General features: G+C 43.1%; 1 protein-coding gene and 1 pseudogene across 7 annotated transcripts; one reads left to right on the top strand and one right to left on the bottom strand.

The window, feature by feature from the left end:
* Nucleotides 1–16065: 16065 nt before the first annotated feature.
* LOC311593530 (small nuclear ribonucleoprotein G-like) lies at nt 16066–16724 on the bottom strand (annotated as a pseudogene). The gene has a single exon. The product of its transcript is annotated as a small nuclear ribonucleoprotein G-like (transcript).
* Nucleotides 16725–20972: 4248 nt separating this feature from the next.
* LIN9 (lin-9 DREAM MuvB core complex component) lies at nt 20973–67112 on the top strand. Of its 6 annotated transcripts, XM_084789806.1 has the most exons (16): nt 22032–22115; nt 29210–29242; nt 30537–30668; nt 31752–31846; nt 33067–33171; nt 40865–40998; nt 43833–43958; nt 45440–45597; nt 49466–49599; nt 50629–50748; nt 51005–51106; nt 55253–55333; nt 58527–58652; nt 63733–63912; nt 64034–64131; nt 65714–67112. In XM_084789806.1, exons 4-16 carry the CDS (start codon nt 31844–31846, stop codon nt 65817–65819), a joined length of 1473 nt encoding a protein of 490 aa, XP_084645932.1. In that variant the 5' UTR covers nt 22032–22115; nt 29210–29242; nt 30537–30668; nt 31752–31843; the 3' UTR covers nt 65820–67112. The 6 variants fall into 6 exon arrangements, with proteins under 6 accessions (XP_084645931.1, XP_084645930.1, XP_084645934.1 ...); XM_084789805.1 differs by lacking the exon at nt 30537–30668 and having other exon boundaries at nt 20973–22115; nt 51005–51103; XM_084789804.1 differs by lacking the exon at nt 30537–30668 and having other exon boundaries at nt 20977–22115.
* The last annotated feature ends 1843 nt before the right edge of the window (nt 67113–68955 follow it).

Below are 68955 nucleotides of genomic sequence, written 5' to 3'. Positions count from 1 at the left end.
GGCTAGTATCAGAAAGCCCAACACCTCCCTTTAACAGGACACACAGCATCCCCTTGGTCAAGGAGACAGTTACAGGCCCTGCTGAGGTTTCTGTCTCTCCCATCAGTAATGGTTGCAAGACTCCCAGCACCACCACCCCAAGGCAAGCAGCATCTCCCTCCTGCTGCCCCCTTAGCCACACACACCTCATCTCCTTGGCCAAGGTTGGGACCACATGCTGTACTCCATCTACACAAAGTGTCTAGCATTTTCAGCCTGCTGATAGGAGGTGCCTGTCTCAGCAAAAAACCAAGAAGTGGAGGGCGGCAGTCTGTGCCGGGCCCTGGGGAGAATGCAGAAGTTGCGGCGTGCAACTCTTCCTGTGTGGATCCTTAGTGCTCATCTCGATCTTGTGTCCATGATCTCAAGGACTTAATGGCCACAGCTGCACAGCGTTGCTAAGCCTCCCTTAGCGGCTCCACCCTTCTGTGACTGGAGAAGGATGGAAACAGCACAGAAATAGAAGCTTCTGCCCAGAATAGTTTAAATGGCAGCTCTTGGTGCCAATCGCAGGCTCTGTCAGGCCTCGGTGACTGCAGAGGTCATGTTGAACAGTCAGGATGGCCAAGCTCCTGCCTTCCTCTTTCTCTTGTGTCTCCACTGTGAATTTGTGTCTTTATCCAAAAGTCAGGTCTAACTCTGCTTCTCCAGGCTCAAATTATTTATCTCAGCAATTTTAGGACTTCATTGATAACTGGCACTGGTCCCATCACTTCTTAGGTGGACACACAGTGGCAGCCAGGACCTAAGGACCTGGCACAACTGGTTGTGACTAGCCGTGAAGTGATCTCCCCAAAGACAACAGCCTTGGCGCTTCAGCTCTAAGCTCTGTCACTGAACAGAGGTCCTTGGGCTACTCTCACTGTCCCAGTGCAGGGTTCTACACCTGGCAGGTCTGGTGTGTGGCTATTCTGAGGAAATACGTATAATACCTCTACCAAAGAGACAGACCTGGGGAGCTGGAGAGATAGCTTAGAGGTTGAGAGCACTGATTGCTCTTCCAGAAGTCCTGAGTTCAATTCACAGATGGTGACTCACAACCATCTATGATGTGATCTGATGGCCTCTTCTGGCCTGAAGGTGTACATACAGGCTGAGCACTGTAGACATAATCAATCAATCAGTCAGTCAATCAAAGCTGAGCACTGTAGACATAATCAATCAGTCAATCAATCTTAGAGAGTAGGGAGTGGTGGTGCACACCTTTAATCCCAGCACTTGGGAGGCAGAGGCAGGTAGATCACTGAGTTTGAGACTATCCTGGTCTACAAAGCTAGTCTAGGACAGCCAAGAAGGCTACACAGAGAAACCCTGTCTCAAAAAAACAGAAAGAGAGAGAGAGAGAGAGAGAGAGAGAGAGAGAGAGAGAGAGAGAGAGAGAGAGAGGAGGGGGAGGGAGAGAGGGGGGAGGGAGGGAGGGACCATTTCTTTGTTCCACTAGCCATTAAAATGGACCAATTAAACCTTTGTCCTGCCACCAGACGGAAACTGCAGGCCTATTACTCTTCCCTTTAGTTCCCATGGTGACCCTTCTAGGACTCAACTCAAGCCCAGGGTCAACTCCTCCATGATTTAAATGTCCACTCCAGGGCGCATTATCTAGGGGAGGGTCGGTCAGTCGGTCTGAGGGTCTAATGTATCTCAGGAGGGTCTCAGACTTATTATGAAGCTAATGACAACCTGATCCTCCTGCCTTTACCTCTCAAGTGCTGGGATTACAGGTCTATTTATGCTGTGTTGGGAATCAAACCCAGGGCCACGTGCAACCACTTTCCCAACGCTCCATCTTCAGCCCTCTCTTTAATTTAGCACTGACATTTCTCCCTTCACAGGCTAGATGCCAGGGTCCCACCCTTTCCCACTGTTGGAAAAGAAACAGTTTCCTTCTTTGTTTCTCAGCCTCAGCCCATCAGTATTATTCAGCTTTCCATCAATCGCTGTGACAGGTTCCTGTGGCAAATCACTTATAAAACTAAAATATCTTGCCTCATAGTTTAGGAGTCTCAGCCCAAGACTGAATAAGCCCTGTCGTTCGAGTCCCTTGTGAGGGCCAGCATAGTCACAGTGTATGGCAAATCACAGTTGTTACAGTATTTTGTATCCGTTCGGCCTACAAAGCAAATAACTGACCCAGGGAGACTGAAATGTACTTTAAAGCTGCCAGCACTTCGCCGGGCAGAGTCTGAACTGATTCTAATCTACTCGTAAACTAAACAAACTACTCTAAACCTTACAACATACATATATTCCAAACACTTGCCACTATGAACCCTGGGCCTGTCCACGTCCAGTTCCCACCGTCCTCTTCCAACCATCAAAACCACCCCCACCCCGACCCCCACCCCACTCCCCCACCCAGACCCCCACCCCACTCCCCCACCCCACTCCCCCACCCGACCCCCACCCCACTCCCCCACCCCACTCCCCCACCCCAACCCCCACCCCACTCCCCCACCCCACTCCCCCACCCCACTCCCCCACCCCACTCCCCCACCCGACCCCCACCCCACTCCCCCACCCCGACCCCCACCCCACTCCCCCACCCCACTCCCCCACCCCGACCCCCACCCCACTCCCCCACCCCACTCCCCCACCCCACTCCCCCACCCCACTCCCCCACCCCACTCCCCCACCCCACTCCCCCACCCCACTCCCCCACCCCACTCCCCCACCCGACCCCCATCCTTCTCCAACCATCAAACTTTTCTCCTCTCTTCCAGGAAGTCCTGCCTTCTACTTCCTGTCCTTCTGCCCAGCTGATTGGCTAAACAGCGCTTTATTGATGGTTGATATATTCACTTAGCATTCCTCCACAATTCCTCCTTTTAGTCTAATTTTTTTAAAAAAACCTTTTACCTATACATGTATATTTCTTTAAATACCATATTCTGTAGGTCTATTTTGTATCCTAGATAATCAACAGAATTCCCTCTTTGTATTTTTTTCGGGGGCAATCTGTAATTCCCAACTAGGCAAGGTTTTATTTAATTCCTCAAAAATCTGTTCTAATATATTGACATCTGAATCAGCCAGTAAGATATCATCCATATAATGGTGAATTATGGATTGAGGGAATTTCTTTTGAATTATCTCTAATGGCTGTTGTACAAAATATTGACACAAGGTAGGACTGTTTAACATTCCTTGTGGTAAAACTTTCCAATGATATCTCTTTATTGGGCAGCTTCTATTAAAAGTAGGTACTGAGGGGCTGGAGAGATGGTTTAAAGGTTAAGAGCACTGACTGCTCTTCCAGAGGTCCTGAGTTCAATTCCCAGCAACCACATGGTGACTCACACCCATCTATAATGTGATATGATGCCCTCTTCTGGCCTACACATGTACATGCAAGCAGAGCACTGTGTATATAATAGTAAATAAATAAATCTTTTTAAAAAAATAAATAAATAAAAGTAGGTACTGAGAAGGCAAATCTCTATCATATTTATGTTTAAAAAAATCGTGAAAAAGCAGTCTTTTAGATCAATCCCTATAATAGGCCATGCCCTACGTAACAAGGAAGGCGATGGGATTCCAGATTGTAAAGTTCCCATTGGCTGAATAATTTTATTAATTGCTCTGAGATCTGTTAACATCCTCCATTTTCCAGATTTCTTTCTGACAACAAATACAGGAGAATTCCAAGGGCTGTTGGACTCTTCTATATGTTGAGCCTCCAATTGTTCTTGGACTAAGTTTTCTAGTATCTGAGCCGGGCGTGGTGGCGCACGCCTTTAATCCCAGCACTCGGGAGGCAGAGGCAGGCGGATCGCTGTGAGTTCGAGGCCATCCTGGTCTACAAAGCGAGTCCAGGACAGCCAAGGCTACACAGAGAAACCCTGTCTCAAAAAACCAAAAAAAAAAAAAAAAAAAAAAAAAAGTTTTCTAGTATCTGTAATTTGTCTTTAGTCATAGGCCACTGTTCAATCCAAATCGGATGGTCAGTCAACCATTTGAGGGGCAAGGCTGTAGGTGTTTTATTAGCAGTGGTTTCCTGATATAATTTAGAAGAGTCTGGGGCTGGAGAGATGGCTCAGCGGTGAAGAGCACTAACTGCTCTTCCAGAGGTCATGAATTCAATTCCCAGCAACCACATGGTGGCTCACAACCATCTATAAGGTGATCTGATACCCTCCTCTGGTGTGCAGGTGTACATGCAGGCAGAGCTCTGTATACATAATAAATAAATAAATAAATCTTTGAAAAAAAATTTAGAAGAGTCAGCCTCTTTTGTATCTTGTTTTTGGACAGCCTGTAACTGTCTTTGATAACCCCTTTTTATAGTTTTAAATTTTTTATCAGGAGTATCACCTGTTTTATCGCTTGTTACTTAAATTGGAGGAATGTTAACTTGGGTTTTCCATTGTTGTAACAGATCTCTTTCCCATAAATTTACACCTATATCAGCCACATATGGCCTTAATTTTCCTGTTTGACCTTTTGGCCCTGTACATTTAAGCCATCTGACACTTTGTCTTATTTGAGATAATGTTCCAATTCCTATGAAATGGGTAGATACCTTTTGAAGGGGCCAAATTGGATGCCAGGATTCTTGAGAAATTATACTGACATCAGCACCAGTATCTAATAATCGCTCAATTTCAATGCCATTTAATTGTAATTTTAACGTTGGTCTCTTATCATTAATTGTCATTTGCCAAAATATTAGTTTTTTTGGTATCTTCATTACCTTTTATTTTATCTCTAGGGGCATTATTATCTCCATTAACTGGGTTTTCTAAGTCTTCAGTAGCCCTGTCTCTTCTATCAGACCTTGACTTTTCTTGTTGTCTTTTAGAATAATCCCTTTTTGGTGAATAGGAAATGTACGGCTCATGTTGTTTTTTGTTGAGCCTTGAGCTCAGCCCCTTAGTCAGTTTTCTGAAATCAGGAATTGCCTTGGGTATCCGTGGATGACCTACATCCATGAGCCACATGACCATTCCTTCCACATCCTCTACATTTTACAGGAAACCTCCTCCCTGAATTATTATCATTATAGGATAATTTATCTTTGGGAATATTTTGTTCAGTATGATTCGAATTTTTACAGTCACAGCAGTGAGCATTTTGTGTTTTGATGGCTCCTGTAGTTTTTTGTCCAATTATAACTGAATCATGAGTGTTTACTTCTATGTCTAAAGTAATTTTAATCCATTCATGAAGAGGTGCATGAAGAGGCCTTGCCCTCAAAGGCCTAATAGCTTTTTTACATTCAGAATTTGCATTTTCTTTTCTTTTTTTTTTTAAGGTTTATTTATTTATTATTATGTATACAATGTTCTGTCTGCCTGTACACCTGCAGGCCAGAGGAGGGCACCAGATTGCATTGTAGATCACTGTGAGCCACCATGTGGTTCCTGGGACTTGAACTCATGACCTCTGGAAGAGCAGACAGTGCTCTTAACCGCTGAGCCATCTCTCCAGCCCCCAGAATTTGCATTTTCAAAAGTTAGAGATGGAAGTAGGATTTCTCTAGCATGTGGATCTGCTATGGTTCTATTCAGAGCTTTAACTATTCTCTGTTTAAAAAAAAAAAAACAGTGAATGTTTCATTTGAACCCAGGGTTATTTTTGTAAATGATTCCGTTTGTCCCTGTTGTTCAGCCTTGTCCCAAGCATTCATGGCTATTGTTCGGCATTGATCTAAGACATTATCCTCAAAGGTGACCTGTACTATTAATTCAGAATATGGGCCTTCACCTAACAACTGATCCCTGACAATGTCAATGCCTCTAGTCCTATTGTGTTGCTCCATAAGTGAGGCCTCATCTTTCCACCATGCCAGCCATTGTAATTGGGGACCTGGCTCTAAGATGGCAGTCATTAAATCTCTCCAATCTTTTGGAATTACGAGATTCTGTGTGGCCCAATTATTGAGTATCTGTCTAACATAGGGTGAGTGCAAACCATAACTGCTTTTTGCCTCCTGAAACCCTTTTAATTCTTGTGCCTCTATAGGTTGCCAATCAAAACCCTGATAACCTTGTGGATTTTCCACATCTCCTGGGAGTTCTCTTATGAAGGCTGGGAAAATCATTTTTGGTTTTTTAACAAATAATGAATGCCTTGTAGTCTTGTTACAATTTTGTGTTTTATGTTCTGACCTTTTTTCTTCAATTTCTATCTTTGTATTATTATTCTTAGTTATAAGCCTTTCTAACTTCTCTTCTAAGGTTTGTTTCCAAATTTCATATTTTTCATTTTGCTTTGTTTCCCATAGTCTAGTATTTTCCTCAGTCCAACCCATAAATTTTTTTCTCTAAGTTATTATTCTTAGTTATAAGCCTTAGTTATAAGCCAAACTTCTCTGTGTTTGCTCTGACTTTGCTGCCTGTTTGCGACAATGAGCAGGAAGACCCATGAGTGTTTTGTTTGCATGTGTATATGCACCACGAGTGTGTGTGTGTGTGTGTGTGTGTGTGTGTGTGTGTGGTCACTGAAGGTCAGGAGAGGACATCAAACTGGTCAGTGGTGGCACATGCCTTTAATCCCAGTACCCAGGAGGCAGAGACAGGTGGATATTTATGAGTTCAAGGCCAGCTTGGTTTATGCAGTAAGTTCCAGGACAGCCAAGTCTATACAGAGAAACCTTGTCTCAGCCCCCTCCCCCAAACAAAGTAAAAGGGCATCGGATTCCCCCAGAACTGGAGTTGTGGATGGCTGTGAGCCACCAGGTGGGTGCTGGGAACTGAATTGGGCCAAGGTGCAAAATTATCTCATCTCCGTGCACATACAAAATAGAGTCCAGCTTCAACATCAACTGGGGGAAACTGAGGTGGGACGTGAATCCTGTGCCTGGCTGGTGACCTGTAGGCTTTCTCTGAGGGCGACCTTCCAAGCCGGAACTTATACTTATTGGCAATGGCTTCCACTGATGGTGGCAAGTGGGGGCTAGGGCTGATGGCTCCTAGCGGGGGTGGGGGGTGGGGGTGGGGGTGGGGCTTCCACTGATGGTGGCAAGCGTCTAAAAAAGAAAGGGAAAGAAGGAGAGAAATTAATTACATGTGGTCGTGCACACACACACACACACACACACACACACACACACACATGACAATGGAGTAAGACAGACTCCAGCAGGTAGGTTTCAACAAGCTACTTCTTTTTATTATTATCTTATTTTCTTCTTCTCCTCCTCCTCCTTCTTCTTTCATTTTTTGTTTTTTGTTTTTCGAGACAGGGTTTCTCTGTGTAGCCTTGGCTGTCCTGGACTCACTTTGTAGATCAGGCTGGCCTTGAACTCACAGTGATCCACCTGCCTCTGCCTCCCGAGTGCTGGGATTAAAGGCGTGCACCACCACGCCCGGCTATCTTATTTTCATCCTATCCTTCTTCTTTTTTTAAAAAAATCCTTATCCTTTCATACCCCAACAGAATCTTTCAAGCAGTACAAAAATCACAACATGTTTACATTCTGTTTCTCGATAAATGATTACAATGCATATACATAAGAAAATCATGTTCCCCAATACCTTCACATGAGCAAGTGGTTTACGTATTATGGGTGAGGAATAAACATGAATAACAAGTTATTCCTAAAAACCCATATACATTTGTACATAAGCAACTTGTAACATTTTAACAAAGTATAAGCAAGCAAGGGAATTTCTCAGCCAACTTTTCTTTACTGGCAAGGCTGCAATTTGCGGTTACAAAGAAGGAATCAATTGTCTTAAGAAGTAATCTTATAAAGATCTTAAAAGAATCATAAATCTAAACTCCTATATAAAAATAATCAGCCATTTCTACTTTAAGTCCTAAAGGTGCTCATCCACTCATTAATATGTTTTATTAAATCATATCAGGAAGTTGAGGACAGAAAAATAAAATAAGGAAATCAATTGTCATCTCAGTCACCAGCCCAGGTTGAAAGAATCACATCAGCCAATGCTGCTATGGACCATTGTTCTTGCTTTGCCAACCTCAAAAAGTCCCTAGCTTTACTAATAAGAGTGTACTTTCTCCTAATTTCAATTGAGCCCTAAGATTTCCTGCATCAGGGCCAATAGCAAAAACATCTTTACTTTACTTTGTTAAACAATCTATTTTTCCCTAAGACTTTCTATGTCAGAGCCACTAAGCAAAAACATCTTTATCTAACCTTGTTGAACAATCTATTTTTCCAAATCCTTTCTAAGGGCAATGATGATTGCTAGCAATCTACATCTGCAGGTTGTTTTTAGAGACGGTGGTTGAATCATTAATCTGCTCCAGCAGCAATGCCTGAAAGAGATCAAGCATTGTTATTGCGTATGCCAATGATACTGCCCAGTGAGGGGCTGGGAGCCCCCTTTATAATACTCCCACAATTCACATATTAAGGGCATTATAAGGACCGCAAAGGTAACAAGCAGAGCTATGCTCTATAACAGCATTAAGTCCTCGGGACAGGTAGTTCGCTGAGTTATACCTCGCCTAGACACACCCATCGTGGGTTTGCTAACCGACGGGCCGCATTCCATGAGTTCTAGAACTGTTTTGCTGTTCCTCTTGCACGAACAGCACCAGAGTCTGTTTTTTATTTCTTATTTTTCTTGTTCAGAGTCTTGGTATCTAACGCAGGCTCACTTCCAACTCACTAGTCTCCTGCCTCAGCCTCCTGAGTGGGATTCTAGGCTCGCATCACCAAGCTCTTGCTTTTGTTGTTGTTTGGTTGGTTGGTTTTGGTTTTTCGAGACAGGGTTTCTCTCTGTAGCCTTGGGTGTACTGAACTCCCTTTGAAGACCAGGCTGATCTGGATGGAACTCACAAAGATCCACCTGCCTCTGCCTCCCCAGTGCTGGGACTAAAGGCGTGTGCCGCCGCTGCTGCTGCCGCCGCCGCCACCACCACCACCGCCCAGCTTGTTTTTGTTTTTTCTTTTTTGAGACAGGGTTTCTCTGTGTAGCCTTGATTGTCCTGGACTCACTTTGTAGACCAGGCTGGCCTTGAACTTACAGAGATCCACCTGCCTCTGCCTCCCAAGTGCTGAGAGTACGAGAGTGTGCCACCACACCGCCCATCTTCAAACTCTTGCTTTTTATTTAATGTCCTCTGGGGATGAAAGGAAAGTTTCACTGGCTTCCATCTGCCCTTTAACCTCCTTACTAAAGCAGCTCTACCCTACAGGCCCTTGAAGGAAATGACTCCCACTGCTCAGATCCACCTTTGGGAGTGAGGAAGTGACCACCAAGTGTCAGCAGACCTACGGTGAAGCAGACTTTGGTCACGATTACATTTATTGTTTCCTTCCTCCGCTCCACTCACTGGAACGCTAGTGGGTGCTTGTGGGGGGCTCCAGGTTTATGACTATTAGTGTCAACTCAGACCTGAGATCTTGAATCATCTTAGTTTCCTTTTGCTCTAAGTGAGTCCCTCTGGGGAATAACAAGGAGTTATTTCCAGTGCACACTTGTCACATTGTCACAGTCTTTCCTTCTTGGGTCCTGGCTAGCTCTTCAGTGAGTTCCAGATCTGAAGTTGGCTCAGGTCCCAGAACTGGACAAGGGATCATGACTTTTTATTGGGGTGATTGCCCTCAGCCTTCTGCTCCTCCAGTGTGGCCTCCCTTTGATGACAGATGTGACAACAGCCTTGTGGCTGCTCCTGTTTTCCTCCCCAGAGACATTTTATTCTATTAACCATTTCTACACCAATGTTTCTGTGGGTCAGTCTCCACCGACTTTCCCTTAAAGCCTGTCAATTCTTATGTAAAAACTATCCCCTGCTGGGTTTAGTGGCACATCCCTTTAATCCCAACTTGGTGCACAGACATCATTATCGTTATCGGCACCACCAGCGGCGGCGGCGGCGGCGGCAGGAGCAGCAACACTGCATGTTCATGCTCTGACACACACTGCGGGAGTCAGGGGAGAGCTTTTGTGGAGTCAAACAGTATGTCCTGCAACCCTCCCTAGGTAACAGGTTAACACCTCGTCCTTAGAAAGCCTTCTGGCATTGTAGACTATGGCCATGACAGCCTGTCCATCTCCCAGAGTCTTTTTATCCTTTCCTCTATCAGCTGACCAGGAAATTCAAGAATTTCCACTTAGCCCGGTCCTGTGACTCTCACCTGTGATTCCAGCACTTGGGAGCCTGAAGCAGGAGCACTGCCTCAGGTCAAGGCCAACCTGGGCAACTTATTAAATCAACATATCTCCCCTACAACCCCACTACCCTAACCGAGAGAAAGGAGATTAAGGAAAACAAGAATGAAACCTTGTGGCTATCAGTTCCTAGGACCAACTCCCCTGGCGCAGTCGGCAGGATTTCAGCAGACCAGCAATTCCACCAAGGTTGCTGCTGCTGGAACCTGGAGCAACCAGAACCCGGAGCCTCAGCCAGAGCCCAAAGCTTTGAAGCCTTCCTTGGAGTGGTTCTCTCTAGGAGCGTCTCGAAGTGATGGAGCGATGAACAGCCAAACAATACCAAGTCCCACAAAAGCCCAGCCTCCTGTTTTGGGCATATGTGTGTGTGTATATATATATATATCCTCTCAAAATCTGTACTAGGAGGTTTTTCAGCTGGCAACAACCAAGCCCCCCTCCCCCCCCAAAGTGGTTGGACTTCTAAGTGGATAAACATCACCTGCTCTCTCGAAAGTCTGTTCCCCATCCTACAAACAAAAACATGCTTCTCTCTCCTACAAATAATTCTTTTTATGTATTTATTTTTAATAAGCTATAGTAATTATACACATTTATAGGATACATTGAAACATTGCAATGCATGCATACAATGTGTCATAATTGAATCAGGGTCATTGGCATATATGTCACCTCAGATATTTTCATTTCTTTATGTTAGGAATTGTCTTGTTAACTTTTCTGTTGCTGTGCTAAAACATCATGACCAAAGCAGCTTATAGAAGGAAAGGTTTACCTGGGGCTCAGTTGTAGAGGCATGGGAGTCCGTTACCATCATGGTAAGGGGCATGGCAGCAGGAAGGCATGGCGCTGGAGCAGCAGCTGAGAGCTTACATCTCGATTCACAGATTCCCGAGCAGGAGGCCAAGAGACTGCCCTGGGGATGGCAGGAGGCTTCAAAGCCCATGCCTGTGACTCACTTCCTCCAACAAGGCCACACCTCCTAACCCTCCGCAAGCAGTTTTACTGACTAGGAGCCAAATAGTTATGCACATGAGCCTATGGGATCCATTTGCATTTAAACCACCACAAGAATATTCAAAATCCTCTCCACTAATCGTTACCAACCATAGTTATCTCCTATGGAACTGCACCCCTGTACCCATTAGCTAGCCCACTCCCACCCGTCCCCCTGTTTCTTCCTTACACCCTTCCTTGGCTTTGATCATAAGTATTCTCTTCTATTCTATGAGACAACCTTTCTGTTTTTACATATAAATGAGAACACGTGGTGTTTATCTGTTTGTGCCAGACTATTTAACAATTCTTTTATTTTGCTTTGAGATGTGTCTTGCTTTGTAGCTTAGGCTATCTTGGAACTCTCTGTGTAACCTCAAATTCAACTAAGATTTCAGGTATGCCCCACACCACTGTATATGGTAATTCTTGACGCTTCAACGAGGGCATAATAGCTCTTATTTATCAGGCCCAACACATCTTCCAGGCAGGTGGTGCTGGGATCAGTGGCCATCAGTCTAGTAGCCAAGAGAAGAAGAGGGTGCTCCTGAAGGGGACCCCTGCTGTGTGTCAGAGAACCACCTTTCCAGGCCATCTTGAGTAGGAAAGGTTGGCCATGACTCTAACCTCCAGTTTTGCAGAGCTGAATCTATCGGGGGATTTCCCACTCCGAAGCTTCCTTCCCATGCACGGTCTCTCTCTTCCCACGCACGGTCTCTCTTTCCATGCAAGGTTTCGGGACTTCTCAAACGGGACTCAACACAGCAAACTTGCCTGGACTTGAAACTTACTCAGTTTCTAGCTCTCAGGCCTGCATTGGCTGCTCAGTGGGAACCACTCTTCATGGAGGCACAAGGGCCTCTTCATAAGCGAGCAAAGGGATCCTGGTCATGCACTCAGCTTTTCAGTGTATATCCTAATTCCTAACCAGGACATGGATGCTGCTCAGAACGACCTGCCCATTCCACCGTCTTTTTGTTTGTTTGTTTGTTTGGTTGGTTTATTTGAGAATGAATTTTTTGTGTAGTCTTGGAATTCACCCTGTAGACCAGGCTCACCTCAAATTCAGGGATCTGCCTGCACTGCGCCCCCTCCAGTGCTGGTAGTAAGGGCATATGCCACTAGGCCCTGCTGCTTTTCTTAATTTATTACTTTCCTTATTTAATTTTATGTGTGTAACTGTTCTGTCTTGAGTGTCTCTCTGTGCACAATGTGTATGACTGGTACCTGTGGAGCTCGGAGGAAGGCGTTGGATCCCCTAGAGTTACAGACAATCATGAGCCTCCATGTGGGTGCTGAGACTCAAACCCAGGTCCTCTGCAAGAGCAGCAAGTGCTCGTAGCCCCTGAAGCAGCGCTCCAGCCCCTCCACTGTCCTTTTAAGCACTGTTTCTCTATCTTGCAATGCTTCCCCCACCCCCCAGGATGCCACTATGAAGTATTCGGTCACTCTGTACCAAGCATCCTCGGTACCCCACATCCTTGCTGGCCAGGTAAGGAGATATCAGGCTAAACTCAACCACATTTGCCAGGTAGTGGTGGCACATGCCTTTAATCCCAGCACCTGGGAGGCAAAGGCAGATGGATCTCTGTGAGTTCAAGACCAGCCTGATCTACAAAGAGAGTCCAGGACAGCCAGGGCTCTGTTAGAGAAACCCTGTCTCAAATAAATAAATAAATAATCAGCCACATTTCCAATACTTCTGATCCTATGTGTTCCAGTCAGTTTCTCTGAGATGCAGACTGTGAAGGAAACAGGCCTGTACAGAGAAGTGGAGGCAACACTTCTGAAGGACCGGGCAGAGAGACTAGAAAGCAGGCCTGACACCTGCAGAGGAGAGAGGAAGAGGGGCAAAGGGCATTGGCTATGAGGTGCTTCCCAGAGAAACCCTGGCCGGGCTGCTGAGGCTTACTTACCCTTTGTGTTATGCTGAAAGAGCTCACTGGCTTAAATTCCCAGCTGACATTTTTCAGGCAGAGGACACAGCATAGTAATAGCACAGGTTCAGTAATAAAGGCACTGAGGTATCAGGCACAGCTTCCCTTCTCTCCTCGTGACCGGATCCCACAAGTGCACAGTAGTTCCATTCCTTAGCCATTGTGGGCATACATTTGATACTCGTTTGTATCTCTAAACTGAATTATGGAATATGTGGGCACATTCCATGTCTATAGAAAAAGCCTCAGTTGTTGACCACCTCTGGGCTTCACTAAAGAACCATGTGTTAGACAATGCCAACAGGGGGCTGGAGAGATGGCTCAGTGGTTAAGAGCACTACCTGTTCTTCCAAAGGTCCTGAGTTCAATTCCCATCAACCATATGGTGGTTTACAACCATCTGTAATATGATCTGATGCCTTCTTCTGGCATGTAGGAGTACATGCAGGCAGAACACTGTATAGATAATAATGAATAATTTTTTAAAAAAAGAAAAAGAAAAAGACTATAGCCAGGCAGTGGTGCACACACTTTTAATCCCTGCATTTGGGAGGCAGAAGCAGGTGGATCTCTGAGTTCAAGGCCAGCCTTGTGCGGTGGTTTGAATAGATATGGCCCCCATAGACTCATGTGTTTGAATGCTTTGTCCATAGGGAGTGGCACTATTAGGACACTTTCTGTCCATAGGTCTTTGATATGCTCAAGCTATGCCCAGTGTGGTACACAGTCTCCTGCTACCTGCAGTCAAGATGTAGAACTTCCAGCTTCCTCTCCAGCACCATGTCTGCTTGCACGCTGCCATGCTTCCTGCCATGAAGATAAAGGACTAAACCTCTGACACTGTAAGGCAGCCCCAAGTAAATGTTTTCCTTTATAAGCATTGCCGTGGTCATGTTGTCTCTTCACAACAATGGAACTAAGACAAACACATATTAAACAGGCTATCTTTTCCCCAATGTATGTTTTTGATACTTTTCTCAAAAAGTATGTGTCTGTATTTATTATTCTTTATCTTGGCTCCATTATGAAGAGAGAAAAACAAGAAAAACTTCCATAATTAACCAAGATGCTCCAGTAAATTTTACTAAGATTTAAGTTAGGGCACATTATGAAACCATGACATAGGAAAGAGTGGAAGAAGGGAGCTGGTGTTTCTGCCCTGGGATGTGAGCCTGGAGTTTTAGAGCCTGCTAAATTCTCGCTATGACCCTAGGAGATGGAGCTCATGCCTGCACTCTGTCTTGCTCGCTTCCTCCTTCCCTCCCTCCCTCCTTCTCTCTTAAGAAATTATTTTCTAAATAATTTTTGAAAATTACGTTAATTAGGAGCTGGAGAGAGGGCTCAGAGGTTAAGAGCATTGTCTGCTCTTCCAGAGGTCCTGAGTTCAATTCCCAGTAACCACATGGCGGCTCACAGGCATCTATAGTGATCTGGTGCCCTCTTCTGGCTTGCAGGCTCACATGCAGGCAGGACACAGTATATATAATAAAGGAATCTTTTAAAAAGTACAGTAATTGGGGCTGGAGAGATAGCTCAGCAGTTAAGAGCACTGTCTGTTCTTCCAAAGGTCCTGAGTTCAATTCCCAGCAACCACATGGTGGCTCACAACCATCTATAATGAGATCTAGTATCCTCTTCTGATGTACAGGTGTATATGGAGGCAGAATACCATGTGTGTAATTAAAAAAAGTACAGCAATTAATTAATATGTATTTGTGCTTGTGTGCCACAGCAGTCTGTGGAAAGAGAGGGCAGCCTGTGTGAGTTGGTTCTCTCTTCACACCATATGGGTCCTAGGGAAGGCCCTTTGGTTAACACGTTTGGAACCCTGATAAACCAATTTACTCACTAGCCATCTCACCAGCACTCCTGGAGTTATAGTCACTAAAAAATAAAAAAATTAAAATCTGTCACTTTACCTTTTCTTGTAACCACTTTGGTTCAACAAGAAAAGGCAGCTTCTCCCCAGGTATGGTGCCGCATGCCTTTACTCTCAGCAGTACTCGGGGGCAGAGGCAGGTGGATCACTGTGAGTTTGAGGCCAGCATGGTCCTACAAAAGCTGGTCCAGGACAGCCAAGGCTACACAGAGAAACCCTGCCTCGAAAAAACCAACCAACCAACCAAACAAGAAGACAAAAACAGAAAGAAACAAATAAAGAAAATAGAGAGGCAGCTTCTTGTTGTAGAAGGGTTTTCAGACCACTGGGATGTTCTATGGAAGAGGCAGGGCGGGAAGGGAGCAATTTAATGTAGTCTTTTGTTGGTAGCCCTCATGTCCCAGGGCCCAGCAGAGCATCTCTTTGGCCTGTCATCTTTGGTTCAGAGAGGACATTTGGTTTACCTGACAACCAGAGATTGGAGATTGAGATGTATCCTAAGGTCAGTGCCACTGGATCTTGAGTAGTTCCCAAAGAAAGGTCCATGTATTAAAAGGTCCATCCTAAAATTTGCAATATAGCAGAGGTTCTCAACTTGGGGGTTGCAACCCCTTGGGTGTCAAAGGAACCTCTCACAGAGGTCATCTAAGACCACCAGAAAACACAGATGTTTACATTACAGCTCATAACAGTTATGAAGTAGTAATGAAAGGAATCTTATGGTTGGAGGTCCCCACATATGAGCTGTATTAAAGGGTTAGGATGGTAGAGAACCATTGCAATCTAGGAAGGTGGTAGAACCTTTAGAAGTGGGGCCTGGAAGGAGATCATTAGAGCTGTGTCCTAGAAGGGGACTGTAGGGTCCCAGCACCCACCTCAGCCTCTCTTCTGCCATGAGGCGGGTGGTTTACTGTGGCATACTCTCCCACCATGTTTCACCGTAGATACAAAGCCACAGGGCCAGTCCGTCATGTGCTTCCAAACCTGTGAGGCTCTTTCTTGTTGTTGTTGTTGTTCTTCTTCTTCTCTTCTCCTCCTTCTTTTTGGTTTTTTCAAAACAGGGTCTCTCTGTTAGCCTTGGCTCTCCTAGAGTCTCTTTGTAGACCAGGCTGGCCTAGAACTCACAGAGATCCACCTGCCTCTACCCCCCAAGTGCTGGGATTAAAGGCGTGTGCCACCATGCCCGGTTTGAGACTTTTTCCTTTTTTTTTTTTTTTTTTTTTTCACTTCTGAGTATCACAAAAGTTTATTCAGCAAAAAGTTTCATACAAAAATGTACATGACCCAATTCTACGTCATAGCCACACAGGCTCTTTGGGGAGGGATGTGAGCGCTTCTGCAGAACATTGTTTAGACTCTTTCCAAGGCTTCTGACACGATGATGCTGTTCCTCCGATGACCACCATTCTAATGTTGTTCTGTTGCCCACTGGCTGCCATCTCCACACACTCATCAATCACAAGGTTCATGAAGGGGTCAAAGCCCCGCAATATTCCTTGTACCTGTCTGCCACCATTCAACTTCAATGATAACTTCTTGTCCATAAATTTCTTCAGTTCGGGAGGGTGGGCCTTGCTCATGGCGACTCTCGGCACAACAGCAAAGGGGTGAGCAACTTCACCAACTTTTTCCTTTTTTTTTTTTTTTTTTTGGTTTTTAGAGACAGGGTTTCTCTGTGTAGCCTTGCCTGTCCTGGACTCACTTTGTAGACCAGGCTGGCCTCGAACTCACAGCGATCCGCCTGCCTCTGCCTCCTGAGTTCTGGGATTAAAGGCGTGCGCCACCACAGCCCAGCTAACTTTTTCCTTTTTAAATTGATGATTTTAGGTATTTTTTTTAGAGTGACAGAAGGCTGATTAACACAGTACGAAAATAGGACACTTCCTGTAACAGTTTTATTACAATTCACATAGCATATAAATTCACCTATTTAAATTATCTTCTGAATGGTTTTAGTAGCTGGGCAGTTCTGTAGCCATCACTACAATTTTAGAACTTTCATCACCCCCAAAAGAAATCCTATACCTTTTACTCGTCACTCATTTCCCTTTCTACCCTACCAGCTGCTGACCTCTTTTAATCTACTTTTCTCTTTTCATAGATTTGTCTATTCTGGACATTTCCCACTGGTAATACCACATAACTCATTCTTTTGAGACAAGTTTCTTTCATTTAGTATGTTTTTAATGTTCATCCACATTGTGTATCAGGTTTTTTTTTTTTAATACAGAATCTCATTATGTAACCCTGGCTTACTTGGATCTTGCTGTGTAGACCAGGCTATCCTAAAACTCAGAGATCTGTCTGCCTCTTTTCCACTTCCCCCAATGGTGGGAAGGTGTGTACCACCATACCCAATGTTGTTGGCTCTTTTTAAAAAAGTTTTTATAAGCCGGGTATGGTGGTACACGCCTGTAATCCCAGCACTTAGGAGGCAGAGGCAGGTTGATCTCTGGGAGTTCGAGGCCAGCCTGGTCTACAAAGTGAGTCTAGGACAGCCAAGGATACACAGAGAAACTCTATCTCAAAAAACAAAAAATAAAGTTATTTTTAATTATGCATATATAATTTAATTACATATATTCAATATGAATATTACACATATGTAATAAAGTATATGTGTGAATGGAAATATGTGCATGAGTACAGTTGCTCTTGAGACCGCAAGAGTGTCAAAGCCTCCGGAGCTGGAGTAGCAGGCATTTGTGAATTGATACGGGTGCTGGGAAACGCTCTGGTTTTCTGCAAGAACACTATGTACTCTTAACCTTGTAGTGGCTTCTTGGGCCCCTTCTGCTGTTGTTCCAGAGGGTCTCAGGTAGCCCAGCTACCCTTAAACTTGCTGTGAAGTTTGGCCTTGAGTTTCTCATTCTCTTGCCCCCACCTTTCAAGGGCTAGGTTTACAGGTATATGCCACCCAGGCTAAGGCAGACTATGTTGTTTGCTTTTTATATCCTAAACATTTTCTATAGACAAGCTACATATACAGATATAGAGAAGATAAAAAGCATCCATCGTTCTACTATCTAGAGGTGGCCACTACTAACATGAGTATCTTTTTGTTCTGGATTACTCTATTCTTAGTGAGTGGAATTTTTATGTGAAGGTCAGAGGACAATTTGTCTGGGTCAGTTCTCTTTTCCCTATGTGGGTTCCCCCTTGAGCCCAAGTCAAGTCATTACACTTGGCTGCAAGCACATTTACCCGATGAGCTACTCTGTCAGTTCTAGCGTATAGACGTGTGTGTGTGTGTGTGTGTGTGTGTGTGTGTGTGTGTGTGTGTGTGTGTGAGAGAGAGAGAGAGAGAGAGAGAGAGAGAGAGAGAGAGAGAGAGAGAGAGATATTCTGGGGATAGAAGTAAGGGCCTCACACACAATTCCCCAGTTTGTTTTGTTTTTAATGTTTTTTGAGATAAGGTTTCTCTGTGTAGGCCTGGCTATGTTAGACTCATCTTGTAGTCCAGGCTGGCTTCAAACTCGCAGAGATCTGCCTACCTCTGCCTCCGAAGTGCTGGGATCATGGGCTCATACTGCACACCTGGCTAATACCACAGCTTTTATCTGAGTGTTTTTTTGTTTTTAAAAATAAAAGATTTAGTGTTCTCATCCAAAAAGTAGTGGTTTTGTTGTTGTTCAAGACACGGTGTCAAAAAAAAAAAAAAAAAAAGACAGGGTGTCACTATGTAGCCATGGCTAGCCTCAAACTCACAAAAATCTGCCTGCCATTGCCTCTTGAGTGTTGTGCAGCAGATTTAGGATAGGTGAACAAATCTCTTTTCACCTCAAATAGGGAATCAATGACAGACCAAAGCAGGATACCACCAAAGTCCAACCTTGTGAAGCGGTAAGCTTCATTGGGGTTACAGGAGCTGAAATGACTCAAAAACAGCTGCATCACTAATAGCGACCCCCAGAAGGGTGACAAGTTGTGAAAGTTAGAAACTAGAGCACACTGCAGTTTCCAGGCAACTCAGCAGGTTGCAGAGTCCTTTCCAAGTCGGTCTGAGTTTCTTCTAGGCAGTTCAGCTGTCATTGTTTCTTCTCCACAGGTCAGCAGATCTCTCTGCTCCTCCCAGGCTGCCTTGGTTGGTCTCCACTTTGCTGGACTTAACCCTGCTTCTTTCAGGCACCTGGGCTCAGCTGAAAGTGAGTCTTTATTTACTCCTTATACACTCTTGTGAATGTAGTCAGTTTCAGGAATTTCCTAATGTTGTTAGCTTCCTTAAGGAGCTTTCCTGCAGTATTTCACCTCCCCATAGAATATCCTGTTGTTTCACCTCCGTGAAAACATCTTAAGAAATTTGTTGTTGTTGAGTTTTCCAGACCTGGTTTCTATGTGTAGTCCTGGCTCTCCTGGAACTCACTTTGTAGACCAGACTGGCCTTGTCTGCCTTACAAATGCTGGTAATAAAGGTGTGCACCATTATCTTCTGGCTTGAAATGGGAGGTTTTAATCTCAGGAAACTGCTACACAACAAGCACAACGTGTGTGTGTGTGTGTGTGTGTGTGTGTGTGTGTGTGTGTGTTTTAAAGCAAACAAGGTGACTTATACAATCTTGTCATCTTAAGTTGAAATACTCAATTGAAGACAACTTATGCTAAGGCTCATGTTGCTGCGGGGGGGAATGATGGTGTCCCCTTCAAGCTCATATTGAAACTTAGTCCTCCACGCAAGAGCATTAAGCAGCTCTGGCCCACAGAATGGGATTAGCACACTTATAAAGAGCTCAGTATGAAGGGGCACTCGTGCTCTTGTCTCAGGAGGAGAGCACATACTTCACCCCTAGAGCTGTAAGAGCAAGACGGCCATCACGGAAGGAGAAAGCAGCCCTCACCAACGAAAGCACAGAAAGTAACAACCACCTTAACATTTCCAGAATCCAGAACCATGAAACATGAACTTCTGTTGTTCAGAAATTATCAAGTCACAGGCACCTTGTCATAGCAGCATAAATAGATCAGGACATGTTATCTTTACACTGAGGTACTGAAAAATGTATGGAAACTGCCTCAGAAGAAACTCTGAGCCAGGTGTCGGGGCACATGCCTTTCATCCCAGCACTCAGGGAGTCAGAGGCAGGTAGATCTCTTGGGAGACCAGTCTGGTCTACAAATTGAGTCCAGGACAGCCAAGGCTACACAGAGAAACCTTGTCTCAAAAAACCCAAAAACCAACAACACCAAAAAATCTGGTTTGCATGGCTGGAGAGATGGCTCAGTTGTTAAGAACATGGCTGCTCTTGCAAAGGACTGGAGTTCAACTCCCAGTACCTACATGACAGCTCACAACTGTTACTCTAGTTCCGGGGTATCCAACACCCTCACACAGCCAGACATGCAAGCAAAACACCAATGCACATAAAAAAATAAATCATTAAAAAAAAAAGTCTGGTTTGCTTTGATCTGACACCTCCTCATCTACGGTCTACATCTACTTTCACAGTACTTGCCTCTCTCTCCCTCCCACTCCTGGCCTCCTCCATGCTGATTTTCTTTCTTATTCTCAGGGGTTAACTTATGCCTGCTCTCATTTTAAAGTTGATGAAGACACCCAAGCCCCAAGAAGCACCAGTTTATTCTGCCTGATAGAGGCGGGCCGGTCAGAATGTGGTCAGAAGGTTCAGAAGGGGTTAGGTTAACTCAGAAGGCGAGGTTACGCTGTTAAAACTTTCTGCCCATTCCCTTAGGCACCAAGAAGCTTCCTGTCTTTTTCCTCACCCCTTGAGAGATGGATTCCATCCTGCCCCTCCCCCAACTCCACATTCGGTGGAGGTTCTACCTAAAGTGGTGGCAGTAGCAGCTGACAGCTGGGTCCAAGGAGCCGTAAGGTTAATTAAGACAGCTGCTTTTGCCTGCATTTTACAGCTGAGAGTTTGAAGCCCAAGAATTAAGCTTGCCTGGGGACGTTACAACTAGCAGCCCAAGTTCCACCCTCAACTTTCACAGCCAGCAGGGTGGCCACCTGCTGTCCTTTTCCTGACCCAGCACTCTTCTCACGTTTTTGTTTTAGGACAGAAATGAAAGCCTGCTATTTCTACTACTTACAAATCTCACTTTATTGTTCTTGCTAAATCCAATCTAGTCTAGGCTGGCCTGCTCGCAACACACTGCATCATCTTTTAACTTTTTAGTTCTTGGAACACACCCAGCCACCCGGTTTTCTCTTTTAAGTGCGTCACTGCTAGACTCTCTGACCACCCCCTCCTCAATTTCTTGGAGAACAGACCCCAGAGAACACGCTAGTTAAAATAGTCTAAAAGCAACCATGGTTCTCACACCGGGAAAGTGTTTAAGAGTTGGGAACTGTGAAATCTTTCCCGGGGCTCCCTTCACTATGGGAGGAAGTCTCATCCAGTTTCATTACACTGGGCCAGTGTCACTAGTGTCTTCACCAAGCATCCTTAGTCACTGGGAGGCTCCCAGCTCACTACTGGTCTCGGGTGGGAGCGCATTCCAGAAAGATCGCAGGACAGTTCGCCAGCCGGCGGCCTACACCAACTTGGTGACCTCTCAAGGTCTCGTCCCGCCCGGCCGCTCGCAGCTCAGGTTCCGGCCGGGACCCCGCGTCTGTGACCTGCAGGCGGAGCGGACGCCGCGGCCTGGGCACTTGGGGTGGGGTGGGGGGAAGGGCAGGGACGGCGGCGGCAGGGGAACGCGGTTTGGGGGAGCCAGGTACACGTTACTTCAGGCTGAGCCCCCCACGGTGCAGAGCGACCAGGAACCCAGGTCTCGTCCGCCGAGCCGCCCGCCCGGGGCCTCCGTCCCTCCCTCCCGCTCCCCTCAGGAAACAAACAGCCTGCAGTTCCCGCAGCCGCAGCGCGGGCCGCGCGCCGGGAGCGAGCGCAGGCGAGGGGGGCGGCGCGGGCGGGCGCAGCGGGGCTGGCGCCGCGCCCCCCGCGCTCGGCCCTACCGGGCCTCTCGGCGCGGCCTCCCCTGCCCTCCTTCAGGCCGGGACCCGCCCGCCCCCCGGTGGAGGCGAGGCCCCGGAGGCCCCCTCCCGGCAGGCTCGGGCGGAGCCGGACGGCCTGGCGGGAGCAGGCGCCGCGGGCCGCGAGCTCCTCATTCGAACCTCCCTCGCAGACAGTCTCCGCCCCACAATGCACCGGGGCGGGCAGCCTTTGAAAAAGCGGCGCGGCTCGTTCAAGATGGCGGAGCTCGACCAGTTGCCTGACGAGAGTAAGTAGCGTCTCGGAGCAGCCCTCCTTCCCGCCGGTTGCCTGTCCCCGAGAGGTCGCACCGGCCGAGTCCGGTTGCCGGGCAGGTGGGATGTCTGCCAGCCCACCGCGGTGCCCGGGCTTCCTACTCCGGCGCTGCCGCCGCGTCGCCGCCTTTGTTATGGTGTCTGTGTGTCTCTGTTTCTGGGGTTGTGCGAGCGCCAGCGCCGGAAACCGAAAGCCCGGGAGTCCAGCCTGTCCTGACCGAGTCGGCGGCCGCTCTCTCGGAGCGACTGCGGGCCCCGGCGGAGGTGGGCGAAGAGCGGCCCCCCAGTTGCGGGCGCTGTCCTCGGCGCCCGCCCGGTTACGTAACTCGCCGGGAGGGGGCCGGGAAGGTTCGGGCTGGCCACCTGGGACACAGCCCCTCTCCACGCCCGGGGCCTCTGATCTGACCCTATGACAGCTTCTGCAGGCACTTGTGATCGCTGCACCCCCTTCTCCCCCCTCCCCCCCCCCCGTGTCCATCCTGGAAGTGTTTCCTTCCGTGTCACACAGGGTTGGCCCCTTCCCTTGGGACTACAGGTGGCCGTGGACCTTTCCGGAGATGATCCAGCGTGGATACCGTGTTGAGGTAGCTCCATTCCCCGGACCTTCCGTCTGAGTGGATGTGTCTTAAGAGTATGGGGTTGTCTTTTACACGTGGATGTGAGCCCCGCGGTATACATGCGTGTTGTTACTCCGCCTGACACCCACTCGTGCGCGTTGCCTCACTTAACCTTCTTTACTCACTCAACCTCTAAGACAGGATGTTCACCTGCACGCAGACAGGGAAAGCACCAGTTCTGCACCCTAAGGAACAGGGAACAATTTTGTTAATTGTCATAGTGCGCTATTACAAGACAGATATTTTAGTTACAAAATGGTCTTGAATCAACACACTCTGCGGTGTATATTTATTTGTAGCACTCGGTCAGAGTATACTACAAAAGGTTTGCAGGTGTGGTGGCTCACACCTTTAATCCCAGGAAGAGGCAGGTGGATCTATGAGTTCGAGTCCAACCTGGTCTATAGAGCGAGTTCCAGCACAGCCAGGGCTACATACAGAAACCCTGTCTTGGAAAAACAAACAAACAAAAAACAAAACTGAGCAGTCTGTATGTAGAAGGACAATACTATTTTTATAACATAGAAGTGTTTTGTTTTTTTAACCATTTGGGGTGCCCCGGCAGGACGTCGGGACAGAGAAACCTGCCTCAAAAAGCCAAGAAAAAGCTCAATCTCAGTTAAATGTATCTGTGCCCAAAACGAATATACCTTTAAAGAAGAGATTCTAGATACTTCCAGACCACTTCGAGGTCATGTGTTCCTTACTATAGTTAAGTCAAAAGTTCAGGTTGCCAAGCTGCTGAAGACCTGATGTATTTAGAGTGTTTGTGTTTTAACTTTGGTTTAGACCAGTGCTAAGTCCCAAAAGAACTTTCTCAGTGATGGGACTGTTGACTTTCCTAGTGTGCAGGGGTAACCTCGAGTCGCATGAGGCCAGAATGGCCTAGGTGCTGGGTTTTATTTTTATTTAATCTTGACTTACGGTTAAGTAGTGGGTGATCACGACTGTTGTTTGGAGAATGTGGTCGATTGTTATATAGGATGCTTGAAAGTCAAGAGAACCATGGTAAGCAGACTGTCACCTGCGGCCTGAAGAAGGGCACAGTGAGGTAGGTGTGCTAACCCACGCGTGTGTGCTGAGACAGAAGGGGAGCTGTACATTGGAAGCCAGCCTGGGCTGCACTGTAAGATTTTCCATCCTCTGTGATGAGTGTGTTTCCATACCCCTGTGACTTCTTGGGGCTCTTGACAGGATTATTTGGTAAGCAGCCCACCAGAGCAGAGTCCCTTCCGGTTTCCCTCATGCCTACGGTGATGGTTAATTTTGACAGCTTGCTTGGATGGAGAAATATCTAGGAGACTAGAAAAGCACCTTTAGGAAATAATATTCTTCTTGTTTGTACAAGCTTGGGCTTTATATTGAGGTTCATCTATCAACTACACTGTTAAGCAATGTATAACCCATTGTTTATATTACCATGTGGTGTCTCTGGTACTTTGGTTGGGGGAGATTGTGTGTGTGTGTTTTAGCTAAACTACAGATTTGTCAAAAGCAGGAATTGTGTATTTGTTTTGTTACACAATGACACATATAGACTTAAAGATTTGGCAAAAATGGAACTGCATTTGAAATAATATTAATTAAAGTAGAACATGATATGGAAAGGGAAAGTAATTTCAGTTTGATATGAAAAACATTGTTTCCCCCCCCCCCCTAGTTTAGTTAAGGGAGTTATGTAGTATATTAGCTAATAGCCCTTTATCATCAAAAATCAAAGCTGTCATTTCCTGAGTGCTTACTGTGATATACAATCAATATATACTCATATGTACACTCATATTTTTTGTCGCTTTTGCTTTCTCTTCATTTGATCTTTATTTCAGTTGATGTAAGCACATGAGTGAGTTTTACAGGTGAACAAAATCTTTGCTTTAAGCTCCTGTTCTTTTTTTTTTTTTAAGCTCCTGTTCTTTTTTTTTTTTTTTTAAGCTCCTGTTCTTGAACTCTTGCTACTTTACATCTCTTCTTAGATATTGCAGAGGGATCATCAAACTTAAGAAATTCAAATTTTTGCCAGGCGGTGGTGGCGCATGCCTCTAATCCCAGCACTTGGGAGGCAGAGGCAGGTGGATTACTGTGAGTTCGAGGCCAGCTTGGTCTACAGAGTAAGTCCAGGACAGCCAAGGCTACACAGAGAAACCCTGTCTTTAAAAAAAAAAAAAAAAAATTCAAGTTTTATCTCAGAAACCCACTGTAGTGCATAGGTACTTCCGGTAGCCCTGTCTTGATGAATAATAGTCACACTGTGTGTTTTCCGTGGCTGAGCAGAAACATGGTTATCCTTGGCCCTTTCCTCTCACTTCCTTTGTTTAAGTGTTTACTGAGTCTTGGAGCTTACCTTCTGTATGCGTCTTAGTTCTTTGTTTTTACAATCACCTAGCCCAGGATGTCACTATATCAGTAACCCATTCCCTCCCCACATATGTAGGCCAGAGGGATCCTTTCAGAGCAGAGCTGTCTGCCTCCTGCTGTCCTGTATTGTAATCCTTGAGGCAGGGTCTCTACGTACACGTCTCTGGCTGGCCTGACTCTTGATTTGTAGACCATGCTGATCTTGCACTTGCAGCAATCCTCCTGCTTCTGCTTCCTTATTGCTAGGGTTGCAAATGAGCGCCATCACCCCCAGCCATCCTCCTGTTTAAAACTTTGAGTAGCTTTCTCTAAGACCCCATGTTTCCTGGCTGCCCAACTCCCCCATATCTGTACCTCTCCTCATCCTGAGTTAATTGGACTGTCTTCATCCCTGTGCATAAGCTGTGCTCGAGGCTGCTCTCCTCACCCCTCACTTCAGTTAAGGTCTACTTTTTATAAAGTATCATGTTGAGATTTTTTTTTGTTTACTTTGTTATTTTTTATTATGTGTGTACATCTGCCTGTATGTGGGTGTGTGCATGTATAAAGGGTGCACATAGAGGCCAGAGGTATTGACTGCCTCCAGAGATGGAGTTACGGGCATTTGTGGAGCATCCAGCGTGGGTGCTAGGAACCAAACTCTAGCCCTCTAGAGGAGCAGAAGGTGCTCTTTTTTTATTTTATTTTTTGTTTTTGTTTTTGTTTTTTCTCGAGACAGGGTCTGTCTGTGTAGCCTTGGCTGCCCTGGACTCACTTTGTGGACCAGGCTGGCCTAGAACTCACAGAGATCCACCTGCCTCTGCCTCCCGGGGTGCTGGGATCACAGGTGTATGCCACCACACCCAGCCAGAAGGTGCTCTTAACTGCTGAGCCATCATCTCTCCAGCCCCCAGTTTGAAATATTTTGTGGTTATTTTTCATCCTCTGTAACAAGTATGTCTCTTTGAAGTGCATCCATGCCCCTGTGTACCTTCTCTCGGCTGCCTCACTTGCAGTTACACGTTTGTAGATGGGATGATTTGGTCAGCTCTACCCCACCAGAGTAGGGCCACTTATGTTTTTTTCCGTCATGCCTGCACTGATGATTAATTTTGACAGCTTGCTTGGGTTAAGAAATACCTAGGAGGGGCTGGAGAGATGGCTCAGAGTTAATTAAGAGCACTAGCTGCTTGCTCTTGCAAAGGTCTGGAGTTCAACTCCTAGCAATCACGTGTCGGCTCACAACCCATTATGAGATCTGGTACCCTCTTCTGGTGTGCAAGCGGAACACTATATACATTAATTAATAAATAAATCTTTAAAAGAAATGCCTAGGAAATGAGTAAAGCACACCTGATGTATCCATGAGCATACCTTCAAAATAATTAGATCCGGAGGCTCTGACCTAATAAGCAGATCGATCCCTTGGTGGATTGGTGTGACAGCATTATTGGAGATGGTGAACGGTGGGAGGTAGGGCCTAGTTGTTGGGTCTGCCCTTGGTAGTTTTGTGTACCCTGGCATCTTGCTGACATCACATCAGCCATGCTTTTCCATACCCTCCACACCATGGTGAAGTGAACAAACCCTCTGAAACCCTGAGCAAAACACATCTTCCCAGCTTTAAGTTGTCTAGTCAGGTGTCCTGCCACAGCAGTTCAGAAGTTACCAGGAGTACACACCGGCACTCCCACCTCTAAGCACGGCCCCTGCTTTCATCTTTCTACACGCACACCCAGGACAGTGGCCATCTTCCTCACCTAAACTGCTCCTGCCTGGATCCATGTTGTGGCCTCTTGCTTTTGTGGTGGTGGTGGTGGGGTTTCTTCCTGACTTTATGGCTAGTTCTTTTCAGATGTTATTTCCTTGGAAGCTTTCCCTAACTCCGTTTCTGTTCTTTATGGTATCTGTCATGAAGTATACTTATTGTTTTATGTAGTTGTTGTATGTCTCTTTCCACTACGATAACTCTCTTGAGAGTGGTGACCTCAGTCTAAAACTGCTTATGGCAAGCATTCAGTAAATACTAGTTGAGTGTTGAATAAATGGAACTGGCTGGAGCAGGATTCTAACTTAACCATACTCACCTGCCTGTAAAATTCATGTTTTTAAACTGATGGAGAATTGGTCAGTTGCTGTAATGTGAGCCTATCTGAAAATTAGCCACGTGTTGTATATTTTGTTCTGAGCACTGTTGCTTATATCTATTGTCTACTCTCCTTTTGCACATGAAGCAGCAGCAGCACAGAGAGCTGAAATACTTCATGGACAGTAACATAGCAAGGAAGTAGCAGAGCCAAGATCTAACTTACAGTCAGCCTCAATGTTCTAGAACCTAGGCTCTTTTTTAAAAGGGTTCATTTTTAATTATATGTATGGTATGTGCATGTGAGCGAAGGTGAACTCAGGGGCCCGAGCTTCAAATGCTCCTAGAGCTGGAGTCCCTTGGTTCCTCTGCGAGGCGGTGCACACTCGTAGCTGCAGAGCGCGGCCTGCTGTTACTGCTGTACTGCCTGTCAAAAAGGTGTACATTAAAGGTAGTTAATCGGAGTCCGCAAGGTATGATTCCCACCTTAGCGATACATGGATGCCCTTGCGGCTTGTACCTCTTTCTCAGAACGCTGTTCAAATGACCCTTTCAGAGAAACTAATTCATCGCCCCTTAAGTAAAAATAGTCTGTCCTCCCACACTCCACTCTGCCTCACTTTTTCCATAGCTCATCATTACCTGGCTTGTACTTGTTTCTTTGCCCCACTAACTAGAACAGAAGCCAGGGAGAGCAGAGATTTTGGTGCGTTTTCCTTGCTGTGGAGTCGTGTTGCCTGAGCAGGAACTACCATGCAAACAACACTTACTGTACACCCATGTTTTCCTAGGATGAACTGTGTTTTCTTCAGTATTTTGGTGGCAGTATGTTCTGTCTACCTTACTGTTTCTTGGATGTATTTTATTTGAAGCTTGCTAGTAGAATTTTTATTTGTTTATTTTGTGTCACTAGCAATTGAACACAATAGGCAAGCACTCAAACCAGCTGTATCCCCAGCCCTTTTAGAAAAATTCCATGGTTCTCTCCCCCTCCTCCCTTACTCTTTGAACATTAAACTTGAAAAACTTTTCCCTACTGAGTCTCCTCCTTGTATCCACCACTCATGGATCCTGCCTCCTGTCAGGAGGCCCTGTAGCTCTGTGCTGCTTCTCGCAGTGGTTACCTGCTATGGGTCCCTAAAGAGCTTTATTAATAGTAGATTCTGAGTGTAGGAGCTCCCTGGCTTCTCTATCCTAAGTGTATCTAGTGACTCCCTCTACGTGTACGCTAGCCCTCCTTGGGTGCTCAGGATTCCATTTCCCCATATAGATTTTGTTTGTTTGTTTTGAGACAGGGTTTCTCTGTAGCTTTGGCTGTCCTAGACTCACTTTGTAGACCAGGCTGCCTTGAACTCACAGAGATCCGCCTGCCTCTGCCTCCCGAGTGCTGGAATGCCCGCTTAAGTATTGCACATACCTACCTGCATTCAAGATCGACAGACTCTGGATCATGTTTATTTCCTCTTTATTCTGTTACCTCTTTTGATTTGAATTCCAGTAACATGAGTTTTCTCTCTCTCTCCCTCCAGTGGTAGAACACTTTTGAATAAGGATGCAAAATTACTTCTGTCCTTACTCATTTATTCCTCTTTTTCTACATTTATCTCTCTCTGGATGATTTCCAGCTGCTGTCAGAACTTCCATAGGCCCGCTGAGTCTCTGCAGTTCTTACTTGAACGCCAGGCTTCTTACTCCGTTCCTTTTGAAGACAGGGACCCGCTGTCTAGGCCTCACGATGGAGCTGAGGCTTGCCTTGAACCTGTGGCAGTCCTCTGCTCTTCTGTGCTGGATGCAGACACGAGCTGCTGTGCTCAAACTAAACGGTGCATCTTTATAACCAAACCAAGCTCTTCTACTCTGATCTCAATTATGAAATATTTATTGATTTGGTTAGTTTGCTTATTGTGGATTTTTTGTTTTTGTTTTTGAGATAAGGTCTCGCTATGTAGTTTTGGCTGTTCTGGATCATAGAGATCTGCCTTAAAGACATACACCATCATGCTCAGCTGATTTGTTTTGTTTTTAATTTCAGGCTCTTCAGCAAAAGCCCTTGTCAGTTTAAAAGGTAAGAATTATGCTTTTCTAGATGTGTATCACAGTTTGAGTATATTTTTTCTTTTCATTGAGTTATACGTGACTCATTGTATCTTGTATTGACTTTTCGCTGATAATTTTAAATTCATATGCTTTTAGAGGAGATTGGATCTTTATTTGTTAATAATTAAGAAAAATTTTGTGAATTTTTAATTTCCTAAAATTATTGATTAAAGAATATCTTTTTTTGTTTTTGTTTTTTGAAATGGCCTGATACTCACCATGTAGACCAGGCTGGCCTAAAACTCACAGAGATCCACCTGCTGCTCGCTGCCTCCTGTTGAAAGTCACTGTGCCTCATTTAAAGAATACCTTAACCAGAGCTGGAAGTGAAGTGGAACGCAGCAGCAGAGCGCTTGCATAAGCCCTCAGTTCAGTTTCAGTACTATAAAAGCATTCTGAAGAGTCAGGAAACCTGTGCTGAGCTTACATCAATGTTGGTTTTATTTTTTTAAAAGAATTATCTTTTAAGAATATTCTCTGAACTGTAAAGGTGGGATTTTTCTAAAATAGGAGGAGGTGGGGGTGGCAGCCTGGTCCTCAAGGAACTATTCCTGCCTCAGCCTCCATCCTACTTACATTTTTTTTTTTAACGATTTTTTTTGAGACAGGGTTTCTCTGTGTCACCTTGGCGGTCCTGGACTCGCTTTGTAGACCAGGCTGGCCTCGAACTCACAGCGATCTGCCTGCCTTTGCCTCCTGAGTGCTGGGATTAAAGGCGTGTGCCACCATGCCTGGCCCCTTACTTACATTTTTGTGGGTTTTTGTTTATTTTTGCTGGTTTGTTTTTGAAACAGGATCTCACTATATAATGCTGACTGGCCTGAAGCTCAGTATATAGACCAGACTGGCCTCACATTTGGGTGATCTTTCTGCCTCTGCCTCCGGGTGCTAAGATTACAAGAATGCACCGCAGTATCTGGCTTCTTAGTTTGTCTTTTGAGACAGGATCTCATGTAGCCTGGGTTGGCCTCAAGATCCCTGTGTAGCTGAAACTTGCCTTGAACTACTAATCCTCCTGCCTCAGGGTTTCTAGTGTTAGGATTGTAGAACACCACCACACTTGTTCCAACTAACATATTTCTTAGAGAAAAAAAATAGAGAATGCTGGTATACAATTACAGAAAAATAACAACCATCATATGTATATATATATTAATGTTTTATTGTATATATTTGAACATGTGTCTGCATTTAAACATGATTCTTTACAAAAATTAAACTCATTTTTCTTTATTTCATATATCTAATCATTTAATTGACAGGACCTTTTTTTGGTTTTTGCAAAACTCCAAAGAAATTTCTTTGAATTAAGAAAAACAGCCAAGCATGGTGGCTCATGCCTGAATTCCCAGCTGTTTTGGAGGCTAAGGCAGGAGGATTGCTGTGACTTTGAGGTCAGTCTGGGCTATAGGAATGTGCCACAACGCCACACCATACTATATTAATTTCCTATGTTGTGTTTCACATGTTGAAGCAAAAATCCTTTAGAACTGTCCATTAGGTGTGTAGCACGTGTTACACTCTGAGCACCTGGGAAGCACGGATGCAGAAGGATCACCCCAGGTTCAAGGACAGCCTCGGCCGCACAGGGGGTCCAGGCCACCTGGAAACAGAGTGGGAGCATGGCTCAGAAAACAGAAGCAGAAGAAATGTCTCTAAATTCAGAGTTAGAAGGTTTTTATTTTTTATTTTCCATTGTCCTACTTTAGGTTAGAATTTTACAAAAAAAAATATATGTATATATGAAATCATTCTTAACAGAATGTAAGAATTACTAAAAACCTAAAGCCAGAATAAAAACCTATATGTTTCATATAGAAATATAGTACTTTTAAGATGAATTGCTTTATCATCTTATTAAAAGAATGGACAGAAACCACAGGTGAGGTTTTTAATTTTAAAAAAACGTAGCTGTGAAAAATGTGGTTGTGTGGGGCTGGAGAGATGGCTAAGAGGTCAAGGGCGCTGGCTGCTCTTGCAGAGGTCCCCAGCTCAGTTGCCAGCACCAAAGTGTTAGCTCAGCAACTACTTGTTGCAGAGGATCTGTCAGCTTCTTCTGGTCTCTGCAGACACCAGGCTTTCATGTGGTGCACACACATACAGGCAGCAAAACAAGCCGTGCACATCGGATGTATTCTGTGGGTGGGTTTGTGAGTGTGGTGTGCGCTACAAAGCGCGTAGTGGAGGCCAGGGACAGCTTTCAGGAGAATGTTGGGTCCTTGCACTGTGGGTCCTAGCGATTGAACTCAGGCTCCAGGCATCGGCCTCTCTCTGCAAGTGCTTTTCCCCTAAGCCATCTCTCTGGCCTGAGATTTTGTTGTTGTTTCTTGTAAACTAAAATTATTAGAGTCACATTGTAACTTTTTCACATTAATATATACTTCACATATTTACTACTACTACTAAAGGGTTAGTGTTTGTGATATAAAATTTGTTAGCTAACTTTAAATTTTATTAGTATTACTTATTCATTACAGAGGGAAGTTTATCTAACACATGGAATGAAAAGTACAGTTCTTTACAGAAAACTCCTGTTTGGAAAGGCAGGAATGCGGGCCCTGCTGTAGAAATGGTAAGGAGAGTTCTCCTGTACACTAGCAGAATTCTCGCTGAATTGTATGGTTGTGCTGTATAAGTTCATGTACAAAATTTTTTTGGCAAGTTTTTTTCCCCCCAACTATCAGTAGTTTCATTTTAACATGTCATTGAGCAGTATTTGATCTTACTTACCTAATTATCTATAACCAGATTATCCGGTCACCATTAAGCATTTGTAACACACACACACACACACACACACACACACACACACACACACCACACTCCACACACATTTTATTATTATCAGTTTTTTAAAAGACAGTTAACACTGTATAGCCCAGATTGGCCTCTAATTCACAGAGATCTGCCTGCCTCTGCCACTGGCTCCTGAGTGCTGGGATAGTATTTATTATACACCTTTGATGCTTACAGGTTTTTACTTTTAAAGAAAGTTATCAAGCCGGGCGTGGTGGCTCAGGCCTTCAATCCCAGTACTTGGGAGGCAGAGGCAGGTGGATCGCTGTGAGTTCAAGGCTAGCCTGGTCTACAAAGTGAGTTCAGGACAGCCAAGATAACATAGAGAAACCTTGTCTCAAAAAAAGAAAGAAAGTTATCAATTATATGTATCATGGATTTTTATTACAGTTAGAGTTTTGGTAAACTTTTGGCATCAGATCTAGTATAATACTAAAGTAATTTAAGCATATTTTAAATCACTTTTCTCAAGTGATTTAATGTCCTTGTCTAGCCCAACCCTCTGCAGCATACATCATGTAATAGCCACTTAATATTAGCCAACATAATTTTTAAGATTTACTTCTTTATTATTTATACAGTATTCTACCTGCATGTGTGGCTGCACACAAGAAGAGGGTGCCAGATCTCATTATAGATGGTTGTGAGCCACCAAGTGGTTGCTGGGAATTGAACTCAGGACCTTTGGAAGAATAAGCAGTGCTCTTAACCTCTGAGCCATTTCCCCAGCCCCCTGTAACCAACATAATTTGAACTGGAATTTCTAGAACATATTTTCCTATCTTCACCCTGCAAGGCTGCCAGTGTGCTACAGAGATGTGGGTTCTAGGTTTAGGTTGGTTATCATGGCAGAAATACTTCCATTTGGCTTCATGTGCTTTGTGTTACTCGTTTATAGTCCTGTACCGCTGACAATCTAGCTGTATTTTCCAGGTCTGATTCGCATTTTGGTACCAAAATGAGAAACATTCATTAAATTAAAAAATTCTATCATAGCCTTTCAGAAATTCAAAAAGAAGTCGACTCTTTTCTGATGAAGATGACAGACAAATAAATACAAAGTCACCTAAAAGAAACCAGAGGGTTGCAATGATTCCACAGGTATGTTTGTGTTAACGTTGTTAACGTGTGTTTCCTGTGAAGGATGTGAGTGACTGTGCAGTGTGCTAAAGTTCATAGTTACTCTGTCACATTTTGAACAGCATTCTTTAAGTCAGTAGTGCTGCTCAGCAGTTATTTTTACTAACCTAGAAAATTCTGTGTTTTATTGGTTGACATTAAATTAGACAAGAAGCCAGGCATGATTCTGTAAGCATGAAGGTAGTGGACACTATAAGTAAATAGAATTGTTATATGTATTCAAATTTGATTTTTATATGAAAATAAGCGGCATAGAGGAAACCCTGTTGAAAAAACATAAATAAATAATTATCCAGAAGAGGAAACAATACAATATGAAATAGGATTTCCTTTTTGTAGTTTTTATTTATTGTCTTTTGGGGAGGAATGCTGTGGATCAGATGCCTAAGGTGTCACATATGCTAGGCAAGTACTCTTCCAATGAGTCATTTTATTTTGTTATGTTTATCCTATTTTATTTTTAACACTTCTAAAAACGTTTTGGCCTGTGAGATGCTCAGGATAAAGACTCTTGCTACCAAGCCAGGCACCCTGAGTTATGTACCTGGAACTCAAATGCTAGAGGACAACTAACACCTGCCGGTTGTCCTCTAGCTGCCTCACACACGCGGTGGCACGTGTGCACATACACACACATACACAGGAAGTAAATGTAACTTTAAAAATCTAAAGTCACAATGGGCATGAACTAAAGGAATGCAACTTAGATAAGAAAATGTGCCTGGGTATGATGGTGCCTGCCTGTAGTCCCAGCACTCAGGTGGCAGAGGCAGGTGGATTAATAGGAACTCAAGGGAATGTGTTTTTTCTCAGACCAACTTTATAACTTCTTTGGAGCAGCAGCAAGTGGGCCTGGAGAGATGGCTCAGTGGTTAAGAGCCCTGACTGCTCTTTCCAGAGGTCCTGAGTTCAATTTCCAGCAACCACATGGTGGCTCACAGTCATCTATAATGTGGTCTGATGCCCTCTTCTGGCCTGCACGTGTACATGCAGGCAGAATACTGCATACATAATAATAAATTAATTAATTAAAAAAAAGGAAGAACAGCAAGTGCTCTCAACTGTTGAACCATCTCTCCAGCCCCCTAACAGCTCTAGCTTATCAGTGCTATTTATTTATTGGTTGATTGATTGATTGGTTGGTTTTTTGAGAAAGGGTCTCTCTGTATCCTTGACTGCCCTGGACTTGCTTTGTAGACCAGGCTGGCCTTGAACTCACAGCAGTTCACCTGCCTCTGCCTCCCAAGTGCTAGGATTAAAGGCATGCGCCACCACCACCCTGCCATTTAAAAAAAAAAATTATTTACTTATTATGTGTACAAATTTGATTATAGATGGTTGTGAGCCAACATGTGGTTCCTGGGAATTGAACTCATGACCTTTGGAAGAGTAGTCAGTGCTCTTAACCTCTGAGCCATCTCTCCAGCCCATCAGTGCTAGTTATGTGATATATCGTACTCCTTTCCCCCTCTAGTCACAGCCTCTAAATCTTCATTATGTCTGTCTGGGTTTTTTGTTGTTGTTGGGTGGGCTTTTGCCTTTTGTTTTTCTGGTGCTGAGAACTGAACCCAGGACTTTGTATCTCCTAGGCAAGTACTCTGTCTCTAAGCTGAGCCTGTCTATGTGTTTACTTAACGAATATAATCCACAGCTGAAAAATTATTAAATATTCAACATTTATTGATTATTTACTGTATATCAGGTACTGGTCTAGGCATTTGATGTGTAGTACTTTCATTTAATTTTCAACAGTCCTCATGAAGTAGGTATCTATTATATTACTCCCCATTTTGAAGTGGGGATGAAGGAACAGATATGGAGAACTTAAATTATCTTGCTCAAGGTCACAGAGCTGGTAAGTGAAGGCTGAGGCTTAAATGGTAGGCAGTCTGTCTCCAGTCTTGCTTTCTTTTTTCTTTTTTAAAAAAAGTTTATTTATTTATTTATCATGTATACAGCGCTCTGCCTGCATATACATTTGTAGGCCAGAAGAGGGCACCAGATCTCATTTCAGATGGCTAGGAGCCACCATGTGGTTGCTGGGAACTGAACTCAGGACCTCTGCAGGAGCAGTCAGTGCCCTTAACCTCTGAGTCATCTCTCCAGCCCCAGTCTTGCTTTCTTAAAGAAACAATGTTGTTATTTTAAATAAACAGCTTTATTGATGTATAATTTACATACTATGCAGGTTACCTAATTAAAAAGTGTACATTTTAACTGGTGTTTAATCCCAGCACTTAGGAGGCAGAGGCTGGTGGACTGCTGTGAGTTCGAGGCCAGTCTGGTCTACAAAGTGAGTCCAGGACAGCCAAGGCTACACAGAGAAACCCTGTCTCGAAAAACAAAAAACAAACAAACAAACAAAAAGTGTACATTTTAAAGGCCTGGGAGCATAGCTCATAGGTAGGGCTTTTGCGTAGTCTGCCCAAGGCCAGGGGTTGGCTCCCTAGCATCATAAAACAAAAGTGTATACTTTTGTGGTTGTAAAATGTGCATAGTTATATAGTCATCATCACAAATTTAGAACATTTTTGTTGCTCCCAATTTTGATATAAACCCTTAAAAATATAACTGATACAACAAAAATATTTACATTTAAAAATTAGAACATGCTACCTAATCTGTATGTAAGATTTATAATAATGTATATTTCCACTAACAATCTGAATTTATTTTCCCATAATCGAAAAGATCTTTATATACTTTTATTATACAGTAGAAGTGCTAAATATTATAAGATACATATTATAGATATATACATAGAGTAATCATCCTATTTAAAAATGGATGTAATTAACTCTATAGAAAGAAACAACACAGTTGGACATAGTGGTACGCATCTTTAATTCTAGCAGCACTCTGGGAAGCAGAGACAGGTGGATTTCTTTGAGTTCAGAGCCAGCCTGGTCTAGAAAGAAAGTCTAGGACAACCAAAGCTACACAGAGAAACCCTGTCTCGAAAAAACAAAACTGGGGCCGTTAGGACTAAGGAAGAGAATCTTCAGCATCAAATCTTTTCACCTGTTGAGGGTGTTGTCTGTGTTCTTTGTTCTACTTGTTCAGAAGAGAACCCTATCTAGAAAAAAGCAAAAATGAATAAATAAAAAGAAACAAAGAGACACTAGCCAGGCATGGTGGCACACACTTTTAATCCCAGCATTCAGGAGGCAGAGGCAGTGGGATCTCTTGAGTTCAAGGCCGCCCTGGCTTACAGAGTAAGTTCCAGGATGGCCAAAACTACACAGAAACCCTGTCGGGGGGATAGGGGGGAACCAGAAAGAAATAGCAGTTTTTATGAATAGAGTATTTTTAGGCCAGTGATATAGTTCAGCAGATGAAAGTGCCTGCCACCCAAGCCACTGGTGACCTGAGTTCAAATCCCTAAATCCCACATTGGAAGGAGAGAACTGACTACTGAGAATTGTCCTCTGACTCCATGAGCATGTTGTGGAGCATGCCCACACTGATATATAACATTATACGCATGAACATTATGTAAACAACTAAATAGCCTTCAAAATATTTTATTTTTACATTAAAAATTAAAAATTTCTAAGGTTAGCATGGTGTCAGTACATATAGTTCTAACACTGAGAAGGCTGAAGTAGAAACATTGTCTCAGATTCGAAGCCACCTAGAGCTATAGAGGCTTCTCTTCCCTCCCCCATCTCCCTTCCCTCCATCCCTTGCTTCCTCTCTCTTTAAAAAAAAAAATTTAATTTGCTTTTTTTTTTAAACATTTATTTATTTATTACATACACAGTGTTCTGCCTCCATATACACCTGTACATCAGAAGAGGACACCAGATCACATAATAGGTGATTGTGAGCCACCATGTGGTTGCTGGGAATTGAACTCAGGACCCCTGAAAGAGCAGCCAGTGCTTTTAACCGCTGAGCCATCTCTCTAGCCCCAAAAATTAACTTCCTAAATTCAGTGTTTTATCTTAAATTCTAGAACACAAAAGGACATAAACGAAAAGTGAGTGAAATCCACACAAAGTATGAGTACTGCACTGTTAGTGATTTTGACAAACACCCTGGTTACCTAAGGTGATCTCATTGGGGAAGATGGGTGCAGAGCGTTTGGAAATCCTCTACTAGCTTTGCAACTAGTCTATAGATGCACAGCTTTCCTAACATGATGAGTTTATATGAGAGAGGTGGCACATGTCTTTAATCTTAGCACCTGGGAAGGAGAGGCAAGTTGATCTCTGTGGGTTCAAAGCTGGCTCGTTTACATTGCAAGTTTAGGTTAGCCATAGTTACATAGTGAGGTCCTGTCATACAGGCAATAATGTTTATAATGAAAAATCTACCTTGACCTTAATTCACTAGTCCCCTTTTCTCATCCAGTTAGGGAGACCCTGATTAGTTTGCTTTATCCTTTTAATCAAATTAGTTTGATTATCCTTTAAAAGGAAAAAAGAAACTTGTGAAGCTTTCCATGTTGGAGCCTGTGAGATGGCCGAGTAGGTAGAGAGTCTGCTGCTAAGTTGACTCCCTAAGTTCGCTCCTAGGACTGACATGATGGGACCAACTCCCCCACGTTGACTTATGAGCCACACACAGGTGCCCTTCACACACATTACAAGTAAATAAGCCTAATTTTTGAAAGTTAAGATTAACAAGAGCTGGGCATGGTGGTGCACGCCTTTAATGCCAGCACTTGGGAGGCAGAGGCTGGTGGATCATTGTGAGCTTGAGGCCGGCCTGGTCTACAAAGCGAGTCCAGGACAGCCAAGGCTACACAGAGAAACCCTGTCTCGAAAAACCAGAAGAAGGAGGAGGAGGAGAAGGAAGGAAGAAGAAGGAAGGAGGAAGGAAGGAAGAAGAAAGAAAGAAGTTGTTTACATATTGCATGCCTGCCAACCAAGGACTTGAGAGGTACAGGCGGAAAGATTGCCACAAGATCAGGGCCAGCCTGATCTATATACAAGTTCCAAGCTAGCCAGGACCACATAGCAAGATCCTGTTGCAGAAACAGTTCAAAACAGAACTTTAAATATGTGTTTACTGAAATAATTTACTATTGTAGGGTTTTTTTTTCTCTTTATAAGTTTGTGTGTATGGTATTGTTACTGGCAAAACAAAAAGAAAATAAACCTTGCCAGATGCACATGTTTAATCCCAGGATTTGGGAGGTAGAGACAGGTGGAGGCCAATCTTGTCTGCATAGTATGTACCAGGACAGCCAGAGCTACTTAGAATCTTTTCTATTTACTTATTTAGCTGTCTGTTGTGTGTATGTATATGTGTGTGTGTGTCATACTGCTTGTGTGGTGGTCAGAGAACAACTTGCAAGGATGGGTTCTTTTTTCCACCATGTGGGTTCTGAGGCTTGGCAGCAGGTTCTTTACCCGGAGACCCATTGTGCTGCCCCTTTTCTTTTCTAATAACAGTTTGACTTAAAACTGAAGACTCGAGTGTGTGTGTGTGTGTGTGTGTGTGTGTGTGTGTGTGTGTGTGAGAGAGAGAGAGAGAGAGAGAGAGAGAGAGAGAGAGAGAGAGAGAGAGAGAGAGAAGAGAAGAGAGAAGAGAGGGCTCAGTGGGTAAAGTGCTTGGCACACCAGCGTGGGCACCTGCGTCCTAACCCCAGCACCTACATAGAAGCCTGGCCATGGCAATGTGCACCTGCCCAGCCAATTAGCCAATAGGGCTCCCGGCTCAGGGAGACCCTGCCTCTAATGTGGAGCCCAGAAGAGGAGGAACCTGACGCCTACCTCTGACCGCCATGCACTCAAGCATGGGTGCTACATATACATGCAAAGACGGAATTTTATCCTAAGTGCTACACTAGTCCGTTGTTTAATTTATTCTCCCACAAGTCATTTTATTTGTCATCTCTGTGGGGTTTTATTGTTGTTTTGTTTGTGCTTTTTCTGGTAGGGTATCATGTAACCCTGGCTGGCCTGGAATTCACTGTGTTGGGCAGTCTGGCCTTGACTCATGCACTCCCGATACCTAGTTTGATTTTTTTCCGCCGGTCCTCCCTTCCAGCCCCCACTTCCCAGAGCTGAGGACTGAACCCAGGGCCTTGCACTTGCTAGGCAAGCCCTCTACCACTGAGCTAAATTTTTGTTTTAAATGGTAATTGTTCAGACATCTTTATCATCAGTGGAAATGATCATACTACTTTGCTTTATTAATAATCATGAATTATATCAATAGCTTCCCAATTTTGGCTCATTCTGGCATTTCTACCATCAATTCTACTGTGTTGTGTTGACTTTTTGTTTTGTTTTGGTTTTTGAGACAGGTTTTCTCAATGTGTCACTGACTGTCCTGGAACCCTTTGTAGACCAAGCTGGCCTCGAACTCACAGAGATCCACCTGCCTCTGCTTCCCACCTGGCCTTTTTTAAAAAAAGGTTCTATTGGTGCTTGACTGCTGTTTCTTCTCCCTGCTCCCCCTCTACTGGTTCTGTAGACCATGTTGGCATTGAACTTGGATCAGTCCTCTTATCTCTGCCTAGGTGCTGGAATTGCAGGCATATACTACCATGCCAGTGTTCTCTGAGTGAACTTTGCCAGACTTCGTCATTTACACTGACTTTATATGGAACTACTGTGTGCTAGTGTGTACATGCATGTTCTCTCTTGATCTTTTCAGTACTGTTTTGATGATTTTTGTTGTTTTTGTTTGTTGGTAGACAAGCATGCTAACACTGAACTGCACACCAAACACACAGAGTTCTTGCTGCTCTTTTCTGACTCGGGAATCTAGAAAACAAATTGGGTATGCTTTTCTTACATACCTAAATTGAAATTATATTATAGTTCAAGCAGAGTAGAGGGAAATATTTCACTTCCTTTTCAGAATATAAAACTTGAAGCTTTGACTTTGTGACAAAAATACAGTGTGTGTGTGTGTGTGTGTGTGTGTGTGTGTGTGTGTAAGACTCTTGATGGCTTCTCTACCCCAGCTAGTTCTCAAATAATTGAGACTTTTTAGATTTATAAAAGCTTTAAGACAACAACTGGGCAGAGATCAACCCTCTAAGCTATTTTCCTATTTCCTAGCTCCACACCCCAAGTTATTTGCCATAATTGTCCCTGCCCAGACTGCTTCTCCTCTATCAGGCCAGCCCTCGTGGGCTCATGGTCCATACAGCCCCATGGCAACTTCCTTCTTACCTGCTGCTTCTCCTGCTCCTTTCTCTTCCACCTCAGATGGTCCTCACATGACCCCAAGCCTGGGAACCTAGGGTCCGCCTCCTCTTCTACCCAGTTGCAGGCTCTTAGCTAATTTTATTAACCAGCCAACTTTAAGTTGGGAAGCAAAGTTTACACACCAACACTTGGTGCTTGACTGGACAGCAACAACATATGTACATGCATGGGTGTGGGTGTGTTCGTGGGTGTGTACGCGTACAGTTTGTGAGAGTCAGCTCCTTCGACAACATGATGACCGATGAACTCAGGTCATCAGGCTTAGCAGCAAGTGTCTTTACTACATATTGAGCCACATTGCCGAACTGAGGTTTTAACTTTGTTAATCAGGAGGTTTGTTTGTTAACAAATTCCATGTTGAATATTCCTGAATATTTTTGAGTACTTAAAAATATGCCTTATCTTTTTATAAGCTCGTTCAGTATTGTAACTGTTCATTTTTATCTAATCATGCTATAATTCAGTTTTTTTTTTTAATGTAGAAATTTACAGCAACGATGTCAACACCAGATAAGAAAGCATCACAGAAGATTGGTTTTCGATTACGGAACCTACTCAAGCTTCCCAAAGCACATAAATGGTGCATATATGAGTGGTTCTATTCAAATATAGACAAGTATGTATCATTGTCCTTATCATTACTGTTCCTTGAACTGAAAATTAACTTTTTCAAATGTTATAAGCTGTCACCTCTTCTGTAAATCTACTTTGCTTTTTTTTTTAAGACCAGGCAGGCCTTGAACTCGTACCAATCCGCCTGCCTCTGCCTCCCTAGTGCTGGAATTAAAGGAGTGCGCCACCACGCCTGGCTGCTCTTTATTTTTTATTCTTCTCTCATATATAAAACAGCCTAACCTCAATTTTCCTCCATCCTCTTCTTCCAGTCAGCCTCCTTCCCCTCGTCCCCAGACCCACCCCTCCTCCATTTCCCTTTAAAAAAAGAAAAAGAAAAAAAGAGCAGGATATCAATCAAGCATAGCATAACAAGATACAATAAGACTAGGCACAAACCCTCATAACAAGGCTAGGTGAGGCGACCCAGTAGGAGGAAAAGGGTCCTAAGAACAGGCAAAAGAGTTAGAGATACTCCCACTCCCACTGTCAGGAGTCCCACAAACACCTTAAGCGAACAACCGTAACATATGCAGAGGACCCAGCACAGACCCATGCAGGCTGCAGATTGTCAGCTTGATCTCTGTGAGTTCCTGTGAACGCTGCTTAGTTGATTCTGTGGGCCTTGTTCTGGTATCGCCAACCCTTCTGGCTCCTACAGTTCTTCCTCCCACTTTCCCACAGGGTTCCCTGAGCTTCAAGGGGTGGGACCCACTAGAGGGAGTGCTCTAATTTAGGCTATCGCTCCATATGCTCCCATCAGTCGCCAGAGGGAAGCCTCTCTCATAATGATTGGGCTAGGCACCAATTTATGAGTATAGCAGAATATCATTAGGAATCATTTCATGGACTATTTTTTTTCTACCATATGTCTCTGGGCTTTTTAGATTTGTTTTTATTTATTGTGTGTATACACACACACACACACACACACACACACACACACACACACACACGCATGTTTGTCTGTATGACTTTTTGTACTCCACATGTCTGTAGGTGCCACAGAAGTCAGAGGGTGTAGGATCTCCTGGAACTGGAGCAATAGGCAGTTGTGAACTGCCGTGTGGTGGGAACTGACCCCAGGCTCAGTGCATGAGCAGTACATGCTCTTAACTGTTGACCTAGCTCTCCAGCTTGTCCCCTCTTTCCTTCCCCGCCCCCTTTAAATCTTTTTGTTTTAGGGACAATGACAAGGTCTTGTGTTATCAGGCTTGGGTTCAAATGATCCTTTTTTAAAGTGGCACTGGCTGGCCTGATACTAGCTATAAAGACCAGGCTGGAGAGCTGCCTGCCTCTGCCTCTTCCCATTGTGGCTTCAACTGATCCTCTTGCCTCAGTCTCCCAAGTAGCTAACTATGGGTATATGCCACCGTGCCCAATGTAGAGTCCATTTTTCTATTTCTTATTCCAGTTTGATTCAATTCTATTTCTTCATTTTTGTTTTGTTTTTGTTTTTATGAGAGAGGGTTTCTCTGTATAGCCCTGGCCATCCTTTTCCTGCCCCTGTTAGAAGCTACACATTTTGTGAAAAGTTTTAAATGAAAGTATGATTTCTATATTATAACTAGCAACTGCTATAGAATGAAGATTTTCCCCATTTTTTAAAACTTATTTTTACTTCATGTGCATTGGTATTTTGCCTACATTGTATACCTGTGTGAGGGTATCAGATCTCCTAGAACTGGGTTACAGACAGCTGTGAGCTGCCATGTGGGTGCTGGGTAATTGACTGGGTACTCTGGAAGAGCAGCCAGTACTCTTAACCTCTAAGCCGTCTCTCCAGCCCCAATTGAAGGTACCCTTCCTTAATCAAAGCACCATTACTCTCAGCAAATGAGGTGTGTTTTATAAATATGGAGAAATAGACATTATTTTTAGGAGAGTCATCTTTTCATTTACAGCTAGTCATCAGACACTTCAGCTATACAGGAATTTTGAATAGCACATGGAGATTGGCTGAGATTCAATGACTAGACACTAGGCATAATGAAGAACACCTCCGATTTTAACCTGTTTGCTTTGCCATTATTGGGGGTTGCCTGTTTGGCTGTTTGGCTGTACTCCCTTCTGTCCTCTGTAAACAGTTACTCAGAAGCTTGTGAAGTTCATGGATATTCACATTATGCCTCTTTGTTAAAACTGGACTTTTCATTTCTTAAATTCATGAGTAAAATTTTTTGATGGTCTTAAGAGAATTTTCTTGATGTCTTAGTGTGATTGAGTTATTTTGGGAGTCACCAAAACTACCCCAACCCTCTAGAGTTCTCCTGGTTCTAAGACTTGGTTAATCCCAAAGAGGAGAGGACTCCTTGGTGATGGCTTTTCCTTTGGGGCAAAGACACTTTGTAGTTTATATTGTTTGTCTTTATCAGATGTGATGGCAGAGCCAGAGGATAGTCCCAGATGGAGATTTGAGCCGAGTACACAGTTTCCTGGAGTCTCTAGCCTGGACTGATTTCCTTAGTAACTTAACATTTTAGATATTTCATATACCAAGTACCTTTCTTTCTTGAGCCCTTTGAATTTCACCTACATATGATTATGATTAGAAGTGAAAGTTGGACACATTGTGATTAGTAGGATATGAATAATCAGAATTTGTATTTTGTTTTTGTTCTTTGAGACAAGATTTCTGGTAATCCAAGTTGATCTCAAACTTGCTTTGTAGCTATAAATGGTGACACACCTGAGGCCGGCCTTGGCCTTGTGATTCTTGCCTCTGCTTCCCAGCTACCCAAACTAAAGGCACGTGCCACTGTACCCAGCTTTAGAAGGTGGATCTTAGATTAAGTATTAACCAATAAAATAAAACCATAAAACCATTCTCTTTTACAGACCACTTTTTGAAGGAGATAATGACTTCTGTGTATGCCTAAAGGAATCTTTTCCTAATTTGAAAACAAGAAAATTAACAAGAGTAGAATGGGGAAAAATCAGGCGACTAATGGGAAAACCACGAAGGTAAAAATAATTTTTTTTGTTTAAAGTTAATAAATAGTTGATAGAAAAATGAAATAAAATAAATAGTTGATAGTATCATTACTACCTTGACTGTTTCTTTTCTTTTCTGTTATTGTTTGTTTCTTTTCTTTTCTTCTTTTTGATTTTTTGAGACAGGGTTTTCCCGTGTAACCTTGGCTGTCCTGGACTCGCTTTGTAGACCAGGCTGGCCTTGAACTCAACAGCCTGCCTGCCTCTGCCTCTCAAGTGCTAGGATTAAAGGGGTGCGCCACCATGCCTTCTCTTTTTTTTTTTTTTCTGAGACAGTTTTCACTGTGAGGCATCTGGCATATGTGTAGTACATATACATACATGTAGACTCACACATTAAATTTTTAAAAATGAAGCAGTGAAACTACTAGAGAAAATCCGTTTTAGATGCCAAATAATGTGTAGTTTTAGGTACTACCTAATATATGACACTAAATTGAAAAATTTTTAAGAGTTCGAGTATGTTCTAGAGCTAGGAGGGATAAGAGGAAATCTCAATAAATTTTACTTCATAAAAGTGAAGAGTTTATTTTTTGTGGCCCCAAATTAAAAAAAAAAAACAATGCCAAAAATATCTGAAACTTATAGACAGAGGTAGAAACAAATCTATAAGGTGAATTAATTTAGTGGTTGCTTAAGAAGAGAAGTTATAAAAGTGGGAGCAATATAAAGAGGAAGTAGTGGGGTAAAGAAACTTTTGGGATGTATGCTTATTGCCCCGATTGTGGTGAAAGGATTTTGTTTTTGTTTTTTTGTGTTTTTTTGTTTGTTTGTTTATTTGTTTGTTTGTTTTTGTCTTTTTATTACACTTATTTGGGTATGGAGATCAGAACATTTTATGGGAGTTGGATATTCCTTCTACCACATGGGTGGCAGGGATCAAATTCAGGCTTGGCAGCTAAGCACATCTTTTTTTTCTCCCTCATATATGTTTTTGGACATGTTTGCATGTGTGTGGAGGCATGGAGGGGAATCTTCCTCATCACTCTTTGACTTTATTCTTTCATTGTTGTTATTGTTTGAGACAAGGTGTCCGCTGTGTTTTGGGTATCTTGCAACTCACTGTTTAAACCAGGCCGGCCTGGAGCTCAGAGATCCACCTGCCTCAGCACACTGGGCTTATAGACATGCGCCACCACATCAGCCTCACCTTACTCTTTGAGACTCCAGCTAGTTTGTTTTTGGGATCCTCTCAGTCTTCCTGGGCTGCAATTGGAGGCAGGCTTCCATGCCCAACTGGCATTTACATAAGTTCTGGGGTCCAAACTCAAGTCCTGCCTGCACAGCAAGACTGTAACTGCTGAGACAGCTCCCAGATCCTCAAAATGTATCTGATTATACACTTCAAATACAATGTACTATATTGCTAGTACACGAGTTTGAATTACAGGTGTGTACTATAATGCTAGCCTGGCCTGTCTTAGTTATATGACGTCTATAATTTATTCTAGATGTTCTTCTGCATTTTTTGAGGAAGAGAGATCAGCATTAAAACAGAAACGGCAGAAAATCAGGCTCTTACAACAAAGGAAAGTTGCAGATGTTTCGCAATTCAAAGATCTCCCAGATGAAATTCCTCTACCCCTGGTTATTGGAACCAAAGTTACAGGTAAGTGAAAACCAGCTTATTACTAGTCATTTGTGAGTTGTAGCTATGATTGCGTCTGTTAGAAACTTATGAAGCGTAACTCTGGTTCCACAGCAATTCATTATAGTAAGGAAATACACTTTTAAAAAAGTAAACCACCAAGAGATTGCGTGGTGGTTAAAAGCACGTGCAGCTTTTGCAGAGGTTTTGGATTCAGTTCCCAGCACCTGCTCAGTGGCTAACAATCTGCTTGAGGGGCATCTGATGCTGACTTCTGACCTGTGAGGGCAGCAGGCATGCACGTGGTCCACATATGTGCATGTAGGCGAATACTCATACACATAAAGTAAAAATAAGTACCTTAAAATATATATAGTAACTCAGTAATATCTACGACAGTGTGAACTAAAGTAGCCAGGCATAGCAGCAAAGACCTGTATGACCCCAGCTCCATGGGAAGCTGGCGTCAGCCTGGGTTACCTACATAGCAGGTCCCTGCCTCAAAACTCAAAAGGGCTGGAATGTAGCTTACTGGAAAGTGCTTCTCTAGCACAAGTAAGGATTTTATCCCCAGGACCACAAAAAGAAAAAAAAGAAAGAAACATGTTAATCAAAAAATAAACATAATCTGCTATAAAGATGAAATACATGATTGACTGGAATAAAATGTTAAGATTATTCTCTCTTTTGCTTCTGTGTCATTTGTTTTCGTAACCAGCCTTATTTAGTTAATTTACTAGCAACATTGTTTTTGTTATATTTGGGTCTAGATAATTTTTTTAAACATTTCTTTATTATTTATTTATACAGTATTCTGCCCACATGCTGAAAGAGGGCACCAGATCTCATTATAGATGGTTGTGAGCTACCATGTGAGTGCTGGGAATTGAACTCAGGACCTTTGGAAGAACAGACAGTGCTCTTAACCACTGAGCCATCCCAAAATATTCCATTTCTAATAATTGAGTAAAAACAAATTATTCAGTAGGCTGTTTGTTCAAAAGTATGTAAGGTGGAACAGTTTGTGGTGACACACACCTGAAGTCGGAGCTGTTCTAGAATCCAAGGCAGGATGGCTGTAGTCAGTTGTAAGTGGAGTAACAATATAGCAGTACCTGCCTGCAGAAAGTTTGGCAGGTGCTGGTAACACTTTAGTCCTAACACTCGGGAGGTGGAGGCAGGCATATCTTGACTTTTTTGTTTTTGGTTTGGTTTAGTTTGCTTTGCTTTTGGTCTTTTGAGACAGGGTTTCTCTGTGTAGCTTTGACTGTCCTGGACTCACTTTGTAGACCAGGCTGGCCTTGAACTCACATCTATCTACCTGCCTCTGCCTCCCGAGTGCTAGGATTAAAGGCGTGCACCACCACGCCCAGCTCATATCTTGACTTCTAATATAGCCAGGGTTACATAGAGTACTTTGTTTCAAAAAAACAAAACAAACCAACCAAACAAACAAAAGAAACCTTCAAAAAAGTTCTTTTGTAAAATGCAAAATTTTGTTGGTTTTATAGGTTTGATTCAGCATATCTACTTCAGTTTTAACAAAGAGGAAAGTATGAAAACTTCAGATTTAGCTGAGATTGTAACTTTGTGATAGAGCACTAGTCTAGTGTGCATAAGGCCATAGCTTCAAAGACCAGAACTGGGCATGGTGACAGGCACCTTATTAATACTGGCAGAAGCAGCTTGATCTCTGAGTTCAGGGCCAGCCTAGTCTATAGAGTGAGTTCTAGGACAGCTAAGGCCATAGAGAACTGTGTCTTAAGAAGAAAACAAAAACAAAAACAACTGCACATTTTATTATGTGTATGCATGTTTTCTCTGCATGCATGTCTGTGTCTAGTGCCGTTAAAGTCTAGAAGAGAGTGTTGAATCCTTTGAAATTAAGTTAGAGACAGTTGATAGTCACTGTGTAGGTGTTGGGAACCAAACTTGGGTTTTCTGCAAGAGCAGCAAGTGTTCTTAGCCACTGAGCCATCTCTCCAGAGAATTTTTTTCTTCAGCAATTTTTCTATGTGCATACAGTATATTTTTATTATATTCACACATGCTCACTGCTCCTTCCTTGCTATATATTTTTTCCTGAGTTAGAATCATAGTCCCTAGTTAACATATCTAGTATAATTTTTGGTTGAAAACGTGATACTATGGTAACTTTATATTGTGATTTTACAGTGTGGTTGAATTTGCTATAGTAGCTTGCCTTTGAAGTTATTGCTCTGTCCTCTCTATTTTTTTTCTTTTATTATTATTCAGTGTTTATGACTATTTTGCCCACATGTGTATCTGTGTACCAAGTGTGTGCAGCGTCATCAGAGGTAGAAGAGGGCATCAGATCCGCTGGAACTGGTTGGTTCTAGGATGGTTGTGAGCAACTACATGGTGTTGGGAACCAAACTTGGGTCCTTTAGAATCAGTGCTTTTAACCATTGAGCCATCTCTTTAGTTTTGCTTCTTCTCTACTTTTTCATGCTTATTTTTAATCCTGATTCCCAAGGTATGGCCCCTGTGTCACTTAAACGTATGGTATCCAGGGGGCTGGAGAGATGGCTCAGAGGTTAAGAGCACCGTCTGTTCTTCCAAAGGTCCCGAGTTCAATTCCCAGGAACCACATGGTGGCTCATGACCATCTGTAATGAAATCTGGTTCCTTCTTGTGTAGGCAGGCACACATATGGGCAGAATACTGTATAAATAATAAATAAATGTTTTCTTTCTTTCTTTCTTCCTTTCTTTCTTTTTTTTTTTTTTTTTTTTTTTTTGAGACGGTTTCTCTGTGTAGCCTTGGCTGTCCTGGACTCGTTTTGTAGACCAGATTGGCCTCAAACTCTCAGCAATCCACCTGTCTCTGCCTCCTGAGTGCTGGGATTAATGGCCACTGCACCTGGCTAATACACACACACACACACACACACACACACACACACACACACACACACGTATTTAGAGTCATCATTTCAGGGCTGGAGAGATGGCTCTGTTGTGGTTATATTATCAGTATTGCCTAATAATTGCCACTTGTTGTTAATTTACCAGTATGGCCTAATAATGTTTATTATCAGGCCTGTACTTATTATTAAAACAGTATTTTCTAACCTGCTAACATTCAGTCAAGACACAGACACGTGTTATATTTTATAATAGCCTTAGTTAACCACTAAACTACTTCCCGAGCCATCTGCTTGTAATAATTTCTATCAAGCTACCTCTCATCCATAATCCCACATACTTGCTAATGTTCTTCATTTGGGCCAAATCCTCTATCCACGCCAGCCTAACCCATGGTGGCCTTCTTTCTTCTCCTCCCCTCTCCTTGGGTCTCTCTTCTTTGCAAGTGGCTCAGTGGCTAAGAGCACTCGCTGCTCTTCTGAGGGTCCTGAGTTCTATTCCCAGCACCCACATGGGAGCTCACAACTGTCTGATGCTGTCTTCTGGTGTGCAGATGTACATGCAGACAAATTCCCCGTATACATAAAATAAATAAATAAATAAATAAATAAATAAATAAATAAATAAATCTTAAAAAAAAAAAAAAAAGTCATCATTTTAGCCAGGCGTGATGGTGGATACCTTTACTCCCAGTACTCAGGAGACAGAGGCAAGTGGATCACTGTGAGTTCAAGGCCAGCCTGCTCTACAAAGTCCAGGGCAGCCAGAGCTACAGAGAGAAACCCTGTCTTGGGGTGGAGGGAAGAATTATCATTTCAATTTGGTTCGTTTAAAAAACTTTGTTACTCCTCTAAACCTAAAAAATAAAGTAGTACACAGTCATTTTAAAACTAGTAGACAGTGACATTATGCTTCTGTGGCTTAAACTACATGCTTACAACAGTTTTATTTGACAATTCTTTGCATGTCCTAAATATGATAATGCCTATTTTTTTCCTCAGCACGATTACGTGGCGTTCACGATGGACTGTTTACTGGTCAGATAGATGCTGTGGATACTCTTAATGCTACTTACAGAGTGACTTTCGATAGGACAGGGCTGGGGACTCACACCGTTCCTGACTATGAAGTCCTTGTGAGTAATATTTTATTAAGCTTAATTAAAGTATTTTATAGTATATTTTTGTTTTATGCCTTTTAATTATTTTAGCATTTTCTAATAAATTGCCTTTTATCAGAGAATCAAGGTTACAAGTCAAATAATAGACTTAGGATTTTCTAACCTTGTATACTAGATCCCTGGAGAAGAACTGTACTTTAATCTCATTTGCAAAAGCTAGGATCCCTCCCTTGTGCTTTGTCCACACAGCAATTTAGTGTAAAAGAATGATTGTTTCTGACTAGATAATCTTAGAATCTATACATTTACATTCTAGCCATTAGATTAAGGTATATAATCAGTGCCTCCCAAGTGTTGGGATTACAGGCATGCGCACCACGGCCCAGCTTTATATTACATTTTTATTCAGTATGTCTGGGGGTGGCGGATGGCTCGTGCTCACATACAGCACAACACTTGTTTGGGAGTCAGAGTCCAACTTGTAGATGTCAGTTCTCTCCTTTCCCCGTGAGACTCCCAGGAATTTAACTCAGGTCTTCAGGCATTGTGGCAGGTGCCTGTACCCACTTAGTGGCCCAGTACCTTCGCTTTTTGCATGATACAATTGCCACAGTATTCATTAGCTTATTCAAGACTCTAATTCTTGGGGGTTTTTGTTTGTCAGTCAAACATATTATAATCTAGGTCTAATACACATTAGCCTGCCAAAGCACTTATCCGTCTTGATTTTTGTGGAAGTTATGCATGCATTCACAGGTGTGTGTTTGTGCATGTGCACACATGTGTTAGTGTTCACATTCGTGAGTGTACTTTGGATTTGGATTGAACCCAGAGTCTAGTGATCACTGAACCACTGAGCTTCATTCTCTGCTTTACATGCCTTTTTAATAAGTGAGTAAAATAACTGTGCTGTCCTATAGACTGTAGAGTGCTAAATAAATAATTTAAACTATAACTGCAATCTGGATGGTGAGATGCTGTATTTCAAGTTGATATACAATAATGCTACAATGCTTACAAATTCTATATTCTCTTTCTTCAAAGAGCAATGAGCCTCATGAGACAATGCCAATTGCTGCCTTTGGACAAAAACAGCGGCCTTCTCGGTTTTTTATGACCCCTCCACGGTTACATTATACTCCTCCTCTCCAGTCACCAATTACAGTAAGTAGTCTAGAAATGCCCTCATAATGTAACTGTTGTGAACGTGAACAGCTCTTATGAAGCACACATTACAACTGCTTCAGGACTATATTACCTATATTATTTTGAACTGATTGGCAGATATTAAAATAAGTAAATAGTTGCTCCAGTTCTGGAAATATTTTGTTACTGGATTTTAATGTACTTTTAATTAAGCAGAACTTTCACTTCATCTAAAGATTCTGTCAGTGACCAGATGATTCTGCCTGTCCCTCAGGATAGTGATCCTTTACTAGGACAGTCGCCTTGGAGAAGCAAAATTCCTGGCTCTGACACGGAGACGTTAGGAGGCTTCCCAGTAGAGTTCCTTATCCAGGTGGTGAGTTGTTCTGCATGCTTTGATGCTTGAAACTGAATGTCTTCAGTGTTGTTAAAGGTGGAGTCTTTCTGTGGGTCAACAACCATTTTTACATATGATCCTTTCAACCATTGTGTAGGTTTTCAGGACTCTGCTATTTCCTTTAAAACAAGCTACCATAGCCAAAAATGACTCGAGGTCTGTCTTGTTTTGTTTCTTTTGTAGATGAGATACTACTGTTAACTTACTAAGTACTTAGGGATTAGACACTAAGAAATCTTAAGTCTAAATTAAAGGATAGGAGCATTGGGATGGGAGAAATGGCTCAGAGGTTAAGAGCATTGGCTGCTCTTCCAGAGGTCCTGGCAACCACATGGTGGCTCACAACCATCCATAATGGGATCTGGTGCCCTCTTCTGGCTGGCAGGTGTACATGCAGGTAGAGTACTGTATACATAATAATAAATAAATATTTAAAAAAAGAATAGAAGCATTATAATAACAGTCTTTTGGGGGGGGGGGAAACAGAGTTACTGGGGCTTTGTTTGTTTGTTTTTGAAATAGTATCTCACTATGTAACCCTGGCTGTCCTGGACTCTGTAGGTGACATGGCCTGGAACTCACCTGCCTCTGTCTCTGTATGCTAGGATTGAACATGTGTCAACTATGCTGGGTTTGAGCAGTTGGTTTTGAAAATTAGATTAAATAAAGTCATATCAGTGAAGCAAACCTGGGAAGCTGAGAGGGGGACTTATAAATTCAAAGCCAGCTGAAGCTAAAAGCTAGACTCTTGACTCTTACAAAAACAAAGGAGAGATTACACATTTGACTAATATTGTTTTGAGGGTTTTTTTGTTGTTGTTTTTTATTTTTGCTTTTTAGAGACAGGGTTTCTCTGTGTAGCCTTGGCTATTCTGGACTTTTTTTGTAGACTAGGCTGGCCTTGAATTCAGAGATCCACCTGCCTCTGCCTCCCAAGTGCTGGGTTTAAAGGTGTGCGCCACCGTGCCGGCTTTTTTTGAATATTTTTTTCCTTTTTTGAAAATAATATTTCAGTCTTTAATTAATTAATTAATTAATTAATTATTTTGCGTGGAGGTGGTGGCAACTCTCTTTGTAGACCATGCTGGCCTCCAACTCACAGCGATCCATCTGCCTCTGCCTTCCGAGTGCTGGGATCAAAGCCATTTACCCCCATGCCCAATTTTTTTAAATTGCTATTGTTATCACCCACTACTTGGTATACTGCTACTTGTATATGGCTCTAGGGCTGACCCCATGGTATTGGACAGCCACCCATTGCTGTGCTAGTGTCTTGAGGAAGTGTTTCTCCCGCTCTCAGCGTGCCTGAGTTGCCTGTAGTCCTTTGCTCCACATTAGCATGTCTGGTGCTGTTGCCCTTGTTCAGGTCTAATTTAGGTGACTGTTGTTGAGACTTCCTGGGGAAAGCTTCCCTGGCGTTGCTAGGCTGCACAGTCTCACAGCAAACTTCCTGGTCCTGTCTCCACAGTCTCCACCCTCTTGCAGTCATCCCTAGGTATAAGAGTTGTGTTGTTGATGTGCCAGTCGGGACTGAACCTCCCAGCTGTATGTTAATCAGTTGTGCTTTTCTGTGAGGAGTGAGAACTACAGCCTTGGGCATAAGAATGAATATTTAGAGTGTAGTTAGTGATTAGGCTGGGTTAGTAAAATGATGTAGGTTCCCCTTCAAGATCCATGATTTTACTAGTCCTAAAATAGTCTTTATTTATAAAAACATTGATAATCCATTAAAATATTCAGTGTTTATACTCTAAGCTAATATTTCGATGAAGTTTTATATGTATATGTTTTATTAATTGGATATCAAATAATTAGTTTTACAATATGCCTTTTGGCTTCCAAAGTAGATAAGCTATTTTTATATGACAGGTTGAAATATGTAAAGAGTCAATACTTGTCCCTTGCAACAGTCTTTGAGAGAAATACCCAGGGAGAACAGTAAGCCAAGAGACCCTCAGGGTGTGCGTTGTCCTGTTGTCTGCTATACTGATATCTTTATTGGTGCTATATACTTGATCTTTGTGGGTGCTTTTTGGGGGGGATGTTGGGGAGCAGTTTAAGTTCATAGCAAAATAAAGAGGACAATAAAGATATTTCACATAAGCCCCCTGCCTTCACATGTATAATGTCCTTTACCAGAGTGGCGCATTTGTTACAGTCAGTGAGCCTGTCGTGTTATGAGAGTCACCTAAAAGCTATACTATAGGAAGGTTCACTCCTGGGGTTGAGCACTGTTAAAAGTTAAACTGTTAAACTCTGCCTAGTTTCTCTGTATTAAAAAAAAAAAAAAAGGAAAAAAGGAAACAAATTAATAAAGGAAAATGAACTTATTTATACTTTGGGCAAACTGGACAATATTCCTAGTTTCTTCTTGCCCTTCCAGAAGCAGTGTTACAGTTCTGTAGAAAGATGGAACTAAAGCCAGGGGAAATGTGTGTGGTAATGTAACTGTGTCAGAGTTCCTCCCGCCTGGCTTGTTGGCAGCAGGTCTTGTAGGCTCTCCTTTTCTCCAGCGTGCTGATTGCTGGGGAAGTTGATTCTTTGCTGCTTTATGTCTCTAGTTGAGTAGTCTGGTAGGCAAAGGTGGAGACAAGTATCTCCTGTAGAGTATTTGAAACCTCCAAGGATTCACCTCCTGGGCCTCAGCACAGAACACTGTGGTAACTCCCTCTCCTCACCTTTTTTGTTTTAATTTTCACTAGGGTTTCTCTGTGTAGCCCTAGCTCTCCTAGAACTCACTCTGTAGACCAGGCTGGCCTTGAACTCACAGAGATCCTGCTTTTGCCTCCCTGAGTGCTGGAATTAAAGGCATGCACCACTACCGCCTGGCTTCTCTCTCCCCTTTTATCAGCTTTAACTGAAGGGACTGGGATGTTGTCCTTTTTTTAATGCTGGGATTGTGATAAATTTTCCTGAAATGTGTCTTTGCCTGAAAGAAATCCTGAGCATAATGTGAATTTGTTTCTCTGTGTCTTCTCATGGCTTGACATCTCATCTGTTAGCACTTGGGATGGATGTGCTACCATCTTAGTATTCATTCACTAATAAAACATCTTGACTGCTTCCAGGTTTGTCTATTGTAAATTCTGATTCTGTCCTAAAGTCTATGTACAGGTTTTTGTATAGCCCTGTAAGTTGTTAATGGTATCTAAAGTTTTGTGGTTTTTTGTTTTTGTTTTGTTTTTTTGTTTTTTGTTGTTGTTGTTGTTTTGTTTTTTTGCTTGGTTTTGTTTGTTTTAAGATGAGGTCAACATGAATTCTGGGCTGGAATTTGTCATGTAGCCAAGGATGACCTTGACGTTCCTGTGTCCACTTCCCAAGTGCTGAGATTGCAGGCTACAGTGCCTGATGTACGTGCTGTTGGGAAGTTAGCCCAGGCCTTCATGAGGACTAAGACAGCACTTTAGCACTGAGCAGCAAGCCCAGCTCCTTCACAGTTTTGTGTTCTGTTGATAGGTCTGACATTTCATTTGTTGGCTCTCACCAAGTTACTCACTCATTCATTAATATTGCAAACATGGGGTCTAGAGACGCATGTGGCAGAGCTCATCCATGTTTTGTATTATCATTTTGTGTTATTATTCATGGGCTTTACTCATGGAGAAGGCTCATGTGCCATGGTGTGCACTTAGGAGCCAGAAGACTCCTAAGAGTCCAAAGAGTTGGTTTTTTGCCGGGCAGTGGTGGCACATGCCTCTAATCCCAGCGCTCAGGAGGCAGGTGGATCGCTGTAAGTTTGAGGCCAGCCTGTTCTACAAAGTGTGTCTAGGACAGCCAAGGATACACAGAGAAACCTTGTCTCGACCCCACCCTCCAAAAGTTTTCTTTCATAGGGTGTGTTTGAGTCAGGGTTTCATTGTGTAGACTAGGCTGGCTTGGAACCTGCTGTGTAGCCTCACATGGCCTCAGACTTGTGCTCCTCTTGCTTGAGTATACTGTGTGCTGAGATTGTTCGCTTTGTGCTGAGTTTGCAGGATCGATGCTTATTATTCACATGTATTTTTAAAAAATGCTTTGTCATATTTATTTTGAGGCATTAAAATGTACCATTAGAATGGCTCAGTGAAAACTGGAAATCTGACATATCTAAATCTCTCTATTTATTCTAAAACATTTTTTTTTCAGACTAAGTTATCAAAAATTCTCATGATTAAAAAAGAGCATATCAAGAAATTAAGGGAAATGAACACAGAAGCAGAAAAGCTGGTAAGGATTTAAAGATTTCCCTTTGCTTACTTACCTGTCTAATTAAAAACTTAGACTTTTTGTTTTGAGCCCAGGTCTTGCTGTGTCTCTGGCTGCCCTGAAATGTGCTTTGTAGACCAGGCTGGCTTCCTACTTCTGGCAGTCCTCCTACGTTTGCCTCCTGGTGCTGGTACGGCAGGCGTGTGCCACCTCACCTGGCTTGTAGTATGACTTTATGTCATGATTTGATCTCATTTAGTCAGATAAGGCCAAAAAATTGAGTCACTTTATTTGTAGGAAAGAATCAGTGGACGTGTTGGGTTTTTAGAGATTCATGTTATTTATGTGTCCATGTCTGTGTGAAGCTGTGCCATATACATACAGACATACAGGTAGCCCTTGCGCCTAGGACAGGTCAGGTCTCCTGGAGCTGCAATTACAGGTAGTTGTAAGATGCCCTGCATAGGCCCCACTTTATGATTGTGCCACAATTTATCCATTCATTCATAGATGAGCATTTGGAATTTTTCCAATTTTTCATTTCTCTAAAATTGCTGTGAACATTTGCATAGTAATCTCTGCATAGACAGCTGTTTATTTCTCTTTGCATCTTTATGATGGGTGAGCAGATAGCTTTTTGCAAACTTGTGTTCTTACACAGGTGTGTTTACTGTGCAGTAATCTATTAAATTATATGTTTGTACAATTTTTTTTATTAAAAACTTGAGTTGAGACCAGGTGCAGTGGCATACACCTTTAATCCCAGTGCTTGGGAGGCAGAGGCAGGTGGATCACTGTGAGTTCAAGGCCAACCTGGTCAACAAAGTGAGTCCAGGACAGCCAAGGCTAACACAGAGAGACCCTGACTCGAAAAACCAAAAACCAAACCAAACCAAACCAAACCAAACTTCAGTTAAAATAAAAATGTTAAAAACAAGATGATAACTGCTGGGCAAGGTAGCACATGCCTTTAATTCTAGCACTCAGGAGACAGGGCAGGTAGAGCTGGAGTTCAAGGCCAGCCTAGTGTACATAGCATATTCTGGGTCAGCCAGGGTTACACAGTGAGACCCTGTATCAAAAACAGAACAAAACTAGTGTCCTCCCTATAGTGGGGATCGAATCCAAGCCCTCTATATGCTAGCCAGCACTCTGATGTCAAGCTGTACCCCAGCCTCGTGACATTAAATTTTCTGTGTTGTGGATGGGCTATTATTCTCTAGAGGGCCTCTCTCCCCCAGCTAGTTCCCAGATGATCAAGACAGAGACCCTTTAGATTTATAAAAGGTTAAGTCACCATAACTAGGCAGATTATCAACCTTTAAGCTGTTTTTCTAATTCCCAGCTACACACCCCAAGTTACTTGCTGTAATTGTTCCTGCCTGTGCTGCCCTGAGCCACGTGCTCATCTTGACTTCTTTCTTTGCAGCTTCTCTTGCTTCTCTCTCCGCTTTGTGGTCCCCATCTGACTCCAACTTCTAGAACCTAAGATCCACCTACTTCCCTTTTGCCTGGTTATAGGATGTCAGCAACTTTAACCAGTCAGAGAACAATGGGGAACAAAGCATATACAACATCACTTGGTGTGTGTGAGAATGTGCTCATCTGGACAGCAACCAGATCTTGGGGGCTAGTATTTAGCATTTGAGTACACAGCACCAGACCAACCCTCAACATTTCTAGCATGAAGTCATGCCTGTATGATTTTATTCTAGCATTTAGGAAGTTCATACATAGCCTGACAGCTAATTCTTCCCCATTCACTTAGCCTGTTAGTTGACATGTTACTTTACAGTGTTGCCCCTTATTCCTCTGGTACCCTCTTCTGGCTCCCATGGGGACTGCCACATGTGGTGCAGAGCCATACTTGCAGTCAAAACACTCACACACACCAGGCGCGGTAGTGCACTCTGTAATACCAGCACTCAGGGAGTAAGGCAGAGCTCTGTGAATTTGAGGCCAGCTTGGTCTACAAGGTAAAAAAAAAAAAAAAAAAAAAAAAGGAGAAGAAGAAGAAAAGAAAAAAGAAAATACCCATACACATAAAAACAAAAATCTCAGAAGAACAACCATATAATTCTCCATTAACAAGTGTGTGAGGAAGTATTCATATTCTTCAGTGAGAAGATAAGCTACTGGTCTTCCTAGAAGGCAACTTCCCATATCAATAACCAGAAACCTACTTCTAGATTATCTGTATTAGTACTTTTCTATGATAAACATCTTGGCCAAGGTCACTTCCAGAAGAAGGAGTTTGTCTGGGCATATGGATCTGGAGGAGTAAGAGTCCATCTTGCGGGCTGGAGCAGCAAACTGAGAACTCACATCCTCAACCATAAGCACAAAGTAGAGAAAGCTAACTAACTGCAAGTGCGTGGAGTCTTGAAACTCAGATCCTACCTGCAGTGTCGTATTTTCCATCAAGACTGTACCTCCTAAACTTCCCTAGTCAGTGCCACCAAATTCTCAAACATCTGAGCCAGTGGGGACATTATCGGTCAAACTACTATATGCTACTCTCCCCACCCCCACTGGCTTGTGGCCATATCAATACAAAATTAATTTAGACTAACTTCAAAAGTCCCCATAGCCTTTCACAGTCTCAACACTGTTTCAAATGTCCAAAGTCTCTTTTGAAACTCAAGCCAATCTCTTAATTGTAACCTCCTATAAAATCAAAAAGCAAATTACCTACCATTTCTATCAGGGCATAGTGTGGAAATACCGGACCCAAAGCAAGACTGGAACCCAGAGGTTAAATACCAAATCCTGGAGCTTCATCTCTGATGTCACAGGGCGTTTGCTTCATTTAAGTTCTCTGTATATAAAATCTCCACTAAAAGAAGTAAGTGTGGGCTAGAGAGATGCTCTTGCAGAGAACCAGAGTGCAATTCTTGGCATTCACACTGAGCACCTCACAGCCGCCTGTAACTCCAGCCCCAGGGGATCCTGTACTTCTGACCTCCATGGGCATTGGCATTTACATATACATACATGCACTCATACAATGTTAAACAATCAAATATATATATAAAGAGTGAATAGCAGATATTATACATTCCTAAAAATAAGGGCACTCTCCTAATCACATTAACCCTGCTTTCACATAAGAACAGTATCATTGACTGTAGGCTAGTGTACATGGCCTGTTGGCTGTTTTAGAAATTGCATTGTTAACAAGACAAAACCTGATGACGATCTCTTTTTTCCTTAGAAGTCATATTCCATGCCCATTGGCATTGAATTTCAACGAAGGTATGCAACAATTGTTCTAGAGCTTGAGCAGTTGAACAAGGACCTAAACAAAGTTTTGCATAAAGTTCAGCAGTATTGCTATGAGGTAAGTAGTTTCTATTGCTTTCTTACTTTGCTTTTTGAGACAAGATCTCAATTTGTAGCATCCAGGTGGATGACCTGGAACTTACTGTGCAGACCAGGCTGGCCTCCAGCTCAGAGATCCTCCTGCCTCTGCCTAATGAGTGCTGAGTGCTGGGATTAAAGGCATGCACCAAAAAGGGTGTTTTATACACAGTAAATCACAAATGCCCTTGGGTCTACACAAAGACTGATGTATAAGCCCCATCTTTATGTGCTTGGGTTTTTTTTGTTTTTGTTTTTGTTTTTTTTGGGGGGGTTGGTTTTGTTTTTGTTTTTTTTGAGACAAGGTTTCTTTGTGTAGCCTTGGCTGTCCTAGACTCACTTTGTAGACCAGACTGGCCTTGAACTCACGGCAATCCACCTGCCTCTGCCTCCCAAGTGCTGGGATTAAAGGCGTGCACTACCATGCCTGGCTTTTATGCGCTATTTTGCTACGGAAGTCTCTTAAACCCTGTAGGCTATGCTTTTTCTGGATAGACACTAGTCAGGACAGGAAACATGTTTGCTAGAACAAGTCACTGATAGGCAGGTAGCAGACAAGAACCAGGAGAGCAGAGGTAAACAGTGGCCTCAAATGCAGAGATCCACCTGCCTCTGCTCCTCAGTGCTGGGATAAAGGCATGCACCACCACCATGCAGCAATTCCTTGGCTTTAATGATACAGTACTACTCTACAGCCCAGGCTGGTCTTCTGCTTCCTAAGGATTTAGGTGTATGCCAGTGTGCTTACCTGCATCATTATTTATCACATAAGTTGTGATGGGCTTCTTTCTTACTCAAGTGAAATGAATTGATTTCCACAAAGCTCTTTGAAGTACAGCATGGATTTAAAGAAATAATAACCCTAGGGGCTATGATTGGGTAGTTTTATTTCTTAAAATACACAGATAGGTAAACACATACTAGAAAGTTTATTCTCCATTACTACCCAGAATCAGAAACTGGATATCAAAGTAAATAGATAAAATCTAAAAATCAGAAACTTGGAGCTGCAGTAATGGTTCAACAGTTAAAAGTATTAGCTGCTCTTCAAGAGGACCCAGGTGTGACTTCCAGCAGCCCCTTGGTGGTTCACAACCATCTAAAACTTGGAGAGTTCCAATGCCCTCTTCTGTACCAAGCACACATATAGCTAAAATATGCACATAAATTACAGTAGTAAAATAATTTTTAAAAATCAGAAACTGAAAAAAAAAATTAGAAACTGAGGGGGCTGGAAAGATGGCTCAGAGGTTAAGAGCACTGGCTGCTCTTCCAAAGATCTTGAGTTCAGTTCTCAGCAACCACTTGATGGCTCACAGCCATCTGTAATGAGATCTGGTGCCCTCTTCTGGCACAGTGCCCTCCACTGTGCAAGTGTTACATGCATGCAGAGCACCGTATACATAATAATAAATAAATCTTAAAAAAAAAAATCAGAAACTGCAGCCAGGCGTGGTGATGCATGCCTTTAATCCCAGCACTTGGGAGGCAGAGGCAGGCAGATCACTGTGAGTTCGAAGCCAGCCTGGTCTACAGAGTGTGTCCAGGACGGTCAAGGCTACACTGAGGGACCCTGTCTCGGGAAAAAAAAAAAATCAGAAACTGCAAATACATAAATACTAGGACAGATAAACAAATGTCCTGGCATTATACAGTGTAGCTACCTGCAATGAGAATTAAAGAATTCAATTTCTGTGGAACTCTGAGAACAAAGTCAGACATAAAAAACTAAGAATTTTATGATTTCATTTGCAGAGGTCAGACACCAGCACAAGCCAGCTATGAGGCTGTAAACAGGCTGGCACTGCCCTCTGCAAGGCAGCCCTGAAGCCACTGACTTCTTGGGCATGTTTAACCTGTAAAAATTCAATAGCTTTTGTTTTATGATATGATACTTTTGTGTATTTATATATGCTTCAGCTAAGAACTTTTGTTGTTGTTTTCTAGACAGGGTTTCTCTGTGTAGCCTTGACTGTCCTGGAACTTGCTCTAGACCAGGCTGGCCTCAAACTGAAAGAGATCTGCCTGCCTCTAGCTCTCAAGTGCTAGGATTAAAAGTGTGTGCCACCACCACCCAGCAGCTAAAAACTTTTTAAGGTGTTAAAGAAGAGGCAGCATTAGTGGCTGCAAACATTTTGTTGTTGTTTTGTTTTTTGGTTGTTTTGTTTTGTTTTGTTTTGTCTTGTAGTCCTGGCTGTCCTGGACTGGCTTTGTAGACCAGGCTGGCCTCGAACTCACAGTGATCCACCTGCCTCTGCCTCCCAAGTGCTGGGATTAAAGGTATGTGCCACCACACCCGGCAGCTGCAAACACTTTTTAAAAACACTTAAAAGTCCAACTCTTAGAAAGTTAGCCAAATAACTTAGGAAACTCTGCACACAGTGCTATGGTGCTATGGAGTGTTGACTGGGTGGTTAAGAGCACTTACTGCTCTTGTGGAGGATCTAGGTCCATTCCCAACACCACATGGTGACTCACAAACATCTGTAATGGATCCAATGTTTTCTCCTGATCTCCACGGTTACCAGACATACACAGCACACAGAGAGACAGAGAGAAACGAGGCCATCTTCTTGATAAAAAGTAATTTTCAGGATATTTTAGTTTTATCCGAATTGTTTGTATGCATGCATGTATGCATGTGTACATACAGGGCCACATGCCATGGTACACATGTGGAAGTCAGAGTATGACTGTCCAACTCTCTCCTTTTACCATGGGTTCTGGCAATGGGCTCAGGTCATCAGGGCTTGAGAGGCAACCGCTTTCATCTGCTGAGCCTCCAAGATTTATTGTTAAAAAAAAGAAAGTAAGGCACACAAGCTAGGTGTGGTGACACATCCCTGCTGTCAAGAAGACTGATGATGATGATGAGCCCAGGGCTTCGAGGCCAACCTGGGTAACATAGTGAGCATAACTATGGTCTTTTCAATAAACAAGCTGTGTGTGTTGGAGGCAGATTTTGTGGGGCAGGCATGGTTCATTTTTACCTGCAAGCCATAGACTAGTTTAAGTACAGGATAGTATTGGAGAGGCAAGAGTAATAGCATGTACTTGAATGTTTGTTTTCCAACAAATATAAGTAAACTATGATTGGGGTACAGCTCAGTATTAGAATGCTTGCGTAGCTTGCTCAAGGCCCCCACTTTTGATCCACTGCATTGCAAAGCCAGGGCAGAGCAAAACAGGCTGGGGATGCTCCTCTGGTCCTTACTGCACAGGGTAAGGACCTGTGTCGGTCCCCAGCACCATGTGTTATTATCAGTGCTTGGGAAGCAGAAACAGGTGGATACCTGGGGCACTCCGGCCAGCCCGGCTCCATTTATACACACACACAGAGTAAAGTCTAAAGAGAAAAACAGGTAAGTACAAGTACACTCTGAAAGAGAATAAAGACGAGATGAGCCTGGTGTACTGCAGTAGTAACACAAACAACACTAAAGAGGGCAGAGGCTGAGTGTTTTCACCAGTTCTCACAGTGGGACAGTGTAGTAGTCCTGAAACATCTGTGTATTCTAGGGCTGAGCAAATGAGTATATTGGGAATGATGGGAGCCAGGTTTCTCACTGTGGGAGGATGGAGTTGTGAGGAGAGAAACTAGGTCCTAAGGTGTTAGACTGGCCCAGGAAGCCAGTATGGATTCCCAACTGATTTGTTCCCAACATTATCTCCAAGAGGAAATAGGGATTCTTGAAGCGAGTCTTCCCGGGACCTAGGGACCTAGGGCAGAAAGAGCAGAAGATGAATAGAACCATGTCACTATGCCAGGAAAATGTCCCCCAAACTCTGTGGACATTTAAAAAGGACGGCCCCAGAGTTCTGCTGGCCAAACCTGAGTTTCAGAATAAAGAGCTTAGACTCTGTAGATTAAAAGAATCAACACATTCTGATAGTCATTCATTTATAAGAGAAAGCTCTTTTAAAATGCCAACTTGAGGGCTAGAGAGATGGCTCAGTGGTTAAGAGCATTGTCTGCTCTTTTAAAGGACCCGGGTTCAATTCCCAGCATCCCATGGCAGCTTACAACTGTCTGTAACTTCAGTTCCAGGTGATCTGACACCCTCACACTAATGCATGTAAAATTAAAGAAAGTATTTAAAGTGCCAACTTGAGCTGAGGAAATGGTTCAGTTAAAGGGCCTGACACACAAGCATGAGGAATTCAAGTCCTCAATCCCTACTTAAAAGCCAGTTGCAGTGGTACAAACCTTACTGGCAGGTTGGGGAAGTGGACACAGAGCCAGGTGACCCTGAAGCTCATTGGTATTGGTCAGCCAGCCTGGCCACATTGATGAGCTTTGGGTTTAATGAGATACCTTGTCTCAAAAAATAAAGATAGAGAATAAACAAGAAAGACACAGGGCTGAAGATCGGGCTCAGTGGTTAAAAACACTTGCTGCTCTTGCAGAGGACCTGGGTTCAGTTCCCAGCACCCAATTCAGCAGCTCACAACTGCCTGTTACACCAGTTCCAGGGGATCTGATGCCTCTGGCCTCTTTGGGCACCTGTATGTACATGGTGCATATAACACACACACACGCACGCACGCACGCACGCACTTTCAGGAGGTAATGACAACAGTATATTTAAAAATAATGTAACATTTGACAACCACCATAGTAATGACTGATAGAAACATTGGACATCATTGGATGATCAAACTGGTAAGGAAAAGTGTGTGCCAAACAGGAGCTTTATGTAGCCTCAGAGTCTTTCCTTGAACACTAATTACAAAGGGGAGATCTTTACTATGTGGACATGTGGCAAATACTTCACTATTTAACAGAGTAGAAAAACACATCTCACTGGTAATGAGAGAAATGAACACTGGGTACCTTCTAGTAATGACGTATGAGAAGGACTCTACAGAAATCTGCAGTCTAAGGAGAACAGCTGACAGAGCCTACATGGAGGAATATTGCCCAGGCCCCACGTGCTAAAGGAGCAAACAGAACAGATTCCCCCAGTTGTCCTTTGACCTCCACACGTATGCCATGGCACGTCTGTGCCCACACACAGTGTTACCAGACTGCAGCTCATGTTTTACTCCTCTGTGTTCAGCTTGCCCCAGACCAGGGTCTCCAGCCTGCTGATCAGCCGACAGACATGAGACGGAGGTGTGAGGAAGAGGCCCAGGAAATTGTCCGGCAAGCCAACCTCTCCTCAGGACAGCCCTGTGTTGAAAATGAAAATCTGACAGACTTAATCGCCAGGCTTACTGCAATTTTATTACAAATTAAGGTAAATTTCAGAGATGATAGCTTCATTTTTTTTTAATACTAAGGAAACTGTATTAATTTGTCTCTATGTCTATATTTAAGCTAAAATTTTAATTAAATTTTGAAACTTTTTTTCTCTTTAGTGTCTAGCAGAGGGAGGAGACCTGAATTCCTTTGAATTCAAATCACTCACAGATTCATTAAATGACATCAAGGGTACAATAGATGCTTCTAATATCAGGTAATTCATAGGCATACAATAATCATTTCATGTTAAAGTTGTGCTGATTCTTGGTGGAAGCTTTAAGAATTTTGCTTATTTGTAAAGTATGTATTTGTTTATCCTTTAAATATATTTAAAAGAGCTTTTCACGCTGGACGTGGTGGCACGTCTTTAATCCCAGCATTTGGGAGGCAAAGGCAGGAGGATTGTTGTGAGTTCCACGACAGCCTGATCTACAAAGCAAGTCCAGGACAGCCAAGGCTACACAGAGAAACTCTGTCTCGAAAAAACCAAAATAAATAAATAAATTGTAGGCGTCACCTTTTCCAACCCTACTTTATTTGGGGTTTGTTAAATGCCTATACCTCCCTTCCAACCCACCTACCCTAGATAGGAGAGAAAAGAGGTTAATGGGAACAGGAGAAGTAGACCTTGTTGAATTCAGTTTCTGGGAGTGATTCCCTGGCGCAGTCTGCAGGATTTCAGCAGACCAGTGACTCCACCAAAGTTGCTGCTGAACCTGGTACAGCAGCTGGAGCCTGGAGCCTCGAAGCCTTCACTGGAGCGGTTCTCTCTAGGAGCCTCTGAAAGTGGAACAGTGAACAACCAAATACCACCAAGACCCAAAAAACCCCACCGCCTGTTTCAGCTGGCAAAAACCAGCACCCCCCATGACGTGGTTTGACTTGTAAGTGGATAAACACCACCTGCTCTCTCACAAGTCTGTTCCCCATCCCACACTTGGGATCAAAACAAAAACATGTTTACATCCACTACAATAAATAAATAAATAAATAAATAAATAAAATAGCTTATCATTTACAGCATTCTGTTGACAGAACAGACATTTCACGTACTCTCTACATGAAGGCATCAGGTCATAACGTTCGGCTTTTGGTTTATTGTGGAGCAGTGACTCCTCTCCTTCAGTAGGCCTGGCACTCCCTTGCTCTAAGCGTATTTTCCCACCAGCACTGAGACAAATCTGTGCCTTCCCTGAAGGCATTTTCTTAGCTGTTTTCTAAGAAACAGCCATTTACTAACCAAAATTAAGCTGCTGCCACCACCAAAGAAGCTTTTCTTGGTCTTGAGATGGCTCAGCAGGTAAGGCACGTACCTCACTCGCCTGGCACCCGAGCTCAGTCTGCAGAACCCAGAAAAGGTGGAGAGACCAGTGCAACAGCTTTGTTCTGACCTCTACGTGTGTGCAGGACATCTAAGCACACATGTGCACACAATAATAAATTAGTAAGTGGAGGGCTGTCAGGATGGCTCAGTAGGTAAAAACGTTTGCCATACAAGCTCAGACCCCGGAATCCAAATAAAAGCAGAAAAAAAACACCACAAAATTATCCTTTGCCACAGTTATGCCACGGCACACACAATAATGAATTTAAGTTGGGTGTAGTGGCCCACTTCTGTAATCTCAGGACTCAGGAGGCAGAGGCAGGCAGATGGATCTGTGTGCGTTCGAGGCCAGCCTGGCCTAGAAATTGGTCGAGGACAACCAGGGCTACCCAAAGAAACCCTATCTCAAAAAAAAAACAACAAAAAGAATTTTTTTGTGTGTGATAATTAACCTTATTTTCTTTTCCTTTAGTTGTTTTCAGAATAATGTAGAAATCCATGTTGCGCATATCCAGAGTGGCCTGAGCCAGATGGGAAACTTACACGCCTTTGCAGCCAACAACACCAACAGAGACTGAGCACAGGAGAAGTGGTGCCCCGCTGCACCAGCCCTTAGTCTGAGCAGTCCTTTTCCGTAACCTGAGCTTCCAACACCAATAACCCATCTGCTGGAAAAAAGGGACCTGTACATCTCCAGATACGGCTTTTTAATACACTGAACTGCTTCTTAAGCCAGCATCATGCTGACCAGCATTTATTTATTGTTCTTTATTATCCAGATGCAGTAGTGTTGCTTATATTTCATGTTTATCAGCAAATATTTTTAACCTGAAGCTATCTGAACATACTATCTCCTGGAGGCGTGTGCTCACCATTTTGATCCGTGCATGAGTTCACTCAGCACATGCAGATGACTCCTGGGACAGAGAACATGAAGAAACACGGTCTTCCCATGCGGGAAGGTGGGAACCCGTCTGCAGAGTCGCCGGTCCAGAGCATTTGCTTGATCCTTAGACCTGAGGCTTCAAGTGTGCATCGGGAGTGTGGAATATGGATGGGAAACATGGACTTAAGTATATGCTACATATACTGACAGTGTGACATGGTTCTATAGATCAGTTTATAATAATAAATATCTTAATTTATCATAATTTATAAAAGCTTTGTTGTTTATCAGTAGAAGAAAATGAAGGAGCAGGAAGAACTGTACTGTGGAGTGCTGGGTTTCAGCGAGTGGACTTGGCATGCCTTTCCATGAGTCAGGGCAAAAAGTACTATTGTTAAATTTATTTTTAAAAAAGACTGATAACACACTATTTTCATATTTTTGTTTATTTGCACAACTTTGAACCAGATTACTGGTTAAGATCCAACAGTACACACAATTTATAAAGTAAAAATATTTTATAAGGAAAGAATATGACTAGTGTGAATTACAGCGGGAGGTTTGGTTTTAGTTTTCTTGTTTTGCTTGGTTTGGTTTTTCTTTTTTAAGAAAAACCCTGCCTCAAATAATCTTGTAAAAAGTATGTATTTTAAATTTTTTGTTTTAATATAGAATATTATAAAGCCAAAATATAATTGTTTTCAGATTTGGAATTTAAAACATAGCTATAGAGGTATTCTGATTCTTTGACGTCTCATGAGATGAGACTTTTTGTATATTAATGTATAATACAACTGAAATAAGATTATTTTCCTTGAAATTTTTGTATAGTTTAAAAACGCTTCTGTGTTTTTTGTCGGTGTTGGGCACTGCAAATGAATAGTGCAGAGTTTATATTTAGCTAAACTGTTATGTTATTAAGAAATGCATAAAGCTTTTATTCTTAATATTTGTAATTCTAAATAAATCAACCTATGAAATTTAATCCTATCTGCATTTTCACTTTATTAATACAAGATAGTTCATTCTATTTAAAATATTTTCAGAGGGCTGGAGAGATGACTCAGAGGTTAAGAGCACTGTCTTTTCTTCTAAGGGTCATGAGTTCAATTCCCAGCAATCACATAGTGGCTCATAACCATCTATAATGATGAAATCTGGTGCCCTCCTCTGGTGTGTGGGCACAGGCAGGCAGAATACTGCATAATAATAAATTAAGTAAATGTTTTTGGAGGGCTGGTGAGATAGCTCAGCAGGTTAAGAAGCACTTGGTGGCCAGTCTGGCGCTGAGTTTGGTCCACACAACAAACATGGTACCAGGAAAGAACCTGGTTTTTAGGAGATAAAGTACAGGTTAATCACCAGGTGTTTTAGCATTTGTTTGTTTGTTTGTTTTGCTTTGTTTTTTATTTTAAGAGAATTTCCCACCATTGCCCAAGCAGGCTTTGCATCTGGCACTTAAAACACACTGCACCCGCCGGGCATGGTGGTGCACACCTTTAATCCCAGCACTCGGGAGGCAGAGGCAGGCAAATCTCTGTGAGTTCGAGGCCAGCCTGGTCTACAAAGGCAGTCCTGGACCAGGACACCCTGTCTCGAGAAACCAAAAAAAGAAAAAAGCTGGAGATTGAACCTGGGCCCTCTACAGGAACAAGTGTTCTTAATTGCTGAACCAACTCTCTAGCCCATAACTACATTATTTCTTTTTTACAATAAGTATTATCATTAGCTTTAAGTTGTTCTGAGATCTTTGCCGTCTTGTCGCTGGATTTGCACCATCTCAATTGTGTAGGTTTTGCACTTTTTCAAACCTACTTTATTTGGGGTGCTTTAATGCTTACACCCCCCTTCTAACCCACCTACGCTAGATAGGAGAGAAAAGAGGTTAATGGGAACAGGAGAAGTAGACCTTTTTAGACTCAGTTCCTTGGAGCGATTCCACTGGTGTAGTCAGCAGGATTCCAGCAGATCCATTAATTCAACAGCAAACCAGCAATTCAAGAAAAGTGACTGCAACCTGCAGCAGCCAGCAGCCTGAACTAGGAGCAGCTGCTGGAACCTGGGGCCTCAAAGCGTTCTCTGGAGCGGTTCTCTCTAGGGGCATCTTGAAGTGGAGCAACGAACTGCCAAACGATAGGAAACAATACCAAGACCCAAAGGCCCCGCCTCCTGTGTTGGCCATATATATATATATATATATATATATATATCCTCTCAGAGTTGGTACTGAGATGTTTTTCAGCTGGCAAAGACCAAGCCCCTTCAAGTTCCTCTTCTAGTGGATAAATATCACCTGTTCTCTCACAAGTCTGTTCCCCATCCCCCACTTGGGATCAAAACAAAAACATGTTTACATCTACTATGTAAGTGGCCTAAACTGTCATCAGTTTAAGTGTGAGGCTCTGGCGGTGAGACCTCAAATTACCATATTAGTTTTGTTTGTTTTTTTTTTTAAATAAATCTTACGTTAACTTAGTCATTTACATATACTAGGAATGCAAAAATAGGCGGGGCAGGGGGGGGGTGTCTAAAACTGAAATACTCATGAATCTTACAGACTTTGAACAAGTGTGATGCTTTGAATGAGAATGCCCCTAGAGCTCATATGTTTGAATACTTGGTCCTCAGTTGGTGGCACTGTTTGGGAAGGATTGGGAGGTGTGGCCTTGTGGAGGATGTGTGGTACTGCGGGTTGGGCTTTGAGGCTACAGAAGCCTCCTGCTACCCACCCCACCCCCACCCCCCACCCCCACCCCCCGTACCATACTCCTTTTCAAATGTGTGAGCTCTTCCCGCTGTCCTGCCTTTACTTCTCCATCCCGGGCACT

The sequence above is a fragment of the Acomys minous genome (genome assembly GCF_964271855.1).
Source record: "Acomys minous genome assembly, chromosome: 1".
NCBI lineage: Eukaryota > Metazoa > Chordata > Mammalia > Rodentia > Muridae > Acomys > Acomys minous.
Note: the sequence above shows the minus strand (reverse complement) of the source record. Positions and strands in the feature narration are given on the sequence as shown.

Bases quoted from the DNA above. Each gene is read 5' to 3' on its own strand.
- LIN9 (XM_084789804.1), top strand. From the start codon at position 22,037: ATGCACCGGGGCGGGCAGCCTTTGAAAAAGCGGCGCGGCTCGTTCAAG. The intron at 29,243-31,751 runs GTAAGAATTATG...TATTCATTACAG, and splicing joins AGCCCTTGTCAGTTTAAAAG to AGGGAAGTTTATCTAACACA. The intron at 51,107-55,252 runs GTGAGTTGTTCT...TTTTTTTTTCAG, and splicing joins TAGAGTTCCTTATCCAGGTG to ACTAAGTTATCAAAAATTCT.